The sequence below is a fragment of the Dermacentor andersoni genome, chromosome 3 (genome assembly GCF_023375885.2).
Source record: "Dermacentor andersoni chromosome 3, qqDerAnde1_hic_scaffold, whole genome shotgun sequence".
NCBI lineage: Eukaryota > Metazoa > Arthropoda > Arachnida > Ixodida > Ixodidae > Dermacentor > Dermacentor andersoni.
In genome coordinates, this window is record NC_092816.1 from 131250238 (window position 1) to 131322326 (window position 72089).

A 72089-nucleotide genomic window follows, 5' to 3' on the forward strand; every position below is an offset into this window, starting at 1 on the left:
GGTACCACTAGTCATCTGCGCTCACCTACCCCCCCAGTTTTTTCATCCTCGCGACACTGGGAAATTCTGATGAACGTAGTTCCCTGGTTAAGACCTCGAATGCTTTTGGGTGAGCTTCGCGTTCAGATGACATGGACGACGCGACTTTTGAATTCAAGTGGCGAAGATGAGTAACAGCGGACCCATCGAACAAAGGGAAGCGCATTAGCCGGGCATGGTGACCGGGGGCGAAGGACGAATACTGAGACGGGTAAGACGTCACAAATTTGGAACAAAATGATAATGAGTTAGACATATATTCGCACTGCGATGATGTTTAAGAGAAGGCACACCTGCTTGAATCATGGTGTGGAACCAACAAGCACAGATAAGAGCACAGGGGTTTCAGTTGTACGTCCCTTCACTTGATCCACTCCATCGTTTCTAGCCCCTCTTCTCTTAAGCAATACCCCACTCATGTGTAAAACCAGCGACGCGCCAAAAGAAGAAACGTTTGCCACAAATGCCCCCCCCCCCCTCCCCGCCCTCTCAGACAAGTGACAGTGGTCACTTGAAGCGGTGGTCAGACGGAGGCGTTGATAATGGGAGCAGGTTTGATCTTTCCTGTATCAACTGTGTCCTCACTCTCAATCCACAGGATGGTCAAATGGTGATTTCTACTGCTTCCATAGAACACTCGTATTTAACAATTTAGGAAAAGATTCGCATTATATGCAATGAAATGCCATTTATTCAAATATCAGCTTTTTTCCACGGTAGAGCTATATATGTGAGCAATAAAGCTCTCATTGAGACAAGGTCTATATCTGGAAAGTATAATTGAATAGAGAAGACAAATGTCCCATTTAACATAACGGCCATGGTGTTGGTTAGGCATGCTTCAGTCTAGCTTCTAGTTACAAGTGCTACAAATTCGCGAGAGACGCTCTGTTGCCGACTTCAGACTTCCATACTCTCTTTATGCAGTAGGGGTGATATACAAGCGAGGCTTTCTTTTCTTTGCTGTACCGGCCGCTTATCCTTCCATGTGGCTTTGCTAGACCTTACTACGAACTTGAGCAAGTGACGTCAAGGTTTAGAGAGGTAAGCTACATTGTCAAGTCTTGTGACTTGCTGCACGAGACTGGCCCGCCTTGTGTTGGCAAGATTTGAAAGGGCTGACGTGAGCCAGGAGCAATACACCTCTTTCAAAGTTCGAGTGACAGAACGAAACAGTAAACTAATCTGATTTGCTCTCACTTGAAATACCAAGAAAACATTGCTTGAGGAGAAACTCAACTCGACGTCTAGAAACAAAATGTACTTCCAAACAAAGAGATCATGGCTAGTTTCTAAACCACCAAGGCATGCGTTAAATAGCGAGAGTACGGGAATAAAAATCGAACGCGTTATCACAACAGCCAATGACTACTAGAGTCATTGACAAACTTTGTTTCCTGACTTTTTAGAAGTGTACTAACTATTGTATGCAGTAACAAATGATTTTTTTTTTCAATGTTTAAATATTTGACTGCCGTAAGCATCCATCAATAAATCGATTGTTTATGACTGCCAACGACGAGAAGTGCATAACTTTGTCAGTACTACAAGTCTGGCGGAGAGTCCCGCGAAAAGGCAGTTGCCTTCTTGTAAAGAAATGATAAAAAAATGCTCTTTGCATACGTAAGTTTTCCTAACTATTTTCAATGAAGTCAATAATGCTAACGATGCATAAGCTTTGAATATTCTATGATGGTTAACTTTGTACGTTGCAGGCACAGGCTGTGGAGGATCGATCACTTCTTTCACCGTGTTGATATGTTGTACTTTGAAAAGTGCAGAGCTACGCCTACCGCCTGTAAGTACATCGGGTGGGCCGCATTGGGATTAGCTGGGCCCCTAGTTTTTTCGGCCACCGCCTCAAATTTCGGCTTGCGAGGAAGTCTGCTTATCGGTGCTGCAATAGCGCTGAATGCCCTGCCACTGGAGATGTTCCTCCACTATCCACGCGTCCTGTCGTATCGAAGTTCGTGCGATGCACTATGCGCAACCAATGGTCAAAGACGATGCAATCACAAATCTTATGATAGGAAACAGCAAAGATGCCCGGGAAGCTCAGAATGATTTAAGACCTCACGGTCAGTTTGCGCAGTGCAGTAAAATTTGTTTTCACGCACTGAAAACACAGTCATTTCACGCATTGAAGCACAGAAGTAACGGCAACGCCAATGTATTTCTCTGCAATGTTCGGGAACTTATATATCGAAACAGGTGTCGTCCTGAGAACTCGTTCCAAGTGGCCTTGCAAAGTCCACTGCTCGAATTTGTAAATTGCATTGTGGGTCATAACATAATTAGCTAAAAGCTAACTAGTGAATTTCTTCTAGTCAGTCGATTTCCCATTTCAATTCTTTTGCAAGTAGTGTCCGCCGCTTCGAGTAGACCGGCTCATAAACTAGAATTGAGCTATCCTACAACAGGCAACCTTTAAAAAATTTGAAAGTATTCGCTAAAACACCCTGTATAAATGCGGCTACCGCATTTCGCCAGCGTTCTTTCACTATGTTCCCGAAAACTTCTAACGCTATGGCACTAGCGCTGTAATAGAAACACTCGTCACCGTCATCCACAGAGACGACTGCACAGACAAGGAGACATCAACCCTGCTGTAAGGAAGCATACGTGCAGCCGTACAGGCGCAAACTGCATGACGAGTTGCGCAGGCACCGCAATGTTGCCCCACGCTTTGTGCCCGCCGCGAGCATCTTGTGCACGGACCCAAACTCCACCTTGAAGAGGAGGTTTTAGCTCGGGGGATCCTTTATAAATACAGGGTAACGGGAAATCACTTTTCTAGGAAGCAAAGGCATAATATTTCATGAGCCTTGTTGAATCTAAATGAAAAGAAATGAGAATCTAGTGACTGTTTGAAGCAGTTTTTCGATTTAGGCAGTGGATTTTTGGATCAAAGTTGTTGAAGATCGCAAAATTTCAGGAAACGATACTATGAAGTTCACAACACTAACTCAGTAATGTAGAAGGACATCCCTGTTACGTAAACAGCACCTAATAACACATCCAAAGCTAATCAAGTTAGTATATCAGTTATATCTTAAATGGACCTGTTACACTCTTTACAAAGCTTTTTCAAACTTACTCCTCAGAAATTAGTGGTTCATATTAGAGCAATGTGTATTACATCAACTTTGCATACTTCAGATGTTTTAACAGTTGCAGTATACAGAACTGCGACATTTTTTTTTGGTGCAGAGTTACACGATTGCAAACTACGCGATTCTATTTTCCTTGAAACTTAACCATTTCCGGAAATTTTTGCAAGAAAATGCAGGACCTAAGTAATGACGCCGCTTACTACAGCCACTGAAATTGAAATTTCTCACTTGAATACAACGAATGTTATTGAAATTGGTTAAGGGGTTGTTTTATAAAAGCGTTTCCGCGTTTTGCATGCTTATAGATAGGCAGCATCGGAGTTGGCCCGATGCTAGAGCTTCCACGCAAGTTCAGTCACGAAGCTTCTCTGTAGAAATCGAAAACATATAAATGGCAGGATGTGCCCACCAAGAAGGCTCAGCAGTTTTTTCGGTGCTTCGCTGAGAGCTTCTTTTAATGAAGCGAGCTTTAAATGCCTCCAGTGGTTTATGACATTAACTGAAATTTTGAAACTCGGAATTGAGTCACATTGGATCCCGCGATAGCATGCTGGCAAAATTTACGTCATATAGAATTCGTGTTAAAATATAGGCTTACTGATAAATATCTTTTACATAGACCCGTGAACAATGAAGCTTCAACTAGCCTTTCAAAAACTCATGTCGCTGATGGGGAAAAAAGCAAGATTTTTTAAAGTTCTGCATTAGGTTTCCTTTTTGTTTGGTCGTTTAATGCCGCCAACGTGTTTCTGACGCACCTCAGCAAGTGAAATGTAAGGCATGCGCAAGGGAGATGGCTCCAAATGTCCACCAACTCGTGTGAGAAGGTGAAAGTGAATCGATGTGTGCCTGCCTAAGGGGGTGACATCGTTTGAGAAGAGAGTCAGATCACGGGTTAACGGCAAAGCGTTCCTTAACTCACTATGGACATTCACGTGTAGAGATTATATAGTCAGCCGGAATTAGCTCCCATCCCGTTTACCAACTTATTCAAGTACGCCTAGAGTGACAATTTAAATAAATGATTTTGTCTCTCTTTTTCTGACGCAGGATTCTTATGAGACACGCTCGGCTCGTACGACAACTCCTACCGGATGCTGGGAGGAGTGAATATTTGCATCGCGGCTCTGCTGTTCGTTCTCGTGTAGCTCGACAAGATTCGGCGAAAATCTTGCGAGCTGCCCGGGGCAGCAACGGGATGCTTAAGTGAGCCCGTTGGTGCAAATCAGTGACAAAAATTTTTCAATCCATTAGCACTAGTAAGACACTTCGATCCCATACATTCCTGTGGCCTACTACCTATCTATCTGTGAATGGATGTCTCTAACCATTTGCTCGCCTACATGAGTCACTGGGTCGGCCGCGGTCAAATGGGTACCGCATCGATCGGCTGAGCTTCGGGAACAGGGTTCGAAACCAACTATCGAACTAACTTTGGTCACTGAGTATGTGGAAGTGTGTGCATATGTGCCGCTCTTCAATGAACCTCTTTGATGCCGACATGGGTCACTGTAGATGCGGGACAAGGTAGGTGCCGCTGTTCAATGAAACTCCTCTTTGATGCCAACTCGGGTCAATCGGTATGCGCCAGTATGGACGTAAGTTGCATGCCAGTAGTATACCAGTAGGCATGTGCCAGCAGGTGTCTTCAACTTGCACCCAAATCTACATACACGAGCGGTTATGTTTTTTTCTCATATTGCTCACCGTCAAAAAACAACGCGGGGAACGTCAGCCGCCGCATCGCCGACCTCTCGTTCAGCAGCACCATGCTATTGCCACTGAACCACGGTGGCGGGTAGCTGGCTGGGTTATACCGGCATTATTGCTATCCACTATCCTGTTAGGGGGGCAAGCGCCGTTCAGTCAGTGTGCAGCCCCTATACACTGGCTTCACAGCCGTCACTCTTCGATCAGCGATCGCACACCTAGCGGCAGCTGCCTGCCTAAGCCACACTCCTGCGAGAGAGTTATGACTATTAAAGAAATATGGAAGGGGCTGTGATTTAGTGATCGATTATATTGTTATCCAAAATATAGGGAGAACGCACGTGCGCCATAGCTTATACTCTAAATACACGCACCATAGCGGTGCTAAGCACTTCTGAGCTAGGTATTGGGTTATCCCTGTAATACCAGGCTCAAAGCGTCGTGAACGAACGTAAGAGGAAGGAAAAAGTGTCCAAATTTATGTGCGTTCGAACAATGAATATTGCTGCTCTTAATCGGGTTCCTACCTCTCTTGAAAGAATAAAAAAAATAAGAAAATTGCGTTATTGGTTTGCTGTACGAGTTCACAAATCTAAGGATATCGCATACAAGTATAAAATTCCTTTATGCGTGCTCGAAATGAAATCTAACTTCCCAACGCAGCACGTGATAACGAATGCCAGCCACAGAATTTAAACTTTAAAGGAACACGAACGACGTTTCGGTTCCTGTACGGGGAGCCTTGTTAACAATCATAGCGAAGGAGCCGACAAGGTTGAGAACCCTTGTTCACAATCCACTCGAGTAAACAACCGCGTCCTCGTCGTCTTCTCGCATCTAAAAAAAGGAAAAACGCGCTTTTGATAGTTATTACGTTCTGAAGATCATTTTAACGGGTCACAATAAAGGTAGCTCAGTATAAAAAATAATTATTTTCTGTTTCAGAAATCCGAAGGGCAGATTAAACAATGAGCAACGCGCTCCTCGTCGTCTTCACCCGTCCACTCATTCCAGTCATCGTTTGCTCAAGATCACGCGTATGACGGGTCAGCGAAGCAGATTAAGGAAAGCGGACCGCACATGAAATATTATCGTTCTCAGAAATGTTCATTGCGTTACATGCCATTTTATACCCGCAAATTTGGTTTGTCGTTGCAAACCATGTGTTTGCATCATTATTATATTTTACGAGCTAGCTGATATATATGGTGATCGATTAGAGATGCAGCGCACAGCAAGAAGCCACGGAGAGTGATAACGCCATATGAAATGAACTGGGTCATTTATAACATACAGCAGGGTATGAGGGACGCCGTAACGGGAGACTCACGTTTAATTTTGATCAGCTGCGGCTCTTTCAAGGTCACTGATGGGACTATACCTTAATTTTCTGGCACGAGCAGCGGCGGGGGTAGGCACTGTACGGGTTGTAGTCGGGTATGTAAAAATGTGGTAGCTGGCCCATCCCGTCGTCCAACTCACCAACGCTTAGGCCGTGGTTGTAGGGAGGAACTTGCTCTCATCGAGAACTAGGAGTATGGGATTCATTTACAATATTTACATTACAACAAGGGATACATTTCAACTGTCTAGCATGACTCCCACATGGAGCACGAAAGACGAAGCACCAAGCACGAAGCACACGAGTCCCTCGAACAGCTGAAAACCGGCTGCTTAGAAACCCTCTGTGCTGCCTAGATCCCTAGGGGAGGGAAAACTGCCTTCCAGTCGGATGCGTCCACAGTCGGAGGCGTAGCCGAGCCGCCTTTGAAGGGGAGGGTTCACACCCACATCCGCATATTGGATTCACAGAACACACCGAGCGAAGTGGGTCCTCGTAGACATGGGTTGTCGCGCTTGACCACAGCCGGAGCCTCTTGATTCCATAGCTGACTCCTCAGGTAGCCGCCGCGACTGTCAGTCGACTGTGACGAATTCTGGGGACCGTGAAAACACACTGCAAAACACCCTTTTCCAGGAGTTCTCTTGCTCCAAGTAGACCGTGAAGGCGACAGCGAATCAACTGACAATACTCGGACCGCCAAACATGGCTTGCCTTGCTGGCGCCGTCGGTTCTCCGAAGGAGGCGCATTGTTGGCTTTCCAAAGCGACTCGTCGCAGCGGGCCGACAAGGGTGCGAAGGTGGCTACCCCGTAGGACGATCGAAACAGCTGCAGCAGGCTGGGTAAGGTTCGCAGGTTAGTACCCCTGCAGGCTGATCGTAAGAGCACGTAGTGATCGGCACGGATGAGCAAGGCGCTGCCAATCTTCTTGGGTGAACATGAAAATGAAGTAACGTAAGCACCGTGGATTCTCTCTGCACTGTGACGTGTGTGCTGATTTGCAATGTGCACTACGACGGACACAACACATGAGCGGATCGCATGCACTACAATCGGTGGTGGCTCAATGTAAATAGTGTTTAGAAATGAGCCATAACGAGTGCACACGACGTAGGCAATGACCAGGACGAGCAATGGAATGAAACACAAATGAAGCACATTACAGGCGCCGACATAGACACCACCTATACTTTCACATTTCTGTCGCTCATCTGCTGAGCTTATGTGCCTAGCGTGTGGCCAGCAAGATCAGGTGCTTTTAAGGCCCTTCGGAATTGCGGTGGTCGTGATAAAAAATATTGCCGAACCGAAACAGGCACCTTTTTTGGCTGGTAGCAGATGCACAACGAAAGGCGGTTAAGAATTCGCTGAATATTATTCCCTACATTTGCAGGAAATGGACAACAAACCACGCTGCACTTTGCATATGCACAGAACACCAGGGCTGCACCACTGGCATGTGCACACTCACTACATAAACCGCTGCCGTTCTCACATCACCTGCTCAACACATCTACGCTAGTCGCTTCCTATGCGCTTTGTTTTCCGCTACGATGCAGTGCTTTCACCTCTGGCTGCGTCTGTTGGAATTCTGCTTCAGTATCAGAAATGAAAAGGAAATGGTCGTGGTAAAACGACTGAGCACTACTGACAATTTTGTAGACACGTTTTTCTTAGGGCGAGTCATAAAGTAGTGGTGTTATGAAAACCATTGTGCAGAATGAGGGAGAACCATAAATACTTTTTATTACGATAGCAATTAAATGCAGGCACCCATATGAATCTCTGCAGTCACCTTTAACTTGAGGGTCAGTATACAGTCCAAGTGCAATAAAAGTCGTCGCCGCGCGCCATATGTTGTATATGCGAGTGAAAGCGTGCGAGCGCGCGCCGGCGAGCGCCGCTGAATCGCGCGTATGCGAGCGAGGAAGTGGGTAAAATCCCTTGATAATTTGAAAGTAGCGACACTCTTTGAAATCTGCCGCCGCCGCGCGACCTCCTCGCCTCCTCCTCGCCCCTTGTGCGTTCCCCCCGCGGCAACCAGTTTTGCACCCGTTTTTCTGCACGACGATTGGTCTCCCTGCCGTTACCCTTGGAAACGCGTGGATCTTGAGTTTTGCTGGTGTTTTTCTTTTTCGTTCGCGCCATTTTCCTCCTGAGCGCGGCTGGCTCAGCGCTTTAGCTCGGCGTAGCGGACGTTGCACGCCGTGTTTCCTGCTCTATGTGCTACCGCTATGCCGGGCTGTAGCGCATATAACTGCAGCAAGAAGCCTGCAGATGGTTATGCCGTTTTTATGATACCACAAGGAAAGCGTGACGGCTTGCGCAGGAAGCAGTGGCTGCATAACATTGGCCGAAAGATCTTTGTTCCGGCAAAGAACGGCGTTGTTTGCTAGGTGGGGCGTCTTATAGCTCGTAGCAAAGCATCTCGTAATGCTGAATTTTTTTTTTTTCATTCTTCCGGCCTGCTGACCAGCGTTTTTGTTGCGGGAATTTGCACGTTGCATAAAAATGCGGTTGTCCTGAGTATGCTTAATATTCTGGGGCGGCTCCATCACCTCGCACGTCGGCAACTGTTCTTATTCAGTTGGAAGTGCAGCATTATAGATTCTGCTTTACGCCATGAAAAAATTAGTGGCAAGTATACCCGTGGTATTGCAGGTGATGAGCGTTAGTTACTCAACATTGAGTTCTTTTTTTTTAAGTTTTAAGGCGAAAGCATTTAGATCTCTCTGTTTCAAGGTCGTGTTGTAAACTGGAAGAATCACGTGACCAAAGGAAGGCCAGAGGTGACCCAAAGCATGTCCACCTCTGTATAAGAGGATGATTATCCAATTAATGAATCATTTTTGACTGAAATAAGGTGGATTAGGGAGGATTAAGGTTGATTAGAGTGTATTAAGGCATATTAAGGTGGATTAGAGAGCATTAAAACGATTAAGATGCATGAATAATGATTAAGGTTGGTGGAGGTGGATCAAGGCGGATTATAGTGGATTAACGTGAGGGGTGTATGAACGGGTATTTGGACCGATTAGGGTGGATTAGGGGAAACAAAAATTAGGGCGGATTAAGGTGGATAAAGGAAGATAAAAGTCGATTAAGGTGAATTATGGTTGATAAAGGAGGATTAACACCGATTCGGATGGATTAGGGTACATTAAGCTGGATTAGGTTTGATAGAGGTGGATTAGGGTGCATTAAGGTAGATTTGGACTATTAAGCCAGATTAAGCTGGATTAAGATGCATGAATGAGGATTAAGGTGGATGGAGGTTTAAGGCGGATTATGGTGCATTAGGGTTGATAAAGGAGGATTAAGACCGTATAGGGTAGGTTAAGGTGCATTAGGGGCGATGTAGGATTATGTTGTATTAAGGTGGATTGGGAATATTAAGGTGGATGGGGGAACATTAAGGTGGATTAGGGTGGACTAAGGTGAATTAGGGTCCATTGAGTATTACGAACAATAAGTCTACACTAATCCTCCTAATGCACATTAATCCACCTTCATCGACCTTAATCCTCCCTAATCCTGCTTCATTTACTTTAATTCACCATAATCCACGGAAGTCCTCCTTTATGTACCCTAATTCACCTTCATCGACCTTAATCTACTCTAACCCTCCTTAATGCACTTTAATCCTCCTTAATCGACCCCACATTCACTTTATACCACCCTAATCCACCATAATCTTCTTTAATTCACCTTAATGCACCCTAATCCACATTCATCTACCTTAGTCCACCCTAATCTTCCTTAATCCACCCTAATCCATCTTCATTCACTTTAATTCACCCTAGCCCATCGTAATCCTCCTTATGCACCTTCATCATCAGCCTACTTACGCCCACTGCAGGGCAAAGGCCTCTCCCATACTTCTCCAACTACCCCGGTCATGTATTAATTGTGGCCATGTTGTCCCTGCAAACGTCTTAATGTCATCCGCCCACCTAACTTTCTGCCGCCCCCTGCTACGCTTCCCTTCCCTTGGAATCCAGTCCGTAACTCTTAGTGACCATCGGTTATCTTCCCTCCTCATTACATGTCCGGCCCATGCCCATTTCTTTTTCTTGATTTCAACTAAGATGTCATTAACTCGCGTTTGTTCCCTCACCCAATCTACTCTTATCCCTTAACGTTACACCTATCAATCTTCCTTCCATAGCTCGTTGCGTCGTCCTCAATTTCAGCAGAACCTTTTTTGTAAGCCTCCAGGTTTCTGCCCCATATGTGAGTACTGGTAACACACAGCTGTTGTACACTTTCCTTTTGAGGGATAGTGGCAACCTGCTGTTCATGATTTGAGAATGCCTGCCAAACGCACCCCAACCCATTCTTATTCTTCTGGTTATTTCAGTCTCATGATCCGGATCCGTGGTCACTACCTGCCCTAAGTAAATGTATTCCCTTACCACTTCCAGTGCTTCGCTACCTATCGTAAACTGCTGTTCTCTTCCGAGACTGTTAAACAATACTTTAGTTTTCTGCAGATTAATTTTCAGACCCACCCTTCTGCTTTGCCTCTCCAGGTCAGTGAGCATGCATTGCATTGGTCTCCTGAGTTACTAAGCAAGGCAATATCATCAGCGAATTGCAAGTTGCTAAGGTATTCTCCATAAACTTTTATCCCCAATTCTTCCCACTCCAGGCCTCTGAATACCTCCTGTAAACATGCTGTGAATAGCATTGGAGATATCGTATCTCCCTGTCTGACGCCTTTCTTTATAGGGATTTTGTTGCTTTCTTTGTGGAGGACTACGGTGGCTGTGGAGCCGCTATAGATATCTTCCAGTATTTTTACATATGGCTCATCTACACCCTGATTCCGTAATGCCTCCATGACTGCTGAGGTTTCGACTGAATCAAACGCTTTCTCGTTATCAATGAAAGCTATATATAAGGGTTGGTTATATTCTGCACATTTCTCTGTCACTTGATTGATAGTGTGAATATGGTCTATTGTTGAGTAGCCTTTACGGAATCCTGCCTGGTCCTTTGGTTGACAGAAGTCTAAGGTGTTCCTGATTCTATTTGCGATTACCTTAGTAAATACTTTGTAGGCAACGGACAGTAAGCTGATCGGTCTATAATTTTTCAAGTCTTTGGCGTCCCCTTTCTTATGGATTAGGATTATGTTAGCGTTCTTCCAAGATTCCGGTACGCTCGAGGTTATGAGGCATTGCGTATACAGGGTGGCCAGTTTCTCTAGAACAATCTGACCACCATTATTCAACAAATCTGCTGTTACCTGATCCTCCCCAGCTGCCTTCCCCCTTTGCATAGCTCCTAAGGCTTTCTTTACTTCTTCTGGCGTTACCTGTGGGATTTCGAAGTCCCCTAGGCTATTCTCTCTTCCACTATCGTCGTGGGTGCCACTGGTACTGTATAAATCTCTATAGAACTCCTCAGCCACTTGAACTATCTCATCCATATTAGTAACGATATTGCCGGCTTTGTCTCTTAACGCACACATCTGATTCTTGCCTATTCCTAGTTTCTTCTTCACTGTTTTTAGGCTTCCTCCGTTCCTGAGAGCCTGTTCAATTCTATCCATATTATAGTTCCTGATGTCCGCTGTCTTACGCTTGTTGATTAACTTAGAAAGTTCTGCCAGTTCTATTCTAGCTGTAGGATAAGAGGCTTTCATACATTGGCGTTTCTTGATCAGATCTTTCGTCTCCTGCGATAGCTTACTGGTTTCCTGTCTAACGGCGTTACCACCGACTTCTATTGCGCACTCCTTAATGATGCCCATGAGATTGTCGTTCATTGCTTCAACACTAAGGTCCTCTTTCTGAGTTAAAGCCGAATACCTGTTCTGTAGCTTGATCCGGAATTCCTCTAGTTTCCCTCTTACCGCTAACTCATTGATTGGCTTCTTGTGTACCAGTTTCTTTCGTTCCCTCCTCAAGTCTAGGCTAATTCGAGTTCTTACCATCCTGTGGTCACTGCAGCGTACCTTGCCGAGCACGTCTACATCTTGAAAGATGCCAGGGTTCGCGCAGAGTATGAAGTCGATTTCATTTCTAGTCTCACCATTCGGGCTCCTCCACGTCCACTTTCGACTAACCCGCTTGCGGAAAAAGGTATTCATTATCCGCATATTATTCTGTTCTGCAAACCCTACTAATAATTCTCCTCTGCTATTCCTAGAGCCTATGCCATATTCCCCCACTGACTTGTCTCCAGCCTGCTTCTTGCCTACCCTGGCATTGAAGTCGCCCATCAGTATAGTGTATTTTGTTTTGACTTTACGCATCGGCGATTCTACGTCTTCATAAAAGCTTTCGACTTCCTGGTCATCATGACTGCATGTAGGGGCATAGACTTGTACCACCTTCAATTTGTACCTCTTATTAAGTTTCACAACAAGACCTGCCACCCTCTCGTTAATGCTATAGAATTCCTGTATGTTACCAGCTATTTCCTTATTAATCAGGAATCCGACTCCTAGTTCTCGTCTCTCCGCTAAGCCCCGGTAACACAGTACATGCCCGCTTTTTAGCACTGTATATGCTTCTTTTGTCCTCCTAACCTCACTGAGCCCTATTATATCCCATTTACTACCCTCTAATTCCTCCAATAACACTGCTAGACTCGCCTCACTAGATAGCGTTCTAACGTTAAACGTTGCCAGGTTCAGATTCCAATGGCGGCCTGTCCGGAGCCAGGTATTCTTAGCACCCTCTGCAGCGTCACAGATCTGACCGCCGCCGTGGTCAGTTGCTTCGCGGCTGCTGGGGACTGAGGGCCGGGGTTTGATTGTTGTATTCATATAGGAGGTTGTGGCCAAGTACTGCACCAGGGTGGCCAATCCTGCTCTGGTGAGAGAGTGCGTTACCGGTTCTGGTCACCGGGATCAGGCCGCACTCCAGGCCTGTTTGTGCAATTTTCTCAACACACGGTTTTTTTTTTTTGTATTTTCCGGTGGGGAATTGCGCGGCACCGGGATTTGAATCACGGTCCTCTTGCACTGGAGACGGATACTCTACCGTCCCCGCAGGAGTTAAATTAAAAATTAATTTATGGGGTTTTACGTGACAAAACCACTTTCTGATTATGCACGCCGTAGTGAAGGACTCCGAAAATTTCGACGACCTGGGGTTCTTTAACGTGCACCTAATTCTAAGTACACGGGTGTTTTCGCATTTCGCCCCCATCGAAATGCGGCCGTCGTGGTCGGGGTCCGATCCCGCGACCTCGTGCTCAGCAGTCTAACACCATAACCACTGAGCAACCACGGCGGGTCCCGCAAGAGTTGTACGCCTCATTTAACCTACAGTGGTGCCCTATTTGATCAGTCAAGGTGGACCAATCTGAGCTCGGTTATACCGCATGGATGGCACTCGGCTAGAGAACCTGGTATTTATGACCTGCGCATGTGTGGCCACACATAATTGAGGATATATAATTTTTTTTTAGGAGGGTTTCCGTACAGTGATAAAATGAAGGAAAAGACATTAGAAAGAAAGAAGAAAAGGGGGAAAAAAGGAACATAACATGTGATTTGAACTCGTGACCCTTCAGTGTTGTCCGGAAAGGTAGCTCAGTCGGTTGGTTCGTCAAGCCACCGGTTACTTTCAAGCGCCATAGCTCCTGCTCCGAGCCTCATACTTATGTGGAAAGGGACTGATGTTGTCCGCGACAGTTGAGTGGTTGGAAGGCATAATTTCTTGAAAAAAATGGCCGCCCGAGGAACGAAAGGTAGCTCAGTCGGTTGGTTCGTCAAGCCACCGGTTACTTTTAAGCGCCGGCCGCCCGAGGAGAAGAGCGAACTCGACCGGCTTTAGAGACTAGGAAAACTGCCTCAAAATATTTAGACTTGAGGGGAAGCTTCGTGAACAAACTATAACACGGCAATCAGCACTCGAATACGACGAGAGAAATTATTGAGACGTGGAAAATTCCCTTGAAAAAAAATCTGGTTTGCGAGACAAATGCTTGTATGTATTGAACCTCTTAAAAGATGAGGGGGGAAATATGCGCTCACCGAGAGGGCATCGTCAGCACGAGACCACCACCAGGCACCTTGCAGAGATGTGGAGAGCTTCGCGGCCGGAACGAAGCCTCCCCTCTCCGCCGGCCAAGAGTGGAAAACGCGCTTTCCGATCGCTCAAGGTTGCGCGGGCATAGTACAGCTCTAGCGTCTAGGAAAAGCTTAAACAGGTGCGAGGGCGGCACGTATAGCGTGGGAAGCTAGCCGCCAGAATAGCTATCTCAAGTACTGCTGCTGGCGAGGGCGAAATACCTTCGTGTAATTATAAAAACCCTAATAGGGCTTCTTTCAAAGAAAAAAAAAGTAAAAGAAGGAAACGGCTCAGAAGGCTATACTACGAGAGCTATGACTGATACATTTCTATATATATGTATTCATCTCATCTATGGGATCGCATGCGCGCGCTGTTGCTTTGTCTCTGCGTGTAGTAGTTAAGAGAGCCAGTTTAAGGGCGGAGAAGAAGGAACTAGAGGAAAGCAATATTGCAGCGCCGTGGTTTTAAAGCGCAACCGTGGTAGGGAAACGGAAGGCGATATAAGCATGCCTGTCCATGATACGCACACGACAAACTGCCTTACAATATTTAGACTTGAGGGGAAGCTTCGTTAACAAACTGTAACACGGCAATCAGCACTCGAATATAATTATAACCCTAATAATAATTGTAAACATTCATCTCATCTATAGGATCTAATGCGCGCGCTGTTGCCTTGTCTCTGCGTGTAGTAGTTAAGAGAGCCAGTTTAAGGGCGGAGAAGTGGGAAGGAAAGGAAAGTCTCTGAAGCAAACTTGCAGCGCCGTGGTTTTAAAGCGCAACCATGGTAGAGAAACGGAAGGCGATATAAGTGTGCGTGGTCATGATACGCACACGACAAACTGCCTTAAAATATTTAGACTTGAGGGAAAGCTTCGTTAACAAACTATAACACGGCAATCAGCACTCGAATACGACGAGAGAAATTATTGAGACGTGGAAAATTCCCTTGAAAAAAATCTGGTTTGCGAGACAAATGCTTGTATATATTGAACCTCTTAAAAGATGAGGGGGGAAATATGCGCTCACCGAGAGGGCATCGTCAGCACGAGACCACCACCAGGCACCTTATGCACCTTAGTACTTCTTAATTCACCCTAATCCACCATAATCATCCTTAATGCACCTCAACCCACCCTAATCCTCCCCAATGCACCTTAATCCACCTTCATTCACCCTAATCGACCTTCATCGACTTTAATCCGCCTTAATACACCTTAATCCTCCTTAATACAACCGAATTCATCTTAATCCAATCACTAATCAATCATTACTTTGCTAATCATTAATCATCTCTTATACGCGGCTGCACATGCTTTGGTTCGCTTCCCGCCTTCCTTCGATCACGTGATATTTTCTGTAGCTCACAACGGGACCTAGAAACAGAGGTCTAAGGCTATCGCCTAATAAGGCGCACACAAAGGGATGTGTTACAAGCAATACCAGATCGGACGCACAAAGTAAGGCATCTGATCATGCGGCAGAAAAAAACGGCCGTGGCTTAGCTTGGTTAAGCCTGGTGATTGGGAAGCAATAGTGTGATATTCTCGGATCAGCTGGTAGAATGGCTGGTGGTAGTCTTGGGTTATGCTAGTGTTACGGCTTACAGTGAATCATCTAAGAGGAAGTCATCCGTCGAATCCGTGTATGCCGACAAACATTTCCCTCACCAGCGTGCCCATTACAAAATCTTCCAGTATCGATTGGCCGACGGTGCGGTAACACTCCATTTTCTCCGCGTCGTAAGATATGCCCACTCGGTGCTTGCAGTAGCGTTCGTTAAAGTACGGTAGCGTTACGCCGTAATAAATGTTGGGGTTATTGTCCCCGTCCAAAATGCGATACAGTTTGTTGTATACAGAGGAGGTTGCACGTTGTCGCCGAGCTGCATAGTGGGCACGCCGCTTAGAAAGTCGTTCTTCTCGTTCTTCTTCCGTCTCCGTAGCTCGCTGATGCTTCCTTTTTGCATTCTGCCGAGCTGTCTTGTTCGTAGGCACCATCGTAACATCTGGCTGTATGACTGCCTTGGCGAGAGGAGCGGAGCTGTGTTATACAGCTGGTGTGGCGTCACTCTGACCGTAGCGCCCCTGGTGAGAGGAGCGGGAGTTAGGCCGCCGTTGGTGGCTACCGCCTCGCCTCGCGACGGCGTGAGATGGGGCCCCGTTCTTACACAGCTGGTGTGACGTCACTCTAGGTCACGTGGTGTGACGTCACGCAGCGAGGTCACGCTGAAGCCATGGTGCCTACCACCGCCTCGCCACGGAACGGGCTGAAGTGCGACCTAAAGTAGTATTGCTTCGCAATAAAATTGTCTGGAGTCTAGAACTCGCCTCAAAGCTACTTTTACATCGGTATACCCCGTTAATACGGCTTTAAGAAAAAACCAACCTCCTCGTAGACGTTGCTCCAGCATTATCGATACTGTTGTTAGCATTTCGGAAGATTTTCAACCCCACTGGGGCGCGCAACTGGCCCATAATCCTGCGGCCCGTCCGCGGGAGCCCAGGAGGAAAAGCGCGCCGTGCGCAGCCGGTGGGAGAGGAGAATTGAGGAGGAAAGCGCCATGAGGAGGAGAGTGTCGCTACTTTCAAATTATCAACGGGCTTTAGAAGTGGGGCCGTAAGCGCGCCCTCTGTTGTCGCGTACGTGGCACGGGGGTGAGGCGAGAGAGGCGTTCTTCTTTGGTGCCTGCTGCTTACGGCGCGGCCGTGCGGACGCCGTACTTTCAAAGCGATATGCCACCTGGCCAAAGTGCGCGCACGAGAGGACCTCATCTTCAGTGCGATCTGCGATGATTGGAGAGTGCGCGTAGTGCCGGCAGCTTCGTGTGTATTGTGCTGTGTGTGTGTGTGTGTGTGTGTGCGTGTGCGTGTGCGTGTGCGTGTGTGTGTGTGTGTGTGTGTGTGTGTGTGTGTGTGTGTGTGTGTGTGTGTGTGTGTGTGTGTGTGTGTGTGTGTGTGTGTGTGTGTGCACGACCTTCTGAGTGCGCGCGTAGCCTTTTTATTGCACATGTCGGCAGAGCGCCGGATGTTTTGGCTGCCAGTGGTGATGATAACGGTGCCTAGACCGCTACGAAACAGGTCGTACAGCTGCGCGGGAGATGATCCAGCCAAGCTACGCGGCAAACATGTACATTGCCTGTGATTCAGTGGATGGTGATGGTGGACAGTGATGTGCTCGCTCGAGTCTTTTATTCTGTGATATGAAATTTGCCTGTGCGCCTCACGCAACTTTCCCGCACTTTATGAAAGAAGCAGCATCATATCGCTAAGTGTTTAGAATGAAGAGCTTCTTTGACTACGCAACAAGGCCCGCGCCGTGTACATAGGTCTGAGTCAACTAACGGACACTGCAATCAAGAAAGTATTGGAGCATAGGCGCTGGCTTAACAGGAGGTATGATGGAAAATCTTCTGTGTCGCATTGGAGTTCACCGATACCTCGAACCGAGATGCTTTAGGGCTCACTAGAGCCTTGTACCTTTGCTGGATAGTCCCCAGAGTACGTATCGTTGACGGAAGGCGAGGGCAGCAGTCTGAGCTGCCCTCGCCTGCAGGCGCTCGTTGTTACCGCATCACCTGCATTGATCTTCCTTTCACTGTTGCAAGTCGGTGGCGCTTTTCCCCAAAGGCCCCTGTTTCTAGACGTTCCGAAAGTCCCAAGACGATGGCGATTCCTCCCCAGGACAGCTGCTGGAGTATACCGCTAGTGGCTATGTGTGGGACCTTCTTCCTCTTTATGACAAAGTCCAGCATGGGCTATTTGTACGTGCTCTTCATGGAAAAATTTTGCATCAGTCGGGAGATGGCTTCCTGGCCAGAAAGCATCGTCATGCTCACACAGCACCTTGGCGGTAAGGAATAAAATAATGTATTCTGTTGTTCCTTGCTTATAAACCAATTTGTTCCTGATATAAACGCCGCCAGAGTTACCTCGCGTTTGCACTCAAATTAACGACAGAGTATGGAAAAAGACTTGTGACAGGTGCTAATCGAAAGATTAAATTATGGGGTTTTACGTGCTAAAATCACGATATGATTATGAGGCACAACGTAGTAGGGGACTGCGGATCAATTTTGGCCACTTGGGGTTCTTTAACGTGCACCTAAATCCAGTTACACTGGTGTTTTTGCCTTCCACCGGCATAGAAATGCGGCCGCCTTGGCCGGAATTTTATCCTGCTACCTCACGCTTAGCAGCGCAACACAAAAGCAACTAAGCAACTACGGCGGATGTGACTGCTGTTGTACATTGAATGCGTGCGAAGTCAAAGGCAATTTTTGAACAGCGTTTGACGCTATATGTAATTTAAATGCAAGCACCTAGGAGGGCGTTCAATACCTTTAGTTTAACGTACGGGAACGTAATGGTAAAGAAGACAATAGAACACAGTGCGCCGTCTCGTACCCCGTGCCAAGCATATCCAAGCCAAGGCAATCAATTAGCCACCATCTTGTTGTTTCTCTGCAGACGCCTGTCGTTAGGCCTACGGGCGACGGAGTAGCCAAACGACCCACTTTCAATCCAAACGATGAGACATCACCACTGCAGGAAGCACCGTCGCCATCGCCTATCTCGCGACTAGTTCGCCCATTCAGCTGAGCTTTCGTTACTGCCGGTGCGTTTCTGACTGCTGCTCGACGACCTCAATCAACCTCGTCACGATAAATTTAGATATACACGAGGTCGCTGAATGCCGCTGTGACCTCGTCCGTCCCTGCTATTACTCAGAGCAATTGTTGGAGGTGCGGGGTACGCCCACCAGTCATGGAACTTCGGCGCAGTACTTTGCCCTCAATGTTCATGATTGCCGCAAAACCCGCCTGCACTCCCAGCAACCTCGTCGCCTTCTGTGCCCTGCCCGGGTGCATCACGTCAGCCGGGCGTCGCCATTTTAGCGAAACAAAACCTAATGACTCGTCTTCTACGAAAGAATGAGCATCCGCAACAAATGGTATAATGCTATCAATCTGAACAACGACATTTTTTATGAGTGATGTTTGAAGCGCGAAAAGTCATCAGCTAAGTTTTATCGGCGAAATGACGGCCAATGACTCCCTCTGTGCATCCTCACCCGTCCCTTAAGTATTCCTCACGCAGGCCTCTTTGCACATATGGAAACGTTTTTGCTATTCTCAGCGTCAGAGCACAGCTGTTTTGCGTTTCTATACGTGAGAATCCCCAGTCAGCCTACTCGGCGAGATACCCGACAGCAGCGAAAGACGCTAATGAGTGAGAGTTGGTAAAAAAAGAAAAGCTTCCCAATAATAAAATGGATGCCTCGTGCTTACAGTCAAAATTGGACCCAGGGTCCTCGACGCGGTGGTCGAACCCGCGGGCGCGTATCTGGGGACGAGCAAGGTGAGGAAAACTACTTGTGCGGAAGGCAGTCTCCGTCACGTGGGCGCTTCGCCAAACGTTTCAGTCCGTGCTCACCGGACGTAACTTGTGCACTCCGTCACTTATGCAAAAGTCTCGCCCAACGCATCGCATCAGGTTTTCCTTTACATCTTTAAAACACGGTAATGAAATGCTGACTTTACAATAGCTCCAATTCACGAAATATGAGGGGAAGGCTGCGCATGTGGGGTGTGATCTCGTACGCGTTCCAAAATCGAATGGAAGCGGTCCATTCTTTACGTCACGAAATAGGCAGTCCGTTCCGTTGCGTTCGTCCTATAGCAGACGACACGGACTGATTGACAGCAGATATCACATCACAATAGACGTCATGGCGTTCGTCACGGTTAAAATTGACCAATCGTGTGTGGCTTGGTGGAACGGACCGCCTCCGTTCTATTTTGGAACGAGTACAAGATCGCACCGGTGGTTTCGGAAGCTGCTGTTATCCTGGTACCAGTGGATGACACGCAGATGTGGCCAAATTCACAAAACGCTTCGTTCGTAAGTGCGCCTCACCATTGGTCGGCCATCTATGCTAATAATGTGTGCACTATAACGATCACCTCTTACGAACACTTCTAGACAAAAAATATTTTCTTACATACTTGGGCGATTTGTTTTTTTTTTTTTTCACTCTTGCTGGTTGAATTCGGAAATGTCTCTCATATTGGCTGGGTTATTGCCCTCAAGTTTGGTCAGCCAGGGTAACGGTAACTCTAAAACTGAGCCAATTAGATTAGCTCTGGTAGTGCTTTATGCGCTCATCTGCAGGCGTAAACCAATGCGATCAGGGCTCTTTTATTTTCATACGGCTGTTGTCCTCACCTCAGGATTCGTGGTCACTGTGCTGCACAGCAGGCTTCCCATCTACTACGTGGCACTCACGTCGTCTTCTCTCTGCTGCGCTGGCCTCCTGGGCGCCGCATTCGCACCAGACATTAAATGGATGATTGCGATGCTCGGCGCAATCTACGGTGAGTACGATACACAATTGGTCCCCCAATTTGCTGTCCTATAGGTTACACAAAACCACAAAGTAGGCCGCCAAATGCGTATTATTCTTAGCGCTGCGTTGGCGACTTTTGTGTGTGTGTCTTTTCTGTTTGTGCCAGCTCTGCTAATCTGACGTCCTGTGCTGTCTGATCTGCTCGCCATTCCTGCGCATTCTACATCGAGAGCTATAATTGCAGACTTCAGCTTTGCGTAAGGTATTGCGCAGCTACCGCATAATGTTAGAATAGTTATGAGCCAGTAAGGTGCTAGTCAACGAAGTGTATACACCAGAACACCGTGAATTCAAAGCGCGCCGCCATATTGATGAGCGCCGGTCGCGCCATCTATCCCAAGCGCCGCGAAGTAGCAGGCCTGGGCTGCCACGCCGGGAGATGCGACCCGGCACGACAGCGAAACTTGGGCTTTTTAGCTGGGCGGAAGGCATGTTTCGCGTTTTTTCTAGCCAGTCATTTTCGCTGTCTCGATTCAATCAAACTTCAAGACCTCATGCAAGTCCGCAATGGCCACACTGAGTGATGTGCAGACTGCAGAAGCGAATACATCGGGTAACCACGTAAGCACGTAACCTGTGAAGGATTTTACAGCACTATGTTGGTGCCACATTTTATTAAAGCACGCAGAACATTGTCCTCTGCACTTTCAGTTTGGTCTTGTTTGTCATGGTCACTACTGCTTTGGCCGCGTTTGGCAACCAACTGGCGAGGTCGTTTGACTGCCTGATTAGCAGATGCCTGCCCTTCACCACCTGCAAATTGAAAACAATATATATGTTATAGTAAGAAGGGCTGTAGTTCTTTCCCATGCCATCACTGTTGCGAAGACATAAAGTCCTCTCAAAATGAAATAGAAAATGCACCAGGCCAATTGTATCGTGCAACCCCTTAAGAGTACAACATTAAGAACACAAGCCTACAGTACTCGAACAAGCAGCATGTGATGCTAAACCTGCACTCATTGGAAAATGAGGAACTACAGTAGTTTTAATGTTCAACTACATGTGCAGTCAAAGCCCATATAACAGGGCGAGCATGACGGATGCAGGTTTTGTACAGTTGCACAAACCATGACAGGGCACATAAAATTACCATCCCTACTTAAAGCTGCATCATCAGGGAAGCCTTTGGTACAAGACAACAACCGCACCTGCAATCCAAAAAATTAGCCCCACCAACTGCAGCTACCTGGTATCAGACTTGTTTCGCTTGTGCGAGGCCATATCGGATTGTTAGCGCTCCCTTAGAAAACAGTAAAAGAAACTGGTGAGAACGAGAAAAATTTTGTTACAAAATACAACAATAATTAAGCACCTTATTTTCCTCGCCTTATGAACGGAAAAATTTTGCGCTTTGCCCTGTACAACAGCCCGCACGCAGTTTAGAGCTCAGGATGCTCAAATGAATTCGTTACGAATGACACCTGCAACACCAGCTCGTAAAGACTGCAGGCGCGCTGCAAGAACGCCTTCGGCGACGAGCAGTCGTTTACGTTTTTGTCGACGCATGCTACGTGACGAGCAGACTTCGTTTTACTTTCATTAGCAATTACGCTCACCAGCAGGGCAACATACTATCGTTTACAACTTGTCGTTCACGCTTAATGGTCATGCCGTGCAGCAGCTGCAAGTATCGCTAACCGCAAACTCAACTGTTCCGCTTAACCGTCGGGAGCTCTGCCTGAATGAAAACACGAAAAGGCTTGCCTTCTTGTTATAGCCAAGGCGAAGCACCGGCGCGGGATTCTGCTCTGTGGGCTTGTCCAGAAAGTGCTCGGAGCAAACCTGCGTGTTACACATTACGTTCGTAGGGCGCAAAGTTGAACGTGGCACCAAAATATACACAGATCGAATACTCACTCGTGCATTTTCACTGGGTTGGTAGTTCTTCCTATTCACTGCAGCTATCCACCGGTGGCGCAGCTTGTCATTCTTCGTTGCGGTTGGAAATCGGTGCAGGCTGAAAACACCGCACCGGCACGATTCCCTACGTGTATTGTGCTCTTCGCAAACAGCGCTAAGCAACCTGCTCCTTTTCCGCTGGTTATTTTGGCATCCAAACACGACGCAACGATGCCCAGATGACTTCTTGTACTTTGGATTCGCGTGAACGGGCACATTTCCCCACTTTGGAGTCCTAGAGCTAGCGCTAGCCATGTCTGCTGGTCGCCGGCGAACACGCTTTGGCAGCCCAGAACAAAATGGCGCTGGTCGACCGGGCAATCCGGGTGCGAGAGTATGCGTTCGATTAGCCTGGGTGCGAGGCTAGCGTGTTCTGGTCTATAGATCCTTTTATCAGAAATCCACGTACTAACGGGAAACGTCGTTAGTGCCGAACAGATTGCGGCGAGGGAAGCAAGGAAGTGTGAAGCACAGACAGATGGCTGATCCGCAATGATTGCAAACGAGAAGCTTAAGCATGCATCTGCACAACGCGCTCGAGGGAGCACGGGAAGTGATTAGAATAAGCAAAGTGCTGAAATTTGAATACACGTCAGGCAGACAGGTGCATTGCATATATCTTGTTGCATACAAAATGCAATCGCCAAGCGTTCGCAAAGAGGTATTGTTTTAAAGGAAAGCCTCCTTTCCCGCTTCCTCCAACTATGTGGGTGTTGGGTGCTGCTTCTCTTACACGATTGGCCAGCACCGGATATTCTGCCAATCGGCACCAGATAGAGTGCGAAATGAGGCAGCCCGGGGGGGGGGAGTGGGCATCTATATAGAGTAACTCGGAAGCGAGCTCCTACAAAAAGCATGCCATCCTCGGCATTCCAAGTCGTCTTGATTTTAACGCATTCATTCCATTGTGATCGTTCTTCCACTGTCATAACGTCATCATTGTTTCATCACCTTCACTACGTTATCATCATTGCGTTGTCACGCGGTCATCTTCGTTTCGCCGTGGTCACTTTGTGAGCTTTCTGCTCGAACAAAAATGATACGCCACCAACTAGTGTAATCAGTTACTTCATACCGTCTTCATACCGTCTTCAACAGAGTAGTCGCAGCAGAAGCAGCAGCAGCACTAGTCTGAACGGGAAGAAGAATAATACTAGACCCGTCATCGTCGGTGGTAGCAAAACCGCAATCACAGTATTTGAAATTATAATAATCCCGCAAGTCCACGTTCTCATTGTCGTATTTAAAAGCATTATTCTATGCGAGTACTACGGGAAACGTTGATTGGAATGCTCTGAAAAAAAAATACAGCTCTGACAAAAGCATTGCGAAAACATGTATTTTATATTGCGATCACTTTTTAGTCATTTTTAGAACGCTATTTTTGATGTGAATCATTAAATATTGGTATTCACTTTGGATTTTGCAGGTACAGGCGCAGGAGCATCTTTCATTTCTTTCACCGTGTACACAATGTTGTACTTCGACAAGTACAGAGCCACAGCCACAGCCGCCAAGTACGTCGGCTTAGCTGCATCGGGAATAGTTGGGCCCCTGTTTTTTTCGGCCGCCGTATCAAATTACGGCTTAGGAGGAAGCTTTCTTATCGGCGCAGCATTAGCTATGAATGCCTTGCCACTAGAGATCATTCTTCGCATCCCACGTCCTCTCGGATTTAGGTTTCAGTGGCGCAATATGCCGAACCTATCAGCCACTGAACACAAAACCCGAAATGTTGCGAAAGGAAGCTGCAAGGATGTACGCGAAATTCAGGAAGATTCAAACAGTGCCAGGCCAGCTTATACTGCTTCACCGTGTGGAGCGAATTTAAGTGCCCTGGCCCCAAATGTAGATCTTACTGAGGTGTTCTGCGACCACAAGATTTCTAGTGTAGGGAAGGCTTTCCAAGTGCAACCGCTGCTAGGTTGCAACACCTCTGCTGGCAATAGCCGATCTCCTAAATGTGGATCAACATGTCTTGACCGCGACGGGCGCATTTCATACGGAACATCGGCAGCTACCGTGTTGCAGTTGCCTTCAGAGTCAAGTAAAAGTATCCTGGACCAACTGGCTCTCTTCCGTCGGCTTGCCTTCTACGTGCTGCTCGTCGTGTACGTCCTCTGCGATTGGACAATATCGTTGCACACTACAACCATTGTGGACTACGGTCGTGACAAGGGATCTCCCCTCGAGAACGCAAAGTTAGTGCTCACCTACAACGCAGCTGGTCAGTTCGCCGGAAGGACGCTTTTGCCTTTCGCCTCGGACAACGTAGCTCACAGCCGGTGTCCACTGGCCATTGCGTGCTTCATCGGATCAGGCGCCTGCTTGGCATTCATGCCGTCCGTGCAAACCCTGTCTGCATTCGTCGGTCTGAACCTGGTGCTAGGAATGTGTCAGGGTTTTGCGACCTGTATCCAAAGCGTCTTGGTTAACCAGTACTGTGGAGTCGAACGGCTGCCTACGTTCTTCGGCATTCTTGGACTGACTCTGGTGCCACTGTCGTTCAGCGGGCCAACAATCATAGGTGAGTGGCAGATCACGATGAAAAGATTTCTAGACTTTTGGTATTCCTTAGCTCCTTTACTGCGAACAGCGCTCTCAGACTCGCCGCCGCAGTAGCGGCAATGTTGCTCAACACGAGGTCGCGTGTTCAACTTCCCGCCGGGCTGGCCCCATTTCGATGAGCACTAAATGCAGAAAAAAAGAACGTATGTGTATTTATTATTTTATGCTTATTAAAAAAGAAACGTAGGGTTGGCATATTTTAAACCACAGCCAGCCACTACGCCGTCCATCATAGTCCTAGGAGGGGCTTCGGGACGTTAAGCCTCATGAATCAATAACCGCGCGAGAGCTGCCCCGAAAACTTACTTAGTTGTGCGCGGTGATTCCGTAGTTTTGCCATATCAGTTGTTGGGCGGTAGCCATATTTAAGCCAAATTATAGCTATCATCATTAGCTGCAAGTTTTCTTGTAAGTGACCGCGATCAGGCTGAGTTCATTCGTCAGAGATGCAAAAGTGTTGCTTGTCTTCGTCCGAATGTTCTTGTCAAGGGTTTATGCATTATCCTAACGGCACTAGACGAGGCTTTGGAAATAATGTCCGCGTTCTTTTTGTGTCCTCGGTTCTGGAGTTTATTCGTGCTATCATCGCATCCCTTCTTTTTGTATTTCAAAGTAATTCCTTTCCATGATAGATTAAATAGCGTACGCATTGTATAACTGTCATTTATGTTATCATATCCAATCCACAATTCAATCAACTTTATTTGCTTAGTTCAAGCACAGGGCGCGCGCTGCCGTCTACCATTTCGCAATTTCATGAGAATTTCGTTGAGAAAGTTGTATGCAGTGAGTTTTTGTGTGAAAATAAGTTATATTGCACCACCATTAACTTTTTGTGTATGCTGTTGACTGTTGAGTTTTGCGTTGTTACTTACCTGTGTTCTGTTCAAAATTTATGCAGCACGATAAAATTACGTAGATATAGAACCACAGCACGAACGTCAGTTTGTGCTTGCTTCTGTACGGAGCGTCTGGGCGGTGATTTCTTTATACATGTGTTCCCCTGTCGTGGATTATGTAGTCTTATATATAAGTCGTAGAAGTTAATTATAAGTCGTAGAATTTATTGTAGCTCTTGTCATGCCCTTGTTTGGCGCCTTATCATTGCTCGGAGACGAACATGACGACAGTGTTGTGATACAGGTGGTCCAAACCTCTCGTGCTTGTTATTTCTGCGACAATGCAGCCTTGTTGAGTCTTTCCTAGTGCCATCCATTTGTAAGAACAAGAGCCCGTTTTGTTTTAGTCTTTGTGCACTTGCTGTCCAATTGCAGTTTTATCAAGTGCAGCAAATGCGTTTGCCATGCAGGTTTCTTCCGCGACACCCTGGGATCGTACGACAACCTCTACCGGATGATGGGAGCGTTGAATATTTGCATCGCGCTTCTGCTGTTCGTTCTTGTGTGGCGCGACCAGACGCGGAGAAAATCTTGCGACCTACCTACAGCAACAATGGGACATGGGAACGAATTAGGCTGTAAAGATAATTGACAAAAAGATTTTGATGTGCACGAAACGTCTATATACATTTTCTGGGAAGTCTGCATACTTTCTTGAGACACCCTGTACACTCCCGCCATAATCTTCCTCTTGTCTAAATTCTTCGAGCACTACACTTGCGGCTCGCTAAAATTTTCATGTGGAGCACAACTGGCCACTGGAAATAGGTAGTTTAGCAAATTCTGTATCTAGATTATGACTGTTATAGACGTCTCTAGAACAGCGTATGCACTTTTTATACCCAGAAAAGGCAAGTGTATAGGAATTAAGAGCTGTGTACAAGAACCTTGCACGCAATTTACAGACTCTGTAGAATAAATATTTTAGGTATCCCAAGGGAACATCAAACATCATACCTACTATAACACACGTGCGAGTAGTACCCGCACTTCTGCGCTGAAGTAGGAAGACTACGTGAATCGGTAACAATAAAGCAGAAGAAAAAGCACGCCAAGCAAACGTGCTGTGGACATTGCAATTGCTTAAAACCTATTCGTGTGACGTGAGAAAGGAAGCAGCGAAGGAAGAATAATCAGTTTAGGTTCGAGGTTGACTTCGTACCAATTTCTAATAATACACAGTAAGGCTAGGCAATGGTGTCAGTCATCTTCTTTATTCTTCCCTTCATCCCTTTCTTGTCTTAGTTAACACACCCTGTAACTTCTTCATAACGTCCCCGTACATTCCCCCCGCCCCCATTTGAAGACTCATCGCTCCTGGGATGATACATAAATACGTTCCCAATGGTTGCAAACTCGAGCGCGCCGTCATTGTTGACGTAACCAACTCTCTTGAGAACACCTTTTTTGCACTGCAGTTTGCACCAGGCGATACGGTCCCATGTACACCTGCTTCGTACCCGGAAGACCTTTTCTGACGGGTACAAAATCGTTCAGCTATATACGGGTAACCGCGTGTTGTGGCGGAAGTCGAACTGCCTCTTCATATCTTCGCGGTATCGCTGGTAGGCTTCCGCAGTATTCCGTTTCTCAGGCGATCAGCAATACCAAGCTGTTGATGAGCAGGGACACTGGTGTCTTTCCAAATGCTGCGAAATAGGGATTACAGCCAATACTCGCAGTGTGCGACCGATTGTGATGAGCTACGGTGGTCTCCAAGCAGCACTTCTATCCGCCTTTGAAACTGGGATACATGGAGATAAAGTGTTTCAAGTCTCATATGATTCTATCAGCCATGCGATTTCCTGCAGGATGGTAGGGCGTGCAGCGTCGTAAAACAACTCCACGTTCCTTTGCCCACTCTTGCAGACGCTTGCTTACAAATTCTGGTCCATTGTCTGATATTACTACTTTGGTATTCTTAAACATCTCCCGGCTCAAAAGGGCAATCACACTATTTGCGTCTTGCCTACCCGGTCCTGCGGCCACTATTCTAGTGCACTAGTCTATTTCCACTAGGAAGGCCTGTGTTTTTCTTACTCCTGTAGCCTTTTTCTTAAGCTCACCAAAATCCACCTGGATGACTTCAAACCGTACATCAGATTGTCGAGGTAGGACCAACTCGTTTCTTCTCTGAAGGTACTTTATGGACTTGACATTGATTGCAAGGCTGGGCGCACCGCTGGGTGTCGTCTTTCATGTGTTTCCACTAGAAACGCTGTAGAATCTTGCGATAAGTTCGCCAGAACCCGTCGTGCCCGCCAGAGTCTGGGGAGTCATCATAAAGTTCCAAGATTCGAGGCACCATTGTTTCTGGGACTACGAACTTTCCATCGTGGAACTGCAGTTCTTCAGTTCCCTCCCACAGCAGAGCTGCGCTGACAGATTTGGTTTACCGCAAGTCTGGAGAGTGCGTCTGCATCATTCAGGTGTTCTCCAGGTCTGCGATGGACCACCAGCACAAAATGCTGGAGTTCACTTACCCACCACGCAATTTTTCCTCTAGGCTCTGCGAGGTTAAGGATATACGCTAAGGCTTGGTGAGCGGTAAAGAGCGTGAAGCTCCTGCCATTCAGGTAAGGTCTAAAATAGCGTACGGCCATTAGGACTGCCAAAGCGTCTTTTCTCCGTAGTCGTGTAATTCAGTTGCGCTTTCGAGAATGTATGCGAATAATATCCCATGACCTATTGTAGCCGGCTCCGTGGAGCTTCTGAATCCGTCTGGTAAAGAACAGCGCCTGTGCCGTAATGAGGAGCGTCGGTGTTCAGCTCGAAGGGCAAATTTGAAGTCTGGAAGCGCCAGAATCGGGTCAGACGAAATGATGCTCAGAAGGCTTTGATAAACGGAACCACACTCTGCTGTCCACCAAAATGGCACATTCTTTTTTGCCATTTCCGGGAGGCACTTTGTTTTCGTGGCATAAACTCTAATGAAAGCCTGAAAATGCTCTGCAAATCCGAGAAATACCCGCAAAGAGTGTAGGCCATGCGGTTTCTGCCTTTTTGAGATTCGTTCAACTGATTCATGCTTTGCTGTCTTAATTTGGCCATCAAATACTCTACCTAGAAACACAACTCTTCTTTGGAAAAACTCACTTTTCTTGTTATTAATCTTGAGCTCCGCATCACTGAGAGAGAGAGAGAAAAATTTATTTGTCATGAGATTGGGCGACTTCCTCGCAGGGTGGAGCCCTTAGTTCAGGGCCCCATTGGCTCGCGCCACTCCGCGTGCCCGCCGGATCAGCCGTCGCTGCTCTTGCGGGTCTGAGCTGGTCAGCGCAGTCTTCTAGGAGGAAGGTGAAGGAATAGGGGAGTAGCCCGGAGGGTGTGGGCACTTCGAGGTGCAATGATATACTGTGGGCTTTGCTCCACAATAGGGACAGTATGAGGGATATTGTGTGGGGTGGAAGAGGTGAAGATAAAAGAGGCAGGGAAACGAATTAGTTTGAAGCTGTCGCTACGCGACGGCATCTTCTAGATTAGGGGAATTATGTGGTGGAGGGAAGTGCTCCTGGTATCTCTGTAATATTTTAAAGTTTCAGTGTAGTTCAGTGGTTTTGTCGATGCGTCGTCTGGGTTGGACAGCTCTTCCAATGGCGCCCGGAAAAGGAAAAGGAAAAAGCTATGTCTGCTTAATAATTTGCCTGTAATCCGTGCAGAGTCGGACGCTTCCATCTCCCTTAGGTGCAATAGTGATGGGCGACGCGAATGCAGACGTGAACGGACGAATTATCTGTGCATCCAACATCTTTTGAAGCTCGTTCTTCAGCCACATTCTCTACTCCCGTGACATTCTATATGACTTTTTTCTTACCACTGTAGTGTTGCCTAACTTAAATGGTGCCTCAAACTTTGTAGTTGCCTTGGGATATCCCTTCAAGCATACCAATTCCGGGTAAAGCCTCTTAACATCTTCACATGACGATGGTTGCCGCAGGCTCCTCGAAGATAAAGAAACGCTGAGATTGTGCCGCTTTTGTGTAGCCACTACCTATTACAGTAATTTCAAATGTTGTCAAGCAGACATCCAAGGCGGTAAAGCGTAGTCACTTAATCAGAACAGCAGCACAGCTGGGACTTCTTTCGTTTTCAGCTCGCTTCGGCGCTTCAGAAGCAGCCGACGCGGCCGCTTTCACCACGTGATCCCTCATGCCACGTCACGCCCACGGTGGCGCCAGCTTTTCCAGTGGTGGAGCTAGCCCCCAATATGGGTCGTGACCCATCTCCTCGCTCATCCGGCGCAACCGCTCCTCAAGCTCCGGGTCATGACGCGAATGACCATCAACAAAACGATTGCAACGCACGCTGCTTGGGTAGCTCTCGGTGGGGACCGGCGGCCAAGCGGCTAGCGGAGAGGTTTAGCGCTGGCGGCGGCAGGCTCCAAAAGAACCGGAAGTGGACGATGTGACGTCGCATTGTGACACAGAACCAGTGAAGGCGGAACTTAGCCCCGACTTTCGGCGAACGAGTTGAGGAGGGAAAGCATGGCTAAGGAGGAGGGTGACTTGTAATGGCTTGTAGCTCCCTTAATACGTAACGCTTCACTTAAACAGTGGTGCGGATGTTCTACTTAAGCTGTACCCTACGCGCCTACAAAATTTGTCCGAACCGTTTCAGGGGCCCTTTAAGACCCCTAATTTAGATGAGATGGACGACCCGACTTTCGAATGCAAGTGGCGAAGATGAGTAACAGCCAACCCATCGAACAAAGGGAAGCGGGTTAGCCGGGAATGGATAGTTGTGGCGAAGGACGATTACTGAGACGGGTAAGACGTCAAAGATTCGCAACAAAATGATAATGAGTTAGACCTATACTTGCACTGCGATAATGTTTAAGTGAAGGCACGCCTGCTTGATTAGTGGTGTGGAAGGACTAAGCACAGTTAAGAGCACAGGGGTTTCATTTGTATGTCCCTTCATTTGATCCACTCCATCGTTTCTAACCCCTCTTCCCTTAAGCCATACCGCACTCATGTCTGAAACCAGTGACGCGCCAGAATAAAAAATGTTTGCCACAGATGCCCCCCCCCCCTCCCCGCCCTTGCAGACAAGTCACCGTAGTCACTTGAAGAGGTGGTCAGACGGAGGTGTTGATAATGGGAGCCGGTTTCATCTTTCCGATATCAACTGTGTGCTCCCGCCCAATGTGCAGGATTGTCAAATGGTGATTTCTACTGCTTCAATAGAACACTCTTATTTAATAACTTAGAAAGAGATTCGCATTTTATGCAGTGAAATGCCATGTATCCAAATGTAATTTCTTTTTTTCTGCGATAGAGCTATATACACCTTGCCTCACTGAAAGCAATAAAGCTTTCATTGAGCTTACATGGTCTATACCTGGAAAGTATAATTGCATAGAAAAGACAATTGCCCCATTTAAAACAACGGCCATGTGTTTGGTTAGGCATCTTAACTCTAGCTTCGAGTTATAAGTGCTACAAATTTGCGAGAGACGTCTGGTTGCCCACTTCAGACTTCCATACTCTATGTAGTAGGGGTGATATCCTATGGATATACCAGATGCAAGCCAGGTCTTTCTCTTTGCTGTACTGGCCGCTTACCCTTCCATGTGGGTATGCTAAACGCAAAAAAATTGCACTAACGCGAAATGCGAGAAAGTGACACCTTCGCGAAATGCGAAGGTTGTGGGTTCGGTTCCCACCTGCGGCAAGTTGTTTTTTCATCCACTTTAATTTCGATTAATCTATCCTTTCTTCATTCCATTTATTAAGCACAAGTAATTTCCCCTATGTTGTCCATGGTGTCAATGTTTGTTGGCTTCTTATGATACAAACAGAAACAGGTAACTTTTTTTTTTGGACTGGTAACATATTTACAACGAAAGACGTGTGAAGAGTCCGCTGAATATTAGACCCTACATTTGCAGGAAATGGACAACAAACAACGCTGCACTTTGCAAATGCCAGAAGAGCGGGCCTGCGCCACTGGCATGTTCACACTCACTACATAAACCGCTGCTGTTCATACGCCCCCTGCTCAATACATCTGCACTAGTCGCCTCCTGTGTGCTTTGTTTTCCGCTACGACGCAGTGCTTTCACCTCTCTCTGCATCCGTTGGAATTCTGCTTCAGTGTCCGAAATGAAAAGAAAATGGTCGTTGTAAAACGGCTGAGCATTGCTAACAGTTTTGTAGACACGCTTTTCTTGCGGCGAGAAACAAAGTAGTGCGCTTACGAAAACCATCGTAGAGAATGAGGGAGAACCGTAAAAACTGTTTATTACGATAGCATTTTTATAGGCACTCCAGGTGCATCTCTGCCGTCACCAAACGCGAGGTTCCATATAAAGTGCAAGCGCAATAAAAATCGTGACTGCTCGCCATATGTTATATGAGCGACTCAAAGCGTGCGAGCGTGCACCGGCGAGCGCGGCAGAATCTCGCGTATGCGTGCGATGGATGGATGGATGGATGGATGGATGGATGGATGGATGGATGGATGGATGGATGTTATGAGCGCCCCTTTGGAACGGGACGGTGGGTTGCGCACCAAGCTCTTGCTATTATACTGCCTAATGTCCTACCCAGGTTAAACAATAAAGAAAGAAATAAAAATAACACCATGAACTCCCACAACCAAATTTTCTGATCCCCTTTTGCGAACTCTGCTTTTGTACGTCCCCGTTTTTGGTCGTTTCCCTACTTTTCTTCCACCAATCCTCTAATCACCTCTCACTAATCCCTATTGCGGACATATTTACTTTTCCATTGCTCTCGCTGAACCCAAGGGCTTCAGGAGGCCAGTGGTGCCTAAATAGACCGCGGCGCAGACGTCTTCACATTCTAATAAAACACGCTCCATAGTTTCTCTAGCTTTACCGCAGCAAGCACATGCTTCTTCTTCCTTCTTATATTTCGCTTTATAGGTGCGTGTTATAACGCAACCCGATCTCGCTTCGAAAAGTAAGGAGCTTCGCTTTGAGTTATCATAAATTGTTTCTGTCCTGATTTCGTTTTTTCTTCTTAAGTGGTTACACATGGCAGGTTTTTTTTTCCATTGCCGCCACCCATGAGATTATTTCTGCCTTTCTGACTTTTCCCTTGACGTTCTTTGTTGCTGTGTTGCCCACCCTACAGGCCGCATGCTTGCTGGCAAGCTTCATAGTTCTCTTCCTCCACTGTGAATGTTCTTCCTCTACAGACATCTGAACACTCTCACAGCCCATTAACTTTCTTCCATATTCCTCACTCGTTCTTCATACTCAATTTTACTTAAAAGGACGTCTTGTTGGGCGAGTTGGTCACAATTCATCTTGGGTACTAGGTGCGAAAACACACACGACACAAGGAATTCCGTCTCCTTCCTTGTGTCGTGTGAGTTTTCGCGCCTAGTACCCAAGATCAATTTTACTGTGGGCCTGCATGCCTCACTACTCCAGCCCATATCACTCTACACAGCTTCATTTGTAGTATTCCCGTGAGCGCCCAATGCGAGGCGACCCACTGACCTTTGGTTCCGATCGAGTCCTGATGGTACCCCTGTTTTAAAGCAAACAACCGCATTTGCAAAGGTAAGTCGTGGAACCATTACACCTTTCCACATACCTCGGAGCACCTCGTACCTATTGTATCCCCATAGCGCTCTGTGCTTGATTATGGCTGCATTTCTCTTCCCCTTCGCTGTTATTGTTTTTTTCCTGTGTTTCCATATATCTATTGCCTTCGTTTATCCATATACCAAGGTATTTATATTCTGTTACCCGAGGTATTTTCTGGCCCTGTATCGCCACTCCCTGTTCGCTGTTTTCATTGAATACCATAACACCTGATTGTGTAACACTAAATTTCAAACCTAAATTGTTGCCTTCCTGTCCACATATATTAGCCAGACGTTGCAAATCACTTTGCTTGGTAGCTAACAACACAATGTCGTCGGCATAATATAAACCTGGAAGCTGCTGCTCTACTACTCTGCCCACCTGTTTGTAGGAGTGATTAAAGGCGATATTACTTCCTTCTAGCGCCCTCCCCATCCTTACCATGTGCATCATAAACAGCAGTGGGGATAAAGGGCACCCCTGCCTCAGTCCCTTGTTGATATGAACTTTCTCCTCGCTCCTCATCCCTTCCCATTCAACGCAAACGGTATTTTCTAAGTAAATCTCTCTCAAAAGTTCTAGACAATCGTCACCTAAGCCTTCCCCTTCCAGAATATCCCACAAAATGGTGCGGTCTACGTTGTCATAGGCTCCTGTAATGTCTAAAAAGGCCACATATAACGGTCTGCTTTCTAGTTTTGATATTTCAATACACTTGGTAAGAACAAATAAGTTATCATCCAAACGTCTACCTATTCTCAAGCCATTGGGAAGTTCACCCAAAATGCCATTATTCTCTGCCCATGCTTGCAGCTTTAATTTGATTGCCTGCATTGCTAGCCTGTATATTACCGATGTAATGGTCAACGGTCTATACAAGTGAGTTCTATCTTTCAACCCCTTACCGTTATAAATTAAATTCATCCTACTTTGTCGCCAACTCTCTGGTGTTCGTCTATCTCTTAAATTTTTTTCCCACTGATTTCACCATAGCTTCCTTATTTCTTGGTCCTAGTTCATTAATCAGCCTAACGGGAACCTCGTCGTCCGCTTAGAAATTTTCTCTTCCGCTTTCTTCCAGTTGAAATTTGTCAGCACCAGCTCCTTTTCCTCTGGGTCTCTTTCATGCTACAACCTCGTCTTTGCCTTGGAAAGATACGGCTGTTATTTTTCGGATGTAATTTATTGTCGGTTCTCCTTCCAGTCTGTTTTACTCTTCGTCTAGGATATGTTGTTGTATTGTTGTTGACTTCCTGCCTAATAATTTTATGTGGTTCCAAAATATTCTATGTGCGGCCTTCTTTCTCTCACGTATTTCTGGCAACCAACGTTCACTTTCACCTTTAATTTTGCTTGCGCCAGTATTTGAACCATACACTTTTTCTCCCAGTATATTTCTCATTTACTTCTTACTTCATCCTGCAGCAACTGCCCCTTCTTTGCCTGCCTGTGCTCTCGGGATGCTTTCTGTCGTTCGGCGATCACTTCTCGTATCTCCCTTTTCCACCTGCTTTTCGGTTTCTTTTTTTTTCCTTTCCAACGAATACGCTGTTTCTCTTTCCGTATTTCTGTCGTTATTACACTTAGAAGCTCACTATATTCCCACTCTTTATTTGGCCATTTGCCAAGTTCTTCCTCGACTCTAATGACTATATTTCTTATTTGCTCAGCGTTCAAATTTGGACTGCCCATTTTGCACTCCTTGCTCTCTTTCCCAACCGCGTATCCCATTTTCACGATGATGCGTTTATGGTCACTCATTATGCGGTTAAACCCTTCTTCATTAATGACCATTGCTCTCAACTTATCATGAATTCCCTCTGTCATCAGACAGTAATGAATGGTTGATTGCCGGTTTCCCACTTCCCACGCGAGGAAGGCGGGAGGAAGCGCCCTCTCCTATCTCGTGCGAGGCACGGGGTCACGTGAGGAAAGGCAGGCGTTGTTCTTTGACGCGTGGTGCTTACGGCGCGGCCGTGCAGGCGCCGTACCTTGAAGGCGATCTGCGACCTGGCCAGAGTGCGCGCCCGAGCGGACCTCATCTTCAGAGCGATATGCGATGATAGCAGAGTGCGCGTAGAGCCGGCAGTTTCGCATGCACTGTGCTTTCGAGGTTTCGTGCGCTTTGTAGTGAGAGATGCACGAAGGTCAATTGGATTTGGATCACTGCTGCTGCCGCGATTCCTCACTCCAACATGTTGACAGCGAGTTTCCGCCCTCATCGAGCGAGGTGCGTTCACGCTTACCTGTGCGCACGTTGCAGCGTGCTTGTTAATTTAGTTAAAACACGTTGGCGAGCAAATTGGTTTGAATCCCTGATAGAATTTGTAAACGCGACTGAACGAGGACGCAGAGAGAGACGGACACGCAGGGACAGCGCCGCCTCTGTGTGTCTGTTTTCTCCTACGTCCTCGTTCAGTCACGCTTACATATTATATCATTGTTAATTTAGTTAGTAAGCGAATGTTTGCAAGTTTGTACGGTCGATAAAACTATTATCCTCACTTCGCATAGCTATCTACTAATTTGTCATCGCAATCCGTTCGTGGTCTCTCGGGCAAAAGTACGACTTTTTATTAACGTTGTCTAGTCCGGTTTTGTGTGAGTGCGCGTGTGTGCGCGTGTGCGCGCGCGTGTGTGTGTGTGAGAGAGAGAGAGAGAGAGAAGAGGGGGTGCGTGCGTGACTTTCTGTGTGTGTGCTTAGCCTTTTTATCATACGTGTCGTCAGTGCACCGGATGTGTTCGCTGCCGGTGGTTACTTATAACAGTGTCACTGCCTGGAGCGCTACGAAACAGGTCGCCCGGCTGCGCGGCAGATGCTCCGGCCAAGCTACGCGGCAAACGTGCACACTCCCTGCGATTCAGTGGATGGTTAACAGACAGTGATGTGCTCTCCAGGGTCCCTTACTGTGTGATATGAAATTTCCCTGTGCGCCTCACGCCCCTTTCCCGATCTTTATCAAGGTTGCAAGGTCATATTGCTATGTGTTTAGAATGACGAGCTTCTCTGACTAGGCAACAAGGCCCGTGCCCTGCATATAGTTCTGAGTCAACAAGCCGACACCACCATCAATACAGGAATGAAAACCAGCCGCTGGCTTGACAGGAGGGATTATTGAAAGTCCTCTATGTCTCATTGTAGTTCACGGAAAGCTCAAACCGAGATGCTTTAGGGCTGACTAGAGCCTTGTACCTTTGCTGTAGTTTGCGGGATTTTCCCCAGAGTGCGTATCGTTGAGGAAAGACCAGGGCAACAGTCTGAGTTCTCTGAAGCGAAGTCCGCCTAGGCTCGTTGTTACCGCGACGCCTGCACTGATCTTCCTCTTCATTCTTGCACAACGGTGGCACTTTTCCGCTATGGCCCCGGTTCTTGGACGCTCCGAAAGTCCCACGACGATGGCGACCCCTCCCCAGGACAGCTGCTGGAGTATACCACTGGTGGCTATGTGTTCGACCTTCTTGCTATCTATGACACAGTCCAGCATGGGCTATTTGTACGTGCACTTCATGGAAAAATTTCACGTCAATCGGGAGATGGCTTCCTGGCCAGAGAGCATCATGATACTCACACAGCACCTCGGAGGTAAGGAATAAAATCTTGTGTTCTGTTGTTCCTTTTGTATAAACCAATTTGTTCCTGATATAAACGCCGTCAGAGTTACCTCGGGCTTTCGTTCAAATTAATGGCAGAGCTTGAAAAAAAAAACTTGTGACAGGTGTCAATTAAAAAATTATATTATGAGGTTTTACGTGACAAATCATAAGGCACATCGTAGTAAAGGGCTCCGGACCAATTTTGGCCGCTTGCGGTTCTTTAACCTGCACCTAAACCTAGTTACACTGAACCGAGTTACACAGTTGCACGACCCCAATCAACCTCGTCAGGAAATATATAGATATAGACGAGGTCGCAGAATGCCGCTGCGACCTCGTCTGTCCCTGCTATTACTCCAAGCGATTGTTGAAGGTGTAGGGTACGCCACCAGTCATGGAAATTCATCACAGTGCTTTACCCTCAGTGTTCATGATTGCCGGAAAACCCACCTCCACTCGCAGCAAACCTGATCGCCTTCTGTGCCCTGCTCGGGTGTATCACGTCAGCAGGGGCGTCGCCATTTTAGGAAAGCAAAACCTAATAACGCGGAGGATAAGCTCGTCTTCTAAGAAAGAATGAGCATCCGCAACAAATTGGATAAGGCTATCAGTCTGAAGAACGACATCTTCTATCTGAGTGATGCTTGAAGCGCGAAGAGTCATCAGCTAAGTTTCATCGGCGGAATGGCGGCCAATGGCTCTCTCAGTGCATCCACACCCGTCCCTTATGTATCCCTCACGCTGGCCTCTTTGCACATCTGGAAACGTTTTTGCTCTTGCCAGCGTCAGAGCGAAGCTGCGTTGCGTTTTTACACGCGAGGCTGCCCTCGAGCCTACTTGGCGAGAGACCCGACAGCAGCGAAAGGCGCTAATGACCGAGAGAGCTGGCAAAAAAAAAGCTTCCAAATAATAAAATGGATGCGACATGCTGACAGTCAAAATTAGACCCAGGGTCCTCAACGTTGTGGTTCAGCACGCGGGCGTGAATCTGCAGATGAGCAAGGTAAAAAACAACTTGTGAGAAAGACAGTCGCCGTCATGTGGGCACTCCGCCAAACGACTCGCTCTGCGCTCGCCGGAGGTAAATTGTGCATTCCGCCATTTATGCCAGTCTTGCCCAACGCATAACATCAGGTTTTCCTTTGAATATTTAAAACATGGTATTGGAATGCTGACTCTACATTACCTGCAATTCACGCAAGATGAGGGGAATGGTGCGCATATGATTTCGGAAGCTGCTGGTATCCTGGTACCAGTGGATCACACGCAGATGTGCTCAAATTCACAAAAAGTTTCGTTTGTAAGTGCACCTCACCATTGGTCGTCCATCTGTGCTAATAATGAGTGCACTATCACGATCGCTTCTTACGAACACTTCTAGCCAAAAATATTTTCTTCAACACTTGCCCCATTTTTTTCCTTCACTCCTGGTGGTTGAATTCAGAAATGTCTCTCATATTGCCTGGGTTATTGCACTCAAGTTTGGTCTGCCAGGGTACACGGTAAGTATAAAACTCAGCCAATTAGATTAGCTGTGGAAGTGGTTTATGCGGTCATCTGCTGGCGTAAAAACAATACGATCAGGGCTCTATTTTTATATAATGCTGTGGTCCTCACCTCAGGATTCGTGGTCACTGCGCTCCACAGCAGGCTTCCCATCTTCTACGTGGCGCTCACGTCTGCTTCTCTCTGCTGCGCTGGCCTCCTGGGGGCCGCATTCGCACCAGACATTAAATGGATGATTGCGATGCTCGGCGCAATCTACGGTAAGTATGATCCACAATTGCTCCCCCAATTTGCCGTCGTATAGTTTACAGAAAACCACAAAGTAGCAAGCGAAGCCTGTAGTCTTCTTACTGCTGCTTTAGCGTCTTTTTTGTGTGGGTCTCATTACTTTGCTCAATTATGTACAGGCCTAATATGAAGGCCACACATATTGAGCTTTGGATGAGCCGGAAGGGTTAAATTAAAAAAAAATAAATTATTCTTTCCTTTTCCGTGACGAAACCACGACATGATCGTGGCTTGATGACGACAGTGGATGGCGTCACGGCGACGGCGTGATGACGATGATATGACAAAGCTGGAACGACGGTAATAAAACAACCGCGATGGTATGCCACGACGCTATGACACCGTCTGTGTCGCAACGATGCACTCACGACAATGGCATGACAGCGGCGGCATAATCGCGATTGAATTCCGACACGTTGCGATGGAATACTGCAGAAGAAATTAATTCGATGGAACAACGAAGGCGCTATGACAATGACAGCATGACGACAAAGGGATGACGCTTATTACAAAATGACGATGCTATACCGAGCACAGCGTTACGACGATTGCATGAGAGCATTGGCATGGCGACGAGTATACGGCGATGTCTATGTGACGACAAAGACGTAACAACGGTAGCTTGACGATGACAAGACCAGAATAAGACCAGAATCGGATGACAAAAGTGGAAAGACGACGATGAAATGAATACGACGGCATCACAACGATGGCATCATGACGAATGCCTAACGGCGACTGCATGACGACGACGTAATGATTGCGGTGGCATGAAAACGGTTTCATGATTACGATTAAATGACGACAACATGATTTCTATGGAATAACGAATAAGGAATGGCGTTTATTGAACGACGAAGTCGGTATAAGCACGACAGCACGGCGGTAACGGGATGGCGCTTTTGAAATTATATACGGTATAACGACGACAGTGGGACGACAACAGCGTGAGTACAACGTTAGGACTTAAGGTTCACGGTGAAGCTAAAATAACGATGATTCAACGGCCGTGACGGTATTATGACCATGAGCCGATACCTAGTGCGCCAAGCACGTAGGCAACTTAGGTCACTGGGCCGGCATAGGAGGTCAGATAAATAGACTCAAAGTGCCTGAAGTAGGCCAAGGATGCTGATCCGATGTAGAAAGGAGGGTTCAGACTTTACAGCGCGAGCAAACATATAATATTGCTGTCACCGTTTGCCTTCCTGTGTTGTCTAACACCGTGTTGCAGGCTGCTATAATAATGAATTATCAATATATGCTCTTTTCACAATGTCTCTGAAATAATCTGTTTTATCAAGATATGGCATGGTGTAGTGCCGCCAGCTATCCTAATCTGTCATCCTGTGCTATGTGATCTCCTCGCCATTCCCACACATTCTACATCGAGAGCCGTACATGGAGATTTCAGCGTTGCGTAAGGTATGGCGCAGTTACCGCATAATGTTAGAATCGCGATGAAGCGGAAAGATGCTAGTCGAAGAAGTGCAATGCAGAGATATCCTTTTGCCAGAAATCCACGTACTAACGGGAAACGTCGTTAGTGCGGAACAAATCGCTGCGAGGAAAGCAAGCAGGGCCGAAGCACAGACAGAAGGCCGATCCGCAATGATTGCGTACGCGAAGGCTAACCATGCAGTTGCACAACGCACTCCAGGAGCACGAGAAGTGAACAGCAATAGCAAAGTACTGAAATTTGAATGCCAGTCAGGCAGACACACGCATCGCATGGATCTTGCTGCTTATAAAATGCGAACACCAAGCGTTTGCAAAGAGGTACTGTTTTAAAGCAGAGCTTTCTTTCCCTCTTCCTCCCACTTTGTGGGTGCTGGCTGCAACAGTCTTTCACGATTGGCCGGCACCGGATAGTCTGCCAAACGACGCCAGATAGAGTGCAAAATGAGCCAGCCAGGGGCGGTAGGTGATCTATATAGGGTAACGGGGAAGCGAGCTCCTACAAAATAGCATGCCGTCCTCGTCAGCCCATGCCGTGTTGATTTTATCGCATTCATTCCATTGTGAACGTTTTTCCACTGTCATAACGTCATCATTGTTCCTCTATCTTTACTCCATTATCATCATTGCGATATCACTTCGTCGTCATCAAGCTGTCGTTCTCACGCCGACGTCTTCGTTTCGTCGTGGTCACTCTGTCAGCTTTCTGCTCGAACAAAAACGATACGCCGCCAACTAGCGATATCAGTTGCGTCATACCGTCCTCATCATTCTATCATCATTGTTCTGCCATCTTCATCCCATCGGGATCATGCAGTCGTTGCCAATTCGTCGTCGTCATTCCATAGTCATCATACCGTCATCGTCATGCCATCGTTGGTACACAGTCGTCATGCCTTAGGGATTATATAGTGTCACGGTCGTCATGCCTTTCTTGTCGTTCCAACGTCATCATATTGTCCTCGTAATTTTATCTTCGCTATCCATTCTCGTAATGCCACCGTCATCGTGCCGTCACTGCCATTACGTCATCATCATTCCTGTGACGTGAGGTCTTAGCCATCCCGCTGTCGTCATGCTTCCAGCATCGCCATCAAGTTGCCGTCGTGCCATCGCCGTCGTATAGTCATCATCATTTGAGCATCGCCATTTCATTGGCGTCGTGGCATCATCGTCGTGCGTGGAATCACAACGTTTCTGAGCGACACGCATATTCGGAAGGAGGCGTTTCCCGGGTAAAAAAAAATCAAGGTGATTCCGCCCTGCGAAAGTGGATGGCCAGCGGAGTCGTGAGCATCGTGGTAAGGAAGGTTCGCAATCGTTGATAGGTCATATTCAAAGCACAGTCGGTCACACAACCGACAACTGAAGCCGAAACGGTTTGTCCACGAAGTCTCGGCGGAATCGCGCATACGCACCAGTGTAAGTATCAGCCTTCCGAGCGTGATACCTCTGTCAGGCGCCTCAATATCAGACTGAAAGAACATAAACCATCACTTAACAACGCTCATGCTTCACATCTAGCATCGCATTGTTTTAATTTCGGTTGTAAACCTTTGTTTAAGGACAGAAAAAATCCCTTCAAGATAAAAATGCCAAACTAGACGCGAAATGTGGCATTTCGCTTTAAAGGATTAGAAAAGACTTGTTTTAGCCAGACATCAATATCAATGTTAGACACCGAATTTCAATATCTTTTCAGCACGTGTGTCTATCTGAAGTAGTGCCTTTTCTTGTTTAGTTTTTATGGCTTCCCTACTTTCTGATACGTTTACTGTTACCTGATAGTCTTCAGACCATGTCATGTTTGTTTGCTACGCTTTTTGCAATCACTTATAGGTATGTTGATCGCTTTAATTAAGATTTAGCTGAGAGTTAGCGCTCGATCTGTCTTATTCTAGTGTTCGCCTGTGTTCCTACGCGTTACAAACCAAGAATATGGTACTTACGTTGTTGCGCCGCATTAATTGCTTCGAAATCTGGGAGGCTTTTCACTCGAACCCGCCGCTTGCGGGGAGCCTCCTCGGCAGGCTCCTCGCTGGTTCGTGCCGCCCACCGCTTTCGCTCCCGCTCACGTTCTCATCTGCTGTCCCGAAGTTGGGTCTCGTTAACAGCTTGTTCTTCGACAGTACACATTAAACGCAGACTCAGAATACCATAGCACGCAACATACTCACTGCCGAGTCCGTTCTTTCCCCAGGCGCGTAAATGCTGCAGATGGCTGATTATCAACCACCTGTCGCACCAAATTATCGATGCGCGCTGCGACCATTAGCGCTCCCTCGTCACAGCCAAACTGAGCATCTGGGTAAGTCAGGAGCTGGTACAGCTGTCAAAACTTCATTACGTTCACGCTTCGCGACCTCTAGGACGCTACCAATCACCGTCAAATTGTTCTCGAACCAGAGTCTGTCACACACCGCACAAATGGGTCAGAAAATGTCTGTCGAGAAAGTCCCTGGGAAATTTCGCATACGCAACCTTGTGCTTGTCCAATTTACTGCATTTTCCGTGCGTCGTTTCGCTGCATTCTTCGCTTCGCGGGACCCGTCTTTCTGTCGAGCCCGCCGCTTACGGGCAGGCTCTCGGGTACGATCTTCGCTGCTACTCGCCGCCCTTTTAACGTGACAGCGTTAAGGAGCTCGTGTCGCAGAAAAGCCGGTGTCGTCGGCGTCGGCGGCGTTGGCCGTGAGCGATAAATCCCAGAAGGCACTTCATCAATAAAAAACTTCTTGCAACATGGGCTGGTGGGTATCGAACCAGGGTCTCCGGAGTGTGAGACGGAGACGCTACCGCTCAGCCACGAGTTCGTTCCTTCAAAACGGGACGAAATCGCCTCTAGTGAATGCGATGTTCCCTTAGAAACGTGCCGTAGAAAGTTATACTGCGGTGTATATCGGTAATTATGACCATGTAACTTACAGAAGTCGCAGTTTCACGAGTAGCGAAGTACGTTTCCGCTACATTTCTTCTGCGCTCTGCGCACACGCAGAGCCATCTTGCGGCAAACACAGAAGACCCCCTCCTCGCAATGTACGGCACTGCCCCGACACGTGGCGCGCCACTCGCCCCATGATCGCGTCCGCCTTCATGGCGTGTCGGGGCCCGGCTATCTGTGCCGATCGCGACGTTTGGCTAGCGTAGCGCGTTTGAGTAGGCGGTGCGAACGGGGTGCGATAACGCTATCGCGTTCCACTCTTGAAGGCGAAGCTTAAGGGTCCTCCAAGTTTTTCCTAGCTTTCCTGTTTCTACGCCAGGTGTCAGCACATGTCTTACTGGTGTGCTTTGTCTCCTCGCAGAAAGCGCGCGAGTTTTGAAACACGGACATTGAAAAGTCTATGGGAGGGTAGACATATACAGCCCCGCTGTAAAATAGGTCCAACTTGGCCGCTATGTCCAAGACATCTTTTTATTGGGCGAGGAAGAAAGGGCACGCCGGGAGCCTTTCCTCGTCTCTGGCTTGTGCGAGCTAGCGGGGCGCTGCTTGAATGTGTTAAAATCGCGTGGTGCGGGAAGATTTGAGGATGGCTTAGCTCGATCTCCGAGAAATTTACATCGTGTCTGTTCATACTGTGTATGAGCTGACATCAGTTCATATTAAACGTATTGGCTTCTTTTGAACTGATTCGAGGGTTTCATGACAGATACTTTATAAGGGTTCCAGATGGGGCAACCATATTCGAGAATGGCTTGGATGAGCGATTTATATGACATCAATTTTGTTTTTGCGTGGAGCTTGATGCTCCTGCATTGCCCTTTTTTCTGTAAAGCAGTAATATACGCTTCTTCTGTCTACGTCAAGTCCCATTGTTCCGCGCTGTTACTCGTTTTCTTCATAGGTGTACAAACCTGTCCAAGTTAGCACGGTAATGCAAAAGAGATCGCATAAAATTGATTTGACGGCTCATTTTCACCAGCTATTACGATATTCCCTAATGCGACATTTGAGCGCAGCTCTATATGTAACACCTCGTTAGAAACACATTAAACGTAAATCAAAATCGTGCAATTAAGTAAGTCATTTGCGTCCTTCCCTGCGAATGATAGCTCCATTTCAAGTGTACACGGACCGTTTTGAACGTCTAAGCTTATCCAGCATAGAGACGTTTCCGAGGCAAAGGCTAACAACGCAGAAGGCTAACAACGCAGAAGCAAGCCTGCTTGAGTGTGCAATTACATGTATTACTGCGTAAACCCCTATAACCATATCCAGTCATCACTGCATTCCTAATTAAAATATCATGCAACTTACAGGAGATACCAATACAGCATGACATTTGTGTAGCTGAATCTTCTTTTTATTAGATTGTAAGATGAAACTGCTTAGTGATAAATTGAACGATTCGATTTAATGGCACGTGTGTGCAGGCTCCCCAAAAATTCTACTCAGTCGAGCTCACTCGGACTCGTGCTGAGCCAACATTCTATTTCGCCGAGTTTGCTCTCACTCGGACAAAATTCTACTCGGCAAGGCTCAAGCGAACTCAACTTCACGGGTCAGTCCAAGTCTGAGTGAGCTGATCGAGTCTTGAGTGAGTTCACCGACCTGCGTATACAATACATGCCATTAAAGTTGTGACTTGTAAGGTGCTTTAATAAGCATTGCATACGTGTCCGTGTTGCTACGGGTGAAAATGAGGACAATTTCACACGTAGCAGTTCGTTTTATAAAATTTAATTGGCTGTTGCGTGAAAGGTACGCCTCATGTAGATTCCAATATTGCAATGGATCTGCATAGTACTTTTACCGATACTGCTCGCTATTTTCGCCATTACTCAGTGGCCAACATTTGCAGATTTCAACAGAAAGTGGAATAAATGACTGTGCTGCAATATACTTTAAAAAACGCATTCATTACTGCAACTACAGCATTCAGGACACCATACAAACACATGCGCATAATGAGCGCACGAATGCTAAATTCATGTGCACACGGAATCGCAGTTCGGCCGAGTTGACCGCCATCTATTGCAAAATAAGAAAGGAAGAAAGCACAGGCTAATACCACAATGCCGCTTGGCGGATCCATGGGCTATAGGATAAACATACGTGGAACCTAAAAGTTACCTCGATTTAGCAGCTACAAACGCTGTTGAATCCAGCAGCTGGCCACTCAACTACTCAAGTGTGTTCAATCTGTACCTGCACTTGGGTACACTTTTATTGTCTTTATGTTAAAGTAATAATTTGGTCTCATGAAAAATTTCACAGTGCTTGGATTCTCTAACTTGCAAAAGTAAAGTTTTATTTCATAGTTTTTCATGACTAAAACTGATATAAACGCTTAGAGGCATTGTCAATGCCTTACTTTTTTGCTCAAAACGGCATGTAGTATGCTATTGACATTGCAACAGTATTTCAACAACAGGAAAAAGAATCAGTCTCCCTGTTTCGAGCAATGTGTTAATACAGACAATTCAAGCAAGCAGAAAATTTTGCTGATACAATCCAGTCGGGACTACCAGATTCGATTGTACGTTGGGGCTTTTATTGCACTTACTCATTTTGGTTGAATAATCTAGTTTCAAATGACTTCTATCAACATGCTAACATTGGCCTAATACAAGTTCACTGCATGACTAGCTTAATAAATTGGTATGATTACTTTAATTTCCAGCGAAGCGACCATAACATTTGCTCCAATTGCATAGGTTTTTAGCAATCCGGGGTTGAAGTGCACAAAATACTTGGAGTACATTTTTCCTGCTATTTAAACTGGGATGCCCACACTGATTTTGTCTGCAAGAAACTCTCTTCCGTCTGCGGGGTTGTATCGCGATGTCGTGAAACTTTACCTTTAACATGTAAATTACAAGTTTACTACGCACTTTTCTTTTCTCACCTTAACTACTGCAATTTAGTATGGGCCACAATGAGCAAAACTAACATAAATAAGATTCTCGTACTGCAGAAGAAAATTGTTCGAATAATCGCCAATATTGATAATACAACTACCTCTAAGTATGCTTTTGAAACACATAACATTGTCAGGGTCAACCATTTGTATCATTTTAAGTTGTTACAAAAAATGTATTTTTCGACGGCATCCATTGCCGATTTTTATTCCACTCTGGCATCTTTGGACATGCGTCATGCTAACATACACACAAGAGCTATTAATACTTGGAATATACCACGTTTTCGTACTAACTATAAATTACAAATGTTGTCTTACAACTTGCCCCATGTTCTAAACACATATAAACACACAATAGGATATACTAAAGCTGAACTACGGAAATATTTTGTTGAAATGTGATTTTATGTCATTTATGTTTTGCTTGATTATTCCTGTTTTACTCTGAACATTTGTATGACCATTTGAGCGTCTCTATTTTCGATTTTATTGTTTAATTTTATTTTTTTTGCAATGGATTGTTACACTCTGTATGTATAACTGGTGAATGCTTTCTCTTTATTGACTGTAACTATTGTATGTGTGTCAGATTTCTGTACCACTCGTGTGCTACTGCTTGTAGGGGTTTTCTGGACATAGTCAAGCTGCTTATGCAGCTTTTTGCCAGAAAACCCTCCAGTTGAACCTGGAAAATAAAAATTTACTTACTTACTTACTTACTATTTTCAGATAATGTACACGCGTGTCAACGAGATTGGCTGATAGTTTCGATAGCTTCCTATTTTACGCTTGCCACTAGGAATGCAAAATTCTAGCGCTCTATTTTTTTATTAAACAAAGAAATGTGCTCCTAATAACGTATTTCGTGTTTGCCATAGAGCTACTCCGCACTACGTACTGCAGCACATGGATTTAATTTGTTTTGGTACAGATTCACGGTATACTAACCGTGCGAGACCCAGTATGAGAAAGCAGACGACGCGCATGTCTGTTAGAATGCTATGATGCTACTTATACAAGGGACTGACTGCAACTCCTAAAAAGCTGTGGTGTCGGCTTTTACGCCTTTCGAAATATTCAAGGAGGACCTCTGTACCTCTGCACACGCGCCGTGATGGAGGAACCAGGCTAGCACTAAGATTGAAGTCCACAAAGAAATTTACTGTCACGTTCAGTAATGACGTACAGACCATTTTTGGCTTCGTCGAGGAGCACACGAGAGATTTTGGGGTCGATATTTGCATCTACTTTTCCTGCAAGAATGTGGGTAGAAGTAGGTACGGCTTATGCACAATTACGAGCAATATACGCACGTCATTTCTTCGTATGCTGACGCTAAGCAGGGCTAGGGCGAGGGTCTTACTGCACATACACGACGACTTCGCTGCCGCGGAATTCATAATACGGCACATGCGATATCTAGCTATACAGACTTGTTGATAGGTCGCGATCATGTAGCACAGGCAGAACGTCACGGACATAGAAGGCATACGATAGAGAACACAGCGCTGAACGACCAGCTGCGAACATCCGACTTGTCTCGTCACATTGAACTTCTGGAACCACGGTTGCGCACTCCAAAGCAAACGTGAAGTTCAAAGCGTTTTTAAATTACGAAACACGCATCTTATTTGTTCCTAATAAATATATAGGTCAATAATATCATAACGAACTGGTTTTCATCATTAGATGTGAAAAAAAAATTATGCAGCGCATGCCAGAAAAGCTGACAGCAAGCCACGTTGGGCGTCGCGCCAGCCGCATCGTCGTAATCACAATCGTGTGAAATGAGCACTCCAAAAATCGCGGTGCGACGCGTGCGACTTCAGCGATTTCATTCTTGCTGCAGTCGCACCATGCGAAGCAGCCTTTATTTGATTTACTTATTGTCCGAACTTCGCTAAAAGGAAGAGAAATATTTAGTGATGATAAGCCTCATAACTGTTCCAGTGTAGTTACAATCACGGCAGATTCAAATAAGGTCATATTTACTTCTTTAACTGCAGAGGTAAGGAGTGCGAACAACGCAAACAAACTTTCCGCCACCGCGGCTTACGGCGGCCGCTAACACTAACTGCTGCGGTTTTCAATGATATGGTCGGACATCCAAGGACGAACTGTTACGGTAACATCTTGTTCATTCTCAGAGAACGTTAGTTGTGCTTAGTGTTTTCAATTATATATCTGTTAAGTGACGACGCTGCCATGTAAACAAAAATAACTTGCTCAGTGTAGTCCGGGCATCGACGCATTGCTGAAAATGCTGTAGCAGGTGCTTCTCTCCCGTAATATTCATCTGTGGAATGCACTAACATGCTTGCGCCGTTAGTACGACGGGCAAGTGCTGGCTGTCGAACTCCACACGACTCGTGTCACCGCTACGCGGCAATGATTTGGCAAAGTGAGACAAGCCTTCTTTATTTTTTTACGATAATGCCACGCTATGCTAGTACACTAATGAAGTGTTTCGCTAGGTTGGGACAACTTATTATATGAGACCAGCTAGGTGTTTCGATGTCAAGCTAACATCTAATACTCAATCTGCCACCAGTAGCGCCCCGTGTTCCTGCACTAACGTGATACCTTTGAAGCCTATCCCTATCCTAGCGTGTCGCCGCATAATCCAGCGTGGGAGCGCACCCCAGTTTAGCCCCTGAGCTGCCAGTGCACCAAGTAAAAGCAGTGCGCTGGAAGACACTGAAACACACTGCCCAGTGTTCCCAGTATGGACCAGTGCGCTGTAAGGCACTGATGTGTATTTCATTGCCTTTCATCGCATCAAATCAATTGTCGAAGACGGCAGTCGGGATAACATGTCCTCTAGCCTAGAGGACATCATAAAGGGTCCACTAGAGGCTGCCACACATTCCCTTCCGAGAACGCATAAGCGCACCGAATACGACATTGAGCTGGAGAAGCTTAGTGCAATTCGTCGCTGTGCAGAGCGACGATACAGGCGCACGGAATCTGTACATGACTTGAAGTTGGCCAGAAGAACTCAAAAGAAAATTCAGCGTCGCATTAACAAACTTGCATTGCAAAGATGGATGTCATTCTGCGAGTCTTTGGATCCCCGAAAAGCTTGGTCTCACATATGGAGAACTGTTCGTGGTCTCCGTGGAATCCCTCAGCAGCGCCACCCTTTTAAGTCCTTGGCCCTTCACCAACAATGAAGCGAGATTGACGCCACTGAAGATTTCTGCAGGAGGATTAGTGGCGAAAGTAGTTCCGCTGTAAGATCGACGCTCCACCAATCACCGATTTTACGTGACCCCCGCATGGACAGTCCTTTCTCCATGGACGAACTCGAAGCTGCACATGCCTTGTGCAAGCGTTCATCTTCACCAGGACCCGACGGTATAACCTACCGTGCCCTGTGTAATCTTGGCGAAGAGGCTCGGAAAGTGCTCCAGCTCTTGTTCAACAGCTCCTGGCAGACAGGTACGGTACCCCAGGAATGGAAGACCAGTCGCCTGATTCCGATGCTCAAGCCTAGCAAGTCGCCTATAGACTTTACATCATACCGACCAATTGCACTTGCCAGTTGCATCGGAAAACTAATGGAAATGATGGTTCTAGCACGGGTAGAATTGTACCTCGAACATTACCAAGTATATCCAGGTGCAGTGGCCGGTTTCAGGCGTGGCTGTTCTTCCATAGATAACGTTATCAACTTGGTGATGTACGTCGAGCACCAGAAGTCCTGCAAAAGATTATCTGCTGCCCTGTTTCTGTATGCTAAAGGAGCGTACGATAACGTAACGCACGAAGCGATTTTCAACGCCTTAGAGGCAGTAGGAATTGGCGGCAAGGTCTATTTCTGGATAAGTAGCTATCTACATAAGAGATTTTTTTTATACTTACCGAGGATGACCCGACCTCCCAGCATTACAGTACCCGTGGGGTGCCTCAGGGCAGAGTACTGAGCCCAACGCTCTTCAGTCTAACGCTAACTGGACTCGCCGACATTCTGACATGCACCGTTAGGCTCTCCATCTATGCCGACGACATCTGTATTTGGTCGTCCGGTGTAACGTGACTGCAGCTTCGCGCGCGGCTTCAGATGGCAGCCACTTTAACATCATCCTACCTTCGAGAACAAGGACTTGATATATCATGTGAGAAGTGTGCAGTGGTGGCACTTACCAGCAAATCAATGTCTTCATACGTGATATCCGTCGACGGACAGCTGATCTCCTACAGCACGAGTCACAGTCCTTTGGGGTTGGTCGCTGACAGAAACCTCTCCTGGACCCCTCATGTGAATTATGTGAGAAAACGCCTGACAGGAGTTGGCCATATGTTTAAGTTCCTGGCAGGAAAGACCTGGGGAGTGTCAATACAATCTATGCTGGAATTGTACAGGGTCCCCTTTATTGGATTCCTGCGGTACAGCCTAGCAGTCATGTCCAACACCTGCGGAACTAACCTGAATATAATCCAAAGCATCCAAGCCCTCAAGATATGTCTTGCTCTACCGCGGAGCGCGTCAACGACTGAAGTTATTGCAGTCGCTCAAGATTCCACTCTTAGAACAGATATTACCATTGAAACAATGCGCGTGCACTTAAGATACTTCGCCTGGACCCCTACCCACCACCTCGCAAGTCTCCCAGTAGATAGGCCCCACAAGATATTCAGTGCGACTGTCTTTGCGCACCGTGCCTCTCTCAGGTCAGAGAGAGAGAGAGAGAGATAGCAAAGAGAGGAAAGGCAGGGAGGTCAACCAGACGAGCGTCCGGTTTGCTACCCTACACTGGGGGAAGGGAAAGGGGGAACGGAAAGAGGAAAGCGGGATAGAGGGAACACTGTCTGTGCACGCAGCAAAGTGCTTGGAAATCAGTCAAGTAGAAGCAAGTGCTCCGTCGATACGTTCATAGCTGGTGATGCACGTTGAAGGTACCAGTCAAGACCAAGGATCCGGTGGGCGTCCGCAGTACGTTGCAGTGCGTGACAGTATATTTTTAAGCTAAACCCCAGCCGTTCTGACTTCAGTGCGAATATAATGATGCGGGTGAGCCATGATGCTTACTCAAGAGTTGCAAGTACTGAATTGAGAGCATCTAGCACTTGCATTGCACTTCGCGCTGACGGAGTGTGCAGGTTATTTAAGAGTATTCGAAGGGTATTCATCACAGACCGGAGCATCATAACGACTTGCCGGTCTTCTTCAGGCAATTTGTCAGGAACTCGCGTTGTTCGCTCTACAGCCGTGCGCAGCTGTATCACTTGACGTGGCTCCGGCTCCGGTTGTGGCATCAGCTGCGGCATCGCCTCCGGTTGTGGCATCGGCTGCGGTATCGCCTCCGGCTGTGGCATCTCCTCCGGCTGTGGCATCGGCCGTACCACCGACTGTGGCATCGGCTGCGGCATCAGCTGTGGCTTCGGTTGTGACTTCCGCTGTTGTTCTGGCTTTGGCTGCTGCTTTAGTAGTGAGGACCAAGTTGTATTGTTCTCCGCCATGGCCTTGTCCGATTTAGATTGAATTGCCCCAGGCCTACGGGGCAGAGGAGGAGGTGATGTCGAATGGGGCGTACTCTTCATAGAGGTATCAGCGTTCTTTGAAGTCCGGCTGCGTCGGGAGCGTCGCTTTCTAACGGCCGCAACAGCTTCCCGACGAGACGAATGGTCTCTCGCCATCTGCTTCAAGATCGCCTTTTCCTTCTTAATTTTGGGGCAGTCCTTCGAGGAAGCATCGTGGGACCCAAGGCAATTGGTGCATTTGAGAACCGTGGCTGCACAAGAGCCTGCAGCGTGGGGCTCGCTGCAGCGTGAGCAAACTCTCATGTTCTCGCACACGGCACTCACGTGTCCCAGCCTCATACAATTACGGCATTGCAGTGGCCTTGGGATGAATGGTCGCACAGGGTGTCTAAAGTGGCCCACCTTGACGTGCGAAGGGAGAGTCTCGCCCTTGAATATAATTTTCACACAGCGGGATGTGCCGAGGCGATACACATGTGTTATGGCGACGCCATCAACGGCAGGCTTCACTAGGATCGGCAAGTCGGCGCTGGAGATGGAGACATCCACGTCGTAGATGACACCAGTAGTTGAACAACTGTTCTGGGGGATGTACGAGCGGAGCTTAACGCCACCTAGTTCTGTAACTGTAGTCAAATTTCTCAGCGCAGTCTCATGTGTGACGTCGATAGCCAACACATTTTTTCGTGTGTTGACTCTAACGTCTGCTATCTGCTATCTGATCTCAGGTCAGGTTGCGCATGTGCACCAAGACCTTCCATTCATTAATGGTGTGTGAGCCGTACTCAAGTAAAACATACAATCCCAGGACTTCAGAAGAAGTCGTCATGAGCACTCATGTAACTAACTTTACTTCGCTTGTACGATAAATACAGCGACTGCACGCACGTCTATACTGATGGATCAACTACATCAACCAGTTCCGGTGGCGATGTACTTACACCAATAATGAGAATAATACAGCGGTTCAGGACTTCCCATGTCACTACGTCTACAGCTGTAGAGCTCGTGGCTCTACGCGACGCGCTTCATGTGATAAATGCTGAAAGTCCCAGAAAACGGGCAGTCTTCTGCGATTCAAGGCCTGCCTTGCAGTGTGTGCAGTCGTTTCTCTGATGTGGAGCTCACGATCAGCTCACGTGCGAAATCGTGGAACTTGTCCATCACTTAAGAGAAAAAGGCCACGATATCTCTTTTCAATGGATACCAGGTCATTGCGGTATCATAGGAAATTGTTAACGTAGATAAGGCAGCTTGGACGTCAAACCAAGAAGACCGCTGCGTCCCCATTGCTCTCTCAAGGACCGGCGCCGCGAGACAACTTCGCATTCTAGCACGCACGATCTCCATAGCAGAGTGGAATAGCGCACATACAAGGCGCACAAGACTGCACAGACTAAACCCGTCACTGAAACCCAGATTTCCGTCCGGTCTTCACGGACGCGAAGCGTCTCTTCTGTGTCGGTTGTGGCTTGGAATCGCCTTCACTAATGCCGACTCAGCACTAATTGGAATGGCTGATAGTCCTGCATGTGATGTTTGCGGATGCGAAGAGAATATTGACCACTTGTTGTGCCATTGTCTTCAATTTCAAGCACAAAGAGAATCTTTGTCCAAAACATTGAGGAAATTAGATGATCATCCTCTGTGTGAACAGGCAGTACTAGAGCACCGTCCCCACCGATCGGTCGACTCAGAAGGCAGTGAAGGCACTTTTGTGCCTTCTCAGAACGTCTGGTTTGCGCGAGCGGCTTTAACTGAAGTACTGTCCGTACATGTCTCTACACCTTCTTTCTCGCTTCTCTCTCTTCCCCTTCTCCCTACCCCCAGCGTAGGGTAGCCAACCAGACTCTTGACTGGTAAACATCCTTGCCTTCCTATATTCCTCTCTCTCTCTTTCATCACATGCAGCTCGCCTGATGTTGATCGTTTCACTTCCTCTAAACGCCATGAAAATGTCTGGAATGTAGAAAAATGAGAAGACTGCAGGAAGAGCTAGGTATTCTACGTAAACAAGCCACGCTATGTTACGTAAAAATTTGGTTGGTAGTCATACCCCATTCTGTGTTCTCTTTGCTTCTGCCTCTCATGAGCGGCGCTTTTGAAGATGAAACTTTACCAACCTGACATATTTCCAATCCAAATAAGTTTGACTGCCATTTTTCTCTCTCGGGTATTTTATTTTTGATGTTTATGCTTAAAAGCACTCACTCGACATTCGCTCCTGTACTTTAAATTACCCAGTGCAACATAGCATAATAGGTGCCAGTAATATTAAAAGTCGTTGCGCGCGCTTTCCTGAACGTTCGCGAGAGATTTTCCGTCGTGCGCATATTTACTAAACCACATTTTCATGCTAAACAGAGCGTTCAAATTTCAGCTTTATGGATTTCTTAAAATTAGGTACTGGGAGGCGCGCCAAGACCACCTGTGCAAATAAGCTATGTGGCCAGGGGGACACAAAGTGAGATGATAATTATCGCTCTCAGCAGCCAACTAACTCAAAATGAAGTATTAACTTTTTATTCATTGCAGTAAGTGGGTATGTTTGTATTGAAAAGCTACAGGAAGTCGTTTTTCTACACAGTATCAGTTCGAAGAATTCTTCTAGCTTGTCTGTGCTCCAAGATATCCAACCCCAAATGTTAATTGTCATTCGCATGATTACGCATGCGAGAGAGTTAGGATCGGCGAAAAGCTCCTCCCTGATGTGACACGGCTGTTGCGTGCGGCGTTTATTCTGACAACGGAGCGGAGGGTTTCGCAAAGATGGTAACTGTTCCCCCTCCCCTCTCGGTTGGCGAAATAAAAAATCGAAGAACCTGGAACCGCTGTCGCAACGCTAGACCACGGAGCTTGTAACGATGGCGGCAGCTGTCATGACGAGATAATGGCGCGAGCGGAGAAGCCGGAGGGCAGTGCGCGTGCGTAATGGTGGCTGGGCTGCGCTGGGCGTAACGGTCGTTGCCTGGGCTACGCAAATAATGTGACTGCTGATTGCCAAGTACTGTAGGTTTCGTTGAAATCAAGAGCAACAACGGCGCGGCACACCGCGCTGTAATATCTTGATTTCGCCACCCGAGACGGGAAGGGGAACAGTTATCATCTTTGCCCATGCTTCTGCCCTGTTGTCAAACTAAACGCCGCACGCAACAGCCGCGTCACATCAGAGAGGAGCTTTGCGCCGATCCTCACTATCTTACATGCGTAATCATGCCAACGACAATTAAAATTTCGAGTCGGATATCTCGGAAAATATCAGAAATCTGGTATTGATTTCTACAGGTGAGCCCCTTTTCGAGACCGTGCGTGACACCTGGAAAAGAATTACGGCAGCAGCAAACAGACTGTTTACGTAGACGCGGCCAGTTACGAGCGGTGACGCGGTTTCGCGCTCGCAATCACGGACCACAGCGGAACTTGCGTCGCGAGCGCACAATACGCACGGAAGAGACAGGAGGCAGCCGAGTAAGCGGCGATAGCCCTCGTAGTAGCCACCACGGAAGCCGAGGTGACAATAAGCGACTCGCAGGCAGCGAGTCGCTTATTGTTAACTACGCTAGCGGCCGCATCTCCCGGGAAGCAGCCCGCATTTCTCCAAATTCAAGACGGCAATAGTTGCCGCAAAAACGACCGTTTTCTCGTATGGACCCCCGTCCACACGGACCCTCCACACCCGGGCAACGAGACGGCCCGCGCCATGGCTCGAGGACTTACACGCCGAGCCGCGGCGCCCGCCGGCAATCCCGACGTCTCGCCCTCCACGGGAGCGATGCGGGAGTGGACGTAGGGGGATCGCATGACCACTTTCGGAGACATCACGCAACACTACAGATTGAATAGATGCAAATGCCCACTACCGCACGCCAAACTGAACAAGAAACAGGTGGTTGCCTGGAGTCAATTGCAGACACACATGAATCCGTACCCTGTGATCCTTCACCTCCTCTACCCCAACATTTATTCGTCCGATGAGTGTAAAGCGTGGGGAGCGCGAGCGACGCTGCAGCACATGCTGTGGGAACGCACCTGTAGGGAGCAGCAGGAGTCCTCGACGAACGTGAGATGATAATTATCGCTGTCAGCCGCCCAATTAACTAAAATTAGATAATTAATGTTTTATTGACTGCAGTAAGTGTGTATGTTTGTATTCAAAACCCAGAGGCAGTCGTGTTTCTACACAGTTTCACTTGGAAGAATTCTTCTAGCATGTCTGTGCTCCGAGGTATCCGAGTGAGTGAAAACGTTTTTCGAAATATCCGGCGATTTAGGCGGGGTGGGGCCATAACCACCCTAGCCTAGGTGACGGCCTCGTGTCCTTGGACACGAGCGGATTCCTCGACGTGCCGGACGGCCCACAGTTGATCGGCGAGGTCGTAGCTGAGCAGGGCCGCCTCCTAAGGCGCCCCTCGGTTCGACACTGCCATGTCTTTGTGTCCCCCTGGCCAAACACTTTATTTGCACAGGTGCTTTTCGCGTGCCTCCCAGTGCCTTACTTTAAGAAAACAATAAAGCTAAATTTTGAAAACCCGGTATAGGCTAACGAACATGCCTGCGGCACATGACGAACGAGCGTGCTTCTAAACCGTATAGTCGCACCAGCAACTGCAGCAGCACTAGTCCGAACGGGAAAATGATGAACACCAGACCCGTCATCGACGGTGGTAGCAGAACTGCACTCACAGTATATTCGAAATCATAATAATCTGGCAAATATGCGTTCTCATTGTCGTATTTAAACACATTATTCTATGCCAGTACTACGGCAAACGTTGATGTGAATGCTCAGAAAAAGCAGCTCTGTCAAAAACATTGCGAAAACATGTATTCTGTATTGCAATTACCTTTCTTTGGGCATTTTTAGAGTGCTTTTTCTGATGTGAATAGTTAAAACTATGATTATTACCTTGGATTTTTCAGGTACAGGCGCAGGAGCATCTGTCATTTCTTTCACCGTGTACACAATGTTGTATTTCGACAAGTACAGAGCCACAGCCACAGCCGCTAAGTACGTCGGCTTGGCCGCATCGGGAATAGTTGGGCCCCTGCTTCTTTCGGCTGCCGTATCAAATTACGGCTTAGGAGGAAGCTTCCTTATCGGCGCAGCAATAGCTATGAATGCCTTGCCACTAGAGATCTTTCTTCGCAACCCACGTCCTCTCGTATTTACGTTTCAGTGGTGCAATCTGCGGAACATGTCAGGTACTGAACACGAAACCAGAAAGGTTACGAAAGGAAGCTGCAATGATGTACGCGGAATTCAGAAAGATTCAAGCAGCGCCAGAACAGCTTATACTGCGTCACCGGGTGAAGCGAAATTAAGTGCCCTGGCCAGAAATGTAGATCTTACTAAGCTGTTCTGCGACAACAAAATCCCTAGTGACGGGAAGCCTTTCCAAGCACAATCGCTCCTAGGCGCCAAAACCTCTGCTGGCAATAGCCAATCTCGCAAGTGCGGATCAATATGTCTTGACCACGAAGGACACGTTTCTTACGGAACGCCGGCAGCTACCGTCTTGCAATTGTTGCCTTCTGAGTCAAGTAAAAGCATCTCCGAACAAGTGGCTCTCTTCCGTCAGCTTGCCTTCTACGTACTGCTCGTTGTGTACGCCTTCTGCGATTGGACAATATCGTTGCACACTACGACCATTGTGGACTACGGCCGTGACAAGGGATCTCCCCTCGAGAAGGCAAAGTTAGTGCTCACCTTCAACGCAGCGGGTCAGTTCGCCGGAAGGACGCTTTTGCCTTTCGCCTCGGACAACGTAGCTCACAGCCGGTGTCCACTGGCCGTTGCGTGCTTCATCGGATGCGGCACCTGCTTGGCGTTCATGCCGTCCGTGCAGTCCCTATCTGCCTTTGTCGCACTGAACCTGGTGCTAGGAGTGTGTCAGGGTTTTGTGACCTGTATCCGAAGCGTCTTGGTCAACGACTACTGTGGAGTCGAGCGGCTGCCTACGTTCTTCGGCATTCTCGGACTGACTCTGGTGCCACTGTCGTTGAGCGGGCCAACAATCATAGGTGAGTGGCCGATCACGATGGAAAAGTTTCTAGACTTTTGGTATTCCTTAGCTCCTTTGCTGTGAACACCAGTCTCACACTCGCCACCGCAGTATATAGCAGCGATGGAGTCCTGATGCTGAACACGGGTTCGTGAGTTCAACTTCCCGCCGAGGTGGACGCATTTCTATGAGCACTAAATGCAAAAAAAAATTAGAACGCTGGTGTATTTATGATTGTATGCTTATTAAAAAAACGTCGGGATGACGTATTTCAACCGTAGCCCGCCACTACGGCGTCCATTATAGTCGCATGACGGGCTTTAGGACGTTTAGCCTAATGAATCAATCACCGCGTGGGAGCTTCCCTAAAAATTTGTGCGCGGTGATTCCGGAGTTTGCCATAAAAGCTGTTCGACTGTAACCACATTAAAGCCACCTTATGCGCTCTCACCGTTAGCTCTAAGTTTTCTTTTCTTGTAAAGTGCCCGCGATCAGGCTGAGTTCATTCGCAAGAGATGCAGAAGTGTTGCTTGTTTTCGTCTGAATGTTCCTGTCAAGTATTTATGCATTATCCTAACAGCAGTAGACGAGGGTTTGTAAATATTGTCCGCGTTCTTTGTGGGTCCTCTGTTGTGGGGTTTATTAATTCTATCATCGCATCCGTTCTTTTCTTTTATTTCGATGTAATTCCTTCCCATGATAGATTAAATAGCGTACCCATTCTATAACCGTCCTTTATATTATCATATCGAATCCCCGATTCAATCAACTTTAATTGCATAGTTCAACCGGACGGCGCGTGATGCCGTGTACCATTTCGCAATTTCGTGAGGATTTCGTTGAGAAAGCTTCATGCAAATGACTTCTTATGCGAAAAGTAAGTGATATAGCACCACCCTTAACTTCTTGTATATGCTGTTGTCTGTTGAATTTTGCTTTGTCACATACCTGTGTTCTGTACAAAGTTTCGTATAGTGCGAAAAGGTAACGTAGATATCAGAAGCAAAGCACGAAAGTCAGTTTCATCTAAGGCTTACTGCGGTACACGTAGAATTTGTATGAAAGTCGAGCCTCACTAAATAGCGAAAAACGCGAAGGTGCAAACTGCATTAGAAAACATTTTCACCGACGTTTACGATACTCCCTAATGCCAAATTAGAGCGCAGCTACATGAGTGTTGTAATTTCGCAATATATTGGCTGGCGCGGATAATCTGTCTCGTGCGGCACATTGCAATCGGAGCGATTTGTGGCGCGACTGCCTCGCTAATCGGGAGATCGCGAGCAGCAGCTCGTAAGCTCTTACGCTATCTCTATACCCTCCTCCTCTACTTTCTGCCTCATGGTTCCCCTGCACTCTCCGCCTCCGCTTTCCTCTTCGCGCTGTCTTCGCTATCGCCGTCTTTCATCTCCCGCTGCTCTCCGCATTTGCTTTCATCCTTCTGTGTGCTTGGTCGCTCGGTTACGAGGTACGGCACCAAGGCTCGCCACAGGAACGGGCGCCTAAGATCAGCACTCTAAAATGTACGTATATGAAATACGGTGAATCACACACGGAAGTTGCGGCAGTATTCGAGGCATCGGAACTGATGCCTTCTGATCAGTCCTGATGAATTCTGATCACTGTGGCCGGTGGTTGAACAGCTTTTGCGCATCGCTCACCATAGTTGACCGCTTGTACTCTTGTATGGAATTTTGTGCATTTGAGTTATGATATTACTCTGTGGATTCTTTGTTTGTATATGAGAGCAGCTTTTCCCCCAATACACTTTAATTTAAAGCAGTTTTTGTGTTCTTGTCAACTAGACAAGGCGTGTCCATAGGTGAAAGAAATTAAACCTTAAACCTTACTTACGAGGCTCACACCTTGCACTAGCGGTACCATTGAAGGACGTTCAAACGTTGCATTGCCTCGAGACACTCCCAGATGGTGATCATAAGAAGTCAGCTACACTGACACCAAGGACAACATAGGGGAAATACTTGTGCTTAATAAATGAAATGCGAAGGTTGTGGGATCGTTCCCCTTCTGCGGCAAGTTGTTTTTTCATCCACTTTCATTTTCATTAATTTATCATTTCTTTATTTCATTTATTAAGCACAAGTAATTTCCCCTATGTTGTCCTTGGTGTCAGTGTTGTTCGCTTCTTATAATATGACTCACAAAAATCAGGCCCCTTGGTAACTTCCTTTCTTCTCGTTTATCCGAGATGATTATGTAATACCAGAGTAACGTGCTCTCCGAGCATGCTATGCACGGCCAACTAGGCCAACAGCAAGTACTCTCTGAGCACTAGTACATCTACTGCGAGCTACGGTGATTCGGCGACATGTTATGGCGTTATCTTCTCGAAAGCCTCTGATGCTGTGGCAGTGTCGTCGTGACAGGAATATTTGCCGCGATCAAGAACAGACACGGTAGAATTGACAACGAGGCATAAATGTAGCTGCAATGAAGGAAAGCACGAGATATCTGCGCGAAAATTCTGCGCATTGCTATTGACAAAATATGCCGTGCAGCTTCGTCGTCGGCTTCGCTGATATGGGGTGCTGCATCACTGGGGTCACTTCTGTATGCAACTGCAGCAGCTTATTAGTTTCTCCGAATATTCCGAAAACTGAATCAGGCCACATACGCCGTATGCTCGTCCAATGAGTCATCAAATTTTTAGGAAATAGAGTGAGCCCGTGACCAACACGTAGCAATCTTTCTACCAGATCTTCATACCATATTTTACAGCTAAGCTGCATATGGCTAGACGATTTGTCCGTCTGTCTGTCGCCTGTGCGCCGAAAATTCCTCCGGTGAAACCCCGTGCGGGGAAAAAAAAAGAAAGAGGCGCGCGATTAGCTGCGCCAGTAGTGACGTTTTCTCTCCGTGCAGCCGAGCGCGCGCGCGCAGCTGTTTCTCTCCGACTCGAAATGGTAGGCCACGCTTGATACGTACACCTGAGGAGCAGGCAGCTTTCGATCAGCAACGCCGTGAGCAGTACCGGGAACGAGCTCGTCTACGCCGTGTCGATGCTGCAGCCTGAGCACAAGAACAGGCTGGTGCAGCCGAGCGCAAGCAGCCCCTGCGAACCGAGGATCCGGCAGCCTACCAAGCCGACGCTTAATGAACCGTCGGGATTAACGCAGTGATAAGCACCCGAGCCGCACATTTCAGCTTCGTTGTATCTGTATGGAGCGCTTGGGTGGCGATTTTTTTTATAGATACTCTACCGGAGCACTTCCGCGCCAGCTCTGTGCCAGCAGGGAAGAAGTTGGTGTTCGTGTGTCGCTCTATGTCGATTTTTCGGGCTGTGGCTGCCTTGCGTTAGTGGCTCTTTTCCAGACGTCGTGCCCACGTTGCTGAGACGAACACGCCTGTTTCAACAAGTTCGCCTATCCTGGATTATAAGACAGGTAGAAGTTAATGTGCCTCTTATCATGCCCTTGTTTGGCACCTTAGCATTGCTGCTTGACGAACTTGACAGCGTTTTGTCAACGGTGGTCCCAACCTATCATGCTTGTTTTTTCTGCGGCCATGCAGCCCTTTTGAACCTTTCCTAGTGCCATCGATTTGTAAGAACAAGAGCACGTTTCGTCTTAGTCTTTGTACACCAGTTGTCCAATTTCTGTTTTATCAAATGTCGTAAACGCGTTCGCGATGCAGGTTTCTTCCGTGACACCCTGGGTTCGTACGACAGCCTCTACCGGATGCTGGGAGCATTGAACATTTGCATCGCGGTTCTGCTGTTCGTTCTCGTGTGGCGCGACAGGATGCGGAGAAAATCTTGCGACCTACCTACAGCAGCAATGGGACACGGAAACGAATTAGGTTTTGGTGATAACTGAAAAAAACGCTTTTGACGTGCATGAAATCTCTATGGACATTTTCTGGGAAGACGACAGACTTTCTTTAGACACCCTGTACACTTCTGGTCATAATGTTCTTCTTGACTCAAGCCTCCGAGCATTACACATGCAACCCACTAAAAGGTATGTGAAGAACAACAGGCCACTGGAAATAAGTTTAGCAAATTCTGTTTCTAGATTATGACTGTTCCAGACGTCTGGATAACTTCGTATGCACTTTATATACCCAGAAAAGGCAAGTGTGTAGGAATTAAGAGCTCTGCACAAGAACTGTGCAGGCAATTTACAGACTCTATAGAATAAATATTTTTAGTATCCCGAGGCCGCACAATTGACAAAATGCGTTATCAGAATGCTTAAGAGTATTCTGCTTCTAAAGGGAGGCTATATCGATCCTATCTTCCACGTTTGTGAAAGATTATGAAACGAACACTAAGAATGTGGATAACAAAAGTGCCGCGCTGGCGGGAACCCAAACCGTAACCTACAAATAGAGCACGTCAGCTACTCTTTCGTTCCACAAATATTTGCTTTCTTTCACAGACATGAACAAATTATACAGGGTGTCCCACATAACTTGAGCCAAGAACATAAACATGAAAGGGGCGTCGGAAGCGAATTGAACCGATGGCATACTATTTGCAATAGCCTACAGTTGGTTGGTAACAACATTATTTATAGTCCTGCAGAGCTTTCGCCGACGAGGCCTTATGTCTCCCACATGGGGACGTCGAGGTGTTGCCTCGCTGCCGCCTCGCGGTCCTGCTGGACGGCCCAGAGATGGTCGCCGAGGCTGGGGCTGCGCAAGGCAGTGGCCCACCGCGGCGGAAAGGTTTCGCGGTCAGCACCGTGGGGGTTTTTGTTACAGTCCCAAAGCATGTGAGTTGAAGTGGCTCTATCAGTGTGGCAGACCTCAGATATATTAGGCGGATATGTTGCGGGGTAGAGCCTGTGGTATTGTGCCGGGTTAGGGTACGTGAGCGTCTCCAGTTGTCTGAGGGCCACCGCTTGCGCCCTGTCCAGCTTGTCACTGGGCAGAGGGAAGGTTCGGCGGGCTAGGCAGAGGGCCTTGGTAATTTCGTTGTAACTGGTCAAGCAGACTTTGGTGTTCTCCCATGGACGACGGTCACCGGCGCGGTTCGCGACCTCGTGCGCCTTGGCGTGTGCCGTCTCGTACAGGCCTACGGTGACTCAGACAATTTTTTTTTGTTTTCCTCATACCTCACTAATTAAGTTGAATTACTCAACTTTTTCATTATTGGCTGTGGATCCAAAGTATAATAGGCAGATTTGTAGAGCACCTTCAGAAACCACCAATCGGGTTTGCTTTATGATACGTCTCACGTAGTCCGTTGCAAAGAAGGCTCGCGAAATAGGAAAAAAGCCACGTGACGGAGCGTTTGCGCAGTGGTATTGTGCTGCTCTCAAGTGTGCGTTCCGTGAACAAGGTCGGCTGCATCGTGACTGGCGACGAAGAAGTGACAGGGAGTTCTTTATCTCTTCGGCAGCACTCGGCCAGCAGCACGCATTTTCGCCATGATTTGCGACGTCATCCGACGGGAGTTAACTAAATAAACGATTCCGTACAAACGTGTGGATTCGTTTAGTTAAGATAATTGCAAATGGTATTTTCAAGCCTCCATCGAATCTGTGCCACGCGCAATTTCATAAAGTAGACGCATGACACCTTGTAAATGAGGAAATGTTTATTTTATTCTACATAAATGCTCGTTCCAGGCTTCTTGTGCATTCATTCGACGTTGCCGCAACAGGTAAGCCGCAGTAGTTCCCGTACGAATCTCTACCGGACGGCACCAGCTGACAAAAGTAAATTAAAAGCACGTCTCATTTTGGTATTAGGACCTTATAGAAATACTGCGTATAATAGGGAAACATGCGAAAGTGCTGAATAGGCGACATTACAAACAAAAGCAATTCAATTTTACATACATGGTACAGTATGCTAGATACAGAGGTGGGCACAACACAGGCTATCAGCCAGACCATAGTAGACGCTCGCAGAATGCGTTCAACTCGCACTCAAGAGAAAAGTGTGGGTGAACAGCCTGTTTTCAGTTGTTCGAAAGACAACATTTTCGAGTTCTTGGTTTTTGAGCTCCTCGGAGTTATCTTTTGCTCGTTCTGCCGGCTCAAGCAACACACCTCATTTTTATCAGTCTTGGCAACCGCTCGTCGCGTCTTCGACAAGCGTGAGTACCGAAAGAAGGTATATGTTGCGGGTCCTAGAAAGGCGTCACAAACTTGTCTAAGATTCAGTACACGCCAAACTAACTGTCACCACGACCAGCTTGCTTTTTGCGGCGTCACAACCCCAGGCGCGGCGAGTGTGCCACAGAAGTAGTATCCTAAAAAGTAATGAAAGTAATTACAACAATTTTGGGGGCCAGTGAATGCGTCACGAACTTGTCCTGGTAGCATTTAGTACACGCGAAACTAACTGCGGATCACGGCCGAGCTGCTTTTCGCTAACTGCGTCACAACGCCAGGCGTGACCACTGTACGTGAAAAGTGATCCAAAAAGTAACGAAATTAGTTATACTAATGTTGTGGGTCAGAGAAAGCTCCAAAAATTGTCCCGGTAAGATTCAGCAAACGCGAAACTGCGTCACACTGACGAGGTGCTTTTCGCTAAATGGGTCACCAAGCGTGGTGCGGCGAGCGAGCCCAAATACTACAGAAATGAGTTATAATAATGTCGAGGCCCATAGAAAGCGTCGCAAACATCTCCCAGTATGAGTCATTAGGTTAAGTTAACCACGCCAGGATGGCCGAGCTGTTTATCGCAAACTGCTTCACAAGTGTCGGTTCCGTGCCGTGAAAACCAAAATTGCTTCAAATGCGTCGCAGACTGTCATATAAAATTTCTCACGTTGCCGTAGTCCAATAATGCAGTGGTGCCGTGTCGAAGTGCAGAAGGAATGCAAGGAAACGCCGGAAGCCCAATAAACACGCTGCATTCAAGAGCCGCCGAACAGGCGAACTTCACATGCGTAGCCGGCCTTGCTGGCTTCGGTGGCGGGACCGTAGAATAAAGAACCAACTTTAGAGAAGGGTAAGTTTACTTTCCGCAGTGGTGCCAAAATAAGCAGTGGCAGCCCACGGAACGTACGCAGGTGAATGCCAGATGGCGCTGCTCAGCGAGAAAACGGAAATGCAGGTTTTGTATTAGAGCAAAATCCAATATGGCCACTTTGCACCGGTAGCGTACGCTGGTACGCGCCGTGCTCGCCCTGCCGGCGATGCATCGTGCCTCGATGTCTTGGCTGCCGCGTAGCTGGTGCGTTCTAATTGCGAGGAGACCAAAGAGCCTCTACTCACACCCATACAAACAAGCCACAAGTGAGTGAACAGGACGTCCTACTTTATTGGCAGAAGACAAACAGTGTCCATATACATTCTTGTGCCAGAACAGAAATAAAATTTGCATGTCGAGATACGCTGGAATCATTAACGCGACCTCCTAAACGGCTCTTCGTCGTCGCACATGGCGGTCTCGTAACGAGCGACAACCAGCTGTGCAAACAGGATAGAGGCGTACCATCTGTTTGAACCAACAGTTGCCGTTGAAGATGAGCAACTTGCATTGCGTAGCAATCGGGGGACGCAGGCATCTGCTACCGCAGCCAACACAGCAATATGGACAACTCGATATTTTAGCGTTCAACTCTGCTCCAACCTACACGTTTATTTTTGTGCTTTCGGGGGCCGCTCCAGTGTCGCTGGGGCTTCGTGTTCCACTTTGTCTCAATATGTTCATCGTACGTTTCGTGGGCATCACCTTTGGCAGCCACTTTTTCGGGCCTTTCCACCTACGTGGGTATGAACTTCATACACTTCAGACCATGAGTAACTTTTCTACCTTCCTACTCTCGTAGCACAGTGTGTTCCAAGCTGGTGTAACCAGCTTACTTGGTAGAGAAACTTTTCTTCAGCTGTCGTTGTTTCTCCTCTTCCATCAGAGATGGGACGCCATAGACGTTTGCATTTAGAGAAAAGGCTTTATGTACACAATATTTACATCGACAGCTATTTACAGTGGGTCTGACGTATCAACTCAACATAGCCGATAGTGCATAACACCGTTCGTACGTCAATACCCTTCGGTTAAACTGGGACTGGCGCCTTAACTCGGCAGAGCCGAAAGTGCAGAGCACCTTTCCTGCGCGCGGAAGCCCCGTGAGAGGTCGGGAGCCCGGTTTTAATTCTTCAGTTGCTCCTCCCGAATCCCCTCACGGCAAATCACGACACCCCAGTGACCTGATTGCGTCAACTGGGCTGTCACTCACTGGGCACTCTCTCTCTTTCTCTCTCACGCTCTTCCTGCTTTCCTAGAAACATTCAGAGAGATAGAGGGAGAGAAAGGAACCACCAAACAACAAATAAACAAACAATATCTCAACCGCCCTGCTGTGCGACATGTATGGGAAAGTCTCCCGACACTTTGAAGAACGCTTACGGGGAACGACCATCTGCGTCGCGCCGTGCTCGCACCTTAATTAAAACCATCGCGCACTGCGTGCCGCAAAAGGCACCCCTGCCGAACGCACCTACCGATTCACCATGCCGTCTTGTGCTTGGTTCGTCTCCTCCGGTGGGCCCATAAAGCTAAGAGATGGATTGTGTCTCGGGTGCCAGCCTGTCTTTCAAGAGACCGCGCATCGGGTCACCGATCCCTCCAGCTTTAAGTTGCCCGTTTGTACCCCAGGCATGCTCATTGATGCCCTAATGACACTTTCCCCCTGGTCCGTCCCACGCAGGGCGCCTCCGTCCACGCTTCCGGGCCAAAGAGCCCCCAACGTGACACCCTTTCCTACGCTTCCAGACCGCACGTGCGACAGGTTAAGATGTCCCGAGGTGGCGAAGCGGGCTATCTCCCGCCAAAGAGCGCCTCCTGACTCACTACCCAAAGCGCCCAGCTGGTTTTACTCTCGGCGAAGCCTGAAAACGGCGATCGCCCACAATTCTGGGGCGAAATTACCTCTCAGCCTCGTCGGGGTGCGCGAGCGCCCAACTGCAGGCGTAAATAAAGTTGCCTCCAATCCAATCCAATCTCAGCCTCCATGCCGTCTGTCAACATCCTTTACACCATGTAAGCAGGTATGCTGGTCTTCGTTCATGCCAGATCGCGGCCGCCGAGGAAGGCCACAAGCACAATTTGCCCATGGTCCATGTAAATTGGGAGTTCATGTCGCTGCTCGGACTGCAGGAACAGGTACTACCTCGAGAGACTGTTGCCTGTCGTATCTTGTAACCAGCCGGGGGCCACCCTTGTGGGCACTCCAGCGCCACCGTTACAGTATAGATACCCTACCCAAGCAGGGGGGGTGGCGTTTTTGAGATATTTTGTAATGTGCCGGCCAGACGTCATCAATAAATCTCTTACCCGCCGTGGTTGCTCAGTGGCTATGGTGTTGGGCTGCTGAGCACGAGGTTGCGGGACCGAATCCCGGCTACGGCGGCCGCATTTCGATGGGGGCGAAATGCGAAAAACACCCGTGTACTTAGATTTAGGTGCACGTTGAAGAACCCCAGGTGGCCAAAATTTCCGGAGTCCTCCACTACGGCATGCCACATAATCAGAAAGTGGTTTTGGCACGTAAAACCCAATATTTTTTTTTTCAATAAATCTCTTGCGCAACTGTAGGCTCTTTAATAATGGCGACGAGGATGGGATGAAGCGCCGGCCCTGATTCAAGCAGCAAGCAGCAGTAGAAATCACGGACGACAATCTGCCACCGTCCTCTATCCACCAACCATTCGTCGGTCGCCTGCCAGTATTCTGACCCACGACAGGTAACATGACTATCTACTTTGGGTGGTTCGAGGCTTTTGCCAGAGTGAATAAGCTGGACGAACAAAGCAAGACGGACGCGTTTTTATCATGATAGTGGGTGACAGCGCACACCCCACATTGCGGAACTTGATGTTGCCGGACGCTCCTGAAAAAAAGACGCATCAAGAGATAAAACAGGCGCTTCTTAACCATTACACGCCAAAGCGGTCGATAGTCACGGAGCATTACAACTTCCATAAACGCACACAGGAATCCCGGGAGGCAGTTGACGACTTCATCGTGGAATTGGAGCGGTTGGCAACGAACGGCTCGTTTGTAACGTTCTTAAGGCGCTCAGAGAACAGCTCGTCGTGGGTGTGCGCAGTGAGGCTATTCGATGCAAGCTTTTGGTCACTGAAGACGAGAAAGGCCTAACATGAGACAAAGCGTGTGTTATCGCCACGTCCATGGAAGCCGCGGAAAACCACGAGAGGGAGGTGCTACCGTGACGAGACGTTACTCGAGAACAAGGGGACGACGTCAAGTGGCAACACGGTGACAGCGCAGCGACAAGGCGACAGCGCAGTGACCAGGCGACAGTGCAGAGAGTACGACCACGCGAAGGACGTGCTAACGGGACGAGACGTTATCCGAGAACATGAGGACGACGTCAAGTGGCAACGCGGTGACAGCGCAGTGACTAGGCGACAGCGCAGCGACTAGGCGACAGCGCGGCGACTACGATCACGCGAAGGATGTGCTACTGGCACGAGACGTGACCCGAGAACAAGAGGACGACGTCAAGTGGCAACGCGGCGACTCCGGAAATTTTGACCTCCTCGGGATCTTTAACGTGCACCTAAATCTAAGCACACGCGTGTTTTCGCATTATGCCCCCATCGAAATGCGGCTGCTGGCCGGGATTCGATCCCGCGATCTCGTGCTCAGCAGCTCAACACTATAGCCACTGAGCAACCACGGCGCGTGCCGCTAGGTAACAAACAGTATGAATATTTTTCCAGAGGTACGAAACGGTGACGAATTCAGCGAGCAACGCGTTGATATTGGTGTGGGAATCACTTGGGATTGCATGTCAGCTGAATTTTGCTGCCACCGCTCGTAAGTGTCTAGCTCTTCTTGTCCAGTTTTGCCTGCAAATATTTTCTGGCCATTGGCTATAGGTACAGTGCAAGCATCACTGTCCGCCGGACCATGGTCCACTTTACAGAGAAGCTGGCCGCGTCGGCACTAGTGTTAGTTTCGGTGTCACAGCCCCAAAGACCTTGCCACTGCGCCCCTTCTACCAAAGGTGGTTGTGCTTCATAGGTCGATTGAAGACACCTTATACCTCAAGTGCATGACGTTGATACGCCATACTTTATTTGAGCAGACGGATTGGGCAGCACAAAAGAGAAGGCTACGGCACATGGCTACAGCACGCCATGTCCTTCGTTTTTGTGCTATTTAATTAGTTGGCGGGGACGACGACGAAGTGTCTTTTGATACAGCGCTGTTCTTTCTAGCTCCGCCTTATTTCTGTGAAAACCTAAGTTCATCCGCTGGTCTTCGCTCCCTGCTCGGTCGTAATGGAAGTGGACGACCCCGCACGTCTGCCGGCGATGGCGGCGTCAGCGGCGGCCGCCTCCAGGAAGCGGATCGGTCAGCAGAGCGACACCGACAGCGAGGACACCCATGTCTACTCTCTCAGCAGTGAGGACACTTCCGATGACGACTTCCAGCTTGTGCAGAGCCGCAGAGCGAAGAGAAGGAACACCAGGACGTCCTCATCGTCAAGCACGCAAACAGTGAGACAGCCGCAGAGGCCGGACGCCAATACCATCATATTTGTGCCCCTGCTTCCCAACGTCAACATGAGGCTACTTAACAGGCAATCTGTGTCGATGTCACTGGAAGCCCTGGTGCCAAACGAAATATCGGACATTCGAAGGAACACCCGAAAAAATCTTCTGGCGGTTGATGTCCAGCATGCGGCTGCTTTGACCACTCTACGCAGCGTAACGGACCTCGATGGCATTCAGGTGCGCTCTTACATCCCTCTGGGATCTGACGTAGTCACCGGTGTTATTTACGACGTAGACGTTGCTATCCTTAATAACGACTTGCCGATTCTTATCAAGCCAGCCAATGATGAGGTCATCGTTGATGTTAAGCGGCTAGGCAGTTCACGCTGCGTGAAAATAGCATTCAAGGGTAAATATATACCCTCGCATGTTAAGGTGGGACACTTCAGACATGCAGTGCGGCCTTTCATTGCGAAACCTCTTCAGTGCCGCAAATGCATGAAACTGGGACACGTGAGCAGCGTCTGCGAAAATCAGGCAGCATGCCCCCGCTGCGGAGAGCCCCACGCTGCAGATAAATGTGGCGCGACTGTAGAGAAGTGTTCCAACTGCGGAGGATCACATGAAGCTTCATCGAAGAAATGCCCACATATTAAGAAGGAAATGGCCATCTTGAAAGAGATGGCGAGAGATCATTCATCTCATCGCGAAGCCGCCGAAAAAATCAGGAAGCGACGTTCACGTCGCCGGCGCTCCTCAAGGAAGGCTCCTGAAGGAAGACGCATGCCACTTCCTACGACACCACCTCCTCCTCCACCGCCCAGGCCAGACAATGTGGACAGGACCGCGAACAGCAAGTCCACTGAGAAGACCGCATCTTCCGAATCTTGGCCGGCTCTACCGAAACGACAACATTCACCAACAGACACACAGCAAGCTTTCGCTGGACAACCCCCGACGTCTACTGTCGGCGATTTGTGCGACCACGACAGGCAGGTGGCTGATATGCTGCAATCGCTAATTAATACAATGCGCATTATACTGAACAAGCTGCAAACACCAGCAGCTCGAAGCGCTCTGCAAATACTGGATGCACTAAATCCAGTGCTTGCTAGCATCGTTTAAGCATCATGGCTCGATCAACAGTCCCCTTCCGCACTGAACTTAAAAGTGCGTCGATTTTTCAATGGAATGCCAGGGGTCTAAGGACCCGTATATCAGACTTTCGCCAATTCATTTTCACACATCGCTTCCCCATACTGGTCATTTGCGAACCAAATACATCAACTCCACTCAGACTGTCCGGTTATGAATCTTTCGTCTCGTCCACATGCGGTGCGAGCACGAAAGTGATCATCTACATCCGCACGGACTTAACATATGTCGCTAATGCGATAGAGCCTCATGACGACAACCAATATGTCTGCGTAAATGTCCAAAAGAAGAATGTGTCATTTACACTAATTGGAGCCTACATATCCCCAGCGGGTCACTTTGACGGTGAACGACTAAAGAAAATATTACTAATGAACAATGGCCCCTGGGTTATCCCAGGTGATTTCAACGCGCATCACCAGCTATGGGGAAGCACTAAAATTGACTCCAAAGGCAAGAGCCTTGCCTCCTTTGCTGCCGACCATGATTTGTGCTGCGTGAATGACGGTAGCCCTACATTTCTGCGAGGCACGACCTACAGTAGCTGCTTGGATTTAACTTTGGTGTCACGGCGCTTTGCCTCGAGCGTCCAATGGTTTACAGACATAGAAACACATGGAAGCGACCATATTCCAACATACATAAAGATTAGAGGAGTTGAGCAACGCTCCTCTACTGCCTTGCGTACAGTTGATTGGTCAAAATTTCAGAAGGATATGGATGACACATGTCGGGAAGGCCTCTCACACACTATCGAAGAAGCAATCGCAGAAACATTGAAAACATCCATCTGCTCGCTTCCAAGGTCAACAAGGCGAACAGACTTGGACATGGAACTGGAGAGGCTGCGTGCAGCACGCCGACAAGCGGAGAGGAGGTATCGGTGCACGAAGTCCGTCTTGGATCTGAGGGCTTCACGACGCATACAAAAGAAAGTCCAGCGTCGCATGGATAAATTGGAAGATAAGAGATGGAAAGCATTCTGTCAGTCGCTTGATCCCCGCAAATCGCTCTCGCACATATGGAGAACGGTTAGGGGTCTTCGCTCATCTCCGCATCAAAGGAAGCCCTTCGCTGCTCTGGCCCTCTACCAACTCCGCTCGGAACTTCAAGTGGCTGAAGAGTTCTGTGCACGGGTTGCTGGGTCCGTGGCCATCATTACTGACGTAGCATTGAATGACATCCCTGAGGCACGTGTACCAGAAATGAACGTGCTATTTTCACTCGAAGAGCTCGATGCTGCGTTGGCGACCTGCCGGCGTTCTTCGTCACCAGGACCTGATGGCATCACGTATGCTGCCCTATGCCACCTTGGACATGACGCACGTGATGAGCTGCTCAACTACTACAATGAATCTTGGCAGAACGGCGCCGTTCCTAAACAATGGAAATCGAGCCGCTTGATCCCCATTCTGAAACCTGGAAAGTCTCCGCTTGAGATCTCATCATATCGTCCGATAGCGCTTTCGAGCTGCGTCGGCAAAGTGATGGAAAGAATGATTCTTGCTCGATTGGAATGGTACCTAGAACGATTCAACATCTATCCGGACGCCATGACAGGTTTTCGTCGAGGTCGCACGTCCATCGACAACGTCATCGACATCGTAACATGGGTCCAAAATCAAAAAAGCCTCAAGCGCCTATCTGCGGCACTTTTTCTGGATATAAAAGGAGCATACGACAACGTCGCCCACGAGGCCATACTAAACTCACTT

At 47.7% G+C, this 72089-nt stretch overlaps 1 protein-coding gene across 1 annotated transcript; it reads left to right on the forward strand.

Annotated features, from left to right (window-relative positions):
* Positions 1-20073: 20073 nt before the first annotated feature.
* LOC129383169 (monocarboxylate transporter 9-like) lies at positions 20074-26621 on the forward strand. The gene is made up of 3 exons (XM_072286763.1): positions 20074-20614; positions 23978-25075; positions 26426-26621. Exons 1-3 carry the CDS (start codon positions 20296-20298, stop codon positions 26605-26607), a joined length of 1599 nt encoding a protein of 532 aa, XP_072142864.1. The 5' UTR covers positions 20074-20295; the 3' UTR covers positions 26608-26621.
* Positions 26622-72089: the final 45468 nt, after the last annotated feature.

Excerpts from the sequence above, each read along its gene's own strand:
- LOC129383169 (XM_072286763.1), top strand. The coding sequence starts at position 20,296 with ATGTCTCTCATATTGGCTGGGTTATTGCCCTCAAGTTTGGTCAGCCAG. Across the intron at positions 20,615-23,977 it reads GATGCTCGGCGCAATCTACG|GTACAGGCGCAGGAGCATCT; the intron begins GTGAGTACGATA and ends TGGATTTTGCAG. Across the intron at positions 25,076-26,425 it reads CAGCGGGCCAACAATCATAG|GTTTCTTCCGCGACACCCTG; the intron begins GTGAGTGGCAGA and ends TTTGCCATGCAG.